The sequence below is a fragment of the Pyxicephalus adspersus genome, chromosome 10, assembly GCF_032062135.1.
Source record: "Pyxicephalus adspersus chromosome 10, UCB_Pads_2.0, whole genome shotgun sequence".
Taxonomy (NCBI): Eukaryota; Metazoa; Chordata; class Amphibia; order Anura; family Pyxicephalidae; genus Pyxicephalus; species Pyxicephalus adspersus.
The window spans coordinates 35961674-36033762 of record NC_092867.1 but is presented as its reverse complement, the minus strand read 5'-3'; the positions used below and the strand labels follow the sequence as shown (position 1 = coordinate 36033762).

Here is a 72089-nt window from a genome sequence, read left to right as displayed (position 1 = left end):
AGTTTCTTCAGGCACTGGCCCATTTCAAAGCCTAACTTTAATCAGTACCCTCAAACCTCCTTTTCCTAACCTACCATGGTTTTGTCATTATAGGGGCTTAAAAACATGTATATTTGGAAGCCAGAGGAGTTCAAAGTCTTAGCTGGGCCCTGGAACCAGTGACCCGAGGCAGGGGTTTGTCAGTGAACACAGGGATGGATCCCTCCAATACTCTCACAGCTCAGCCTCATACAGTTGTCAGCCATAAGGACTTGAAGAAGAGCACTGTTCTTGCTTATATCTAAAGCATACTCTGCAGGCTTTCACTAAACTTTGTTGTCAGCTCCCCTCTGACAATGCCGACAACACTACAAATTAAAAACCTCAGCCCTTTTGTATTCGTTAGCACAGGCAGTACTGTCCTGTATTACGATGACTCACTGAACTACTCTTAAAAAATAAAAACAACAAAATATTAAACTTTGTCAAGGACAGGGGATTTTTTATCTTACAGCACTGCCTCTCACATGCTGTATCAGCACACAGGTCGTTGCATGCGGACCACCCTGGGAAATTGCCAAGACTAAACATGATAGAAAGACAATCTCTAAAAGGGGAAGACCAGGGCAGCCTTGAATGGGGATGAAGGAAATATGAGTAATGAACACAAGAGAGGACTAGCAAATGTTCCAAAAAAAAAAAAAAAAGATGTTATATACTGTATAAAGATGCAGAGCAAAGATACTGCATCATAGAATTTCAAAAAAACTGAAGAGAGCAAAAGCTTTTTTTAAAAAAAATAAAACACCCAGACGCCTTTTTACACAGACCTTTGCATCTGAAGGTCCAAAGAAAAAAGGATATATTTCTGACAAGCTGCAGATCTCATGCTTTCATGATGAGGACACCACAATCTGTCAGTCTACATAAACGCTATAATAATGCTTCTCGTCACCGTTAGAGAACTGATAAATCTGGGGAGTACTGTATTTATTAATTAAATGGCAAGCAGAGCTGGCTGCAGCTTTAAGATCTTAGCGCAGCAGAAACTGACGAATGAACAGAGAATCCAGGATTTACCACCTCCTTGGATAGACACCAAAAACATGTCTTAATCCCTTCTAGAAATCAATCTGCTCTCCATGCCAACGCTCCCTGTGCCCAGCCAATTTCCTCCGCAGCACAAGGGGAGGGTCAGGCACAGAGAGAGAGACAGAATACAGCTTCTAGCCTCAGCAGCAGCTGCAGGAAGCACCATTGCAGAAACAGCATTTGTTGGGAACTTGTCATAACAATGAACTTGAGTCTAGTCTGCTACAAGTCCTTGTAGGGTGTTGGATGGCCAGCAGCTCCCACACAGGGGCCGGCATATTGTCAGTCAAATATGGGAAAGCAAGTGGAAAACACGCAGTACTAAATATTTCTGTCTCTTTTCCTTCTGAACAAACCTAAAAAAAGAAGAAAAAATGTTTCTTACTGACACACATTTACAAAGGGCATTTGAAGACCTGCATATGTGCTACATTTATGTGAAGGAATCTGAAAAAGATTAAATAGTGGTTAGGTTTTTAACATAGAGGGCAATCGCGCTGATTTACCAGCTTGTAAGGCATTTGCAGAATAGAAAAGTTCCCAGCGCTGAGAACATTTGGCATTTGAGGCATTTAGCTACTCAAATACATTCATGGTTAAGGGCATTTCTGTGACCTTTGGAATTTTAGGCACAATGTAGCAGTCAGTTTGTCTCAGTCCTTGGTCACGTAGGGGTCAATCCATGACACAACTGCAGCAACACGGTTTTGTCAGGTGATCAGTATCATACTGACAGTGATTATCAGATGGAAGACTATGTGGCTTACTGCCCTTTCACCAAGACCACAGCTATTCATAGAAGTCTAGCCACAGCTAGGGTACAGTACATGTGAATCAGTACACCGTTGTACCTACTGCTATGTGATTTGGAGAAAAAGCATATAGAAATATGAATGCAGAGCACTTAACCATTACAGGATACTGACATGCAAAGTCATATCTACTACTTGTGGACTTGTAAAGTTAAGTAAACATTCCCAGTAGATCAGCTCATTTCTTCCGGTAAATGGAAGCATTGTCAGAATGTAAGTCTAATAAGATAATAAAATGCTAGGATGTGATGATACCACTAATGGAGACATCCATTAAATTCTGCCCAGAGTAGCATACATTAGACTGTAAGCTCTTTTAGGGGGAATATTTTCTAGATGTTTGAATCAATAGTTCCCATCCCACTTTTTGTGTTAATTCTTGCAACACAGAGCTTTCTGTAGCTGAATATCATACATCTAGAGCCACTGTCATCAAAAGTCAAATTAAAACAGAATATTACCCACATGTGTTCTTTGTAGATCTTTTCCCAACTTATTAATTATGACTAAACTATGCAATATTTAATGGCTTCCTCAAACACAAGTAAAGGAAGCATGTTCTCCCTAAACCCTTTTAGCTTGGTGCACCACCCAGCAATTTTCAAATCGACTGTTTTTCGGTGGTTACTGAAAAGTTGGGTCACAATACAAGAGGCCATCGCCTGCCTAATGCTTCTTCTTACCCGCAAATAGAGAAGGGAATATTCATTCCTCAATCAAAATTCAACTGTAACAAATACTGCATCGTTCCATAGTAGGAGCATAACAAATTAAATTAGTCACGCATCCTTTATGGTCATTCTATTACCAATTCTGTATATCAATGATATATCAATGAATAAAAAAACACCTGATTTTATATTGGTAAGTATCCTGCCCATCCTTTGTATATAGAGCAGCGTTCTCCCCAGCCCCTTTTAGCCGTGTGCACCACCCGGCACTTTTTAGTAACTACCTGGCTGTTTTTGTGTGATTACTAACGAGTTGAATCATAATACAGGGGCTGCCAGCTGCCTACAATTTCTTCCCACCCAGCCTAAAAAAAATTCTGTGTTAAACGCTGTAGAGCATTGACAATTATGTTTCAAATAAATGATAAGCAGCAATAATTGGCACGTTGCGAGGGTAATAAGGATATTTGCTATTAGTGCGGCATGTTTATTTTAGGAGTAGTTTATTGGGTGCAATATGTATCGTTAAAGCCAGCAAACAGGCTATGGCACACTTTAGGACAGATGGCCTCCACGCTCCACATATAACTTTATCTCGAATGAGTAGGCATATCAAAGTGCGTAAAGCAGACCAGTCGCTTGCACATGCTACACTTATGTCTGTGCAGCGCAGAAATACCCTTACGTTACTCTTTATTACAGGTCATTGGGTGGTTCTCTATTTGCGGTTCTTGGAATTACTCACGTGAAGTTATCATCTAGACATATATAGTCATGAGATGCTACGCGGCTAACCTTGCTAGCCACTACGGGGATGTCAAAGCATTCACCACTGACTTCCTATCATCCTTGAATGGTAACCTGCCAATCCTAATTTACAAAGCTGCATGTCAAACACAGGGAAATCGAGACCATTTTAGTGCTGCAATTTCTCGGGAAAAAAATGTGTGTAACTAACTTTCTTTGGTTAAAGTTATTTGACCAATTTGTAGCGTTGTATGACCGATATGTATTCCTCCGGTTCCAAATATAATAACTCAAATAAATGCCATCTCACAGGAGCAAGCCCGTCAATGGAGATTTGTTACCAAGCGACTATTTACCTTCTCCTTCACTGACTCCATCAGCGAGATGGGGCTGATCTATATCTGGTTTCTGTAGCAAGTGCACAGAAGTCACCATCATTATAAATCAATCCAACAAGCAGGAAAAAAGACCTTACAAGGATGATGGACATCTCCTAAAGTGACACAGTGACAAAGTGTCCCTGTAGGTCTGAATGAAATTCTTATTGCATTACACTCCTATCTGACACAAACATCATGAAATGCACCGTGTCTTCCTGTGAAATCTGTGTCAGTGAACTGTTTAGTATGCCAACATACTCATACCTACCAACATCGATTTTGTTATTCTTATTACTTGAAGAGAGAGAAAAAAAACAAAGACTTGAGCTGCCGGTTGTTAGGCCCGTTTATTGCAGTTCTAGACTTATTTTATTGATCATTTAAAAATTAAAATAGGGCCAATGTTGAGTTGCTGCGCACCTATAGAAGGGGGCCTCTGGGCTCAAGAAATATACTGAGGAAAAGAATTACTGCAGGAAACAGAGGTTAAAGCAGGTATCAAAAACTCAACTCCAGCCATTCCTTAATTCTATCTGCTGTTCTAAGCTCTTCCTTTCAGCTATTTGTTTTCCTGTCCTGACAGTTTTTTAGTCTTTGTTTCATGTGTAGGCATTTGGTTTGTATGCAAATTTAGTCTGTCAAGGAAAGCCTATGTGCTCATACAGTGTGTGAGAGGATGTGCTGTAAACTTAAAAAACAAATCCCCTTTCCTTGTGACTTGCGGAGTTAACGACAGCTCAATGAGTCTTTGTGTTACAAAGGTTGTACCACCTGTGCTAACATTGTGCCTGCACAAGCAATTACATACTACAAAGGAGATAAGGTTTGTGATTTTATTGTGCTGTCAGCAATGGCAAATGAGAACTGATAATTGTTCCTGAAAACCTGGATGTGAGAGGAGTTCAGCATGGTGGGAGGAAGGAATGAAGGAGAAAACAGGTCTGCAATAATGTGGAGTTACCACAGCAGACTAACAAAGGGATTGTTTTGATTTTGGTAAATAAAGGAGATGCACACTATAAGTATAAAGATGAATAAAAGTACAAAAGTATGTATGGCACCAGAGATGGGATTAATGACTCTACTTTCTCTGGTGTGAAGAGCTATTACCCATTGCTACCCTATGACCGGAAAATATTAGCATTGCCACAACATGGGTAGAACTGGACATACCAGAAAACACTGCCTGAGATAACAGACTACACATAACAGGACAGCAAATGACAAAATACTTTCAATGTTACATTTAAAATACCAGAAGAAAGCAATTAAAGGAAGTTCATTAAAGATTTTATACAATTAAGCTGTAGATACAACCACAGAACCAAACTACTAAAAATGTTCTACAGAGAAATACATATTGGTAAGGAAAGAATCTATTAAGTCACTATTAGGAGTGAGAAAAATATGATTCAAAGAAGAACTGCTGGAACAAGAGGTTGTGTGTTGCAGCTCAAAGCAAAGCTCAGGGGTAATGTAAGGAAGTACGGCATCATTGAAAGCGCAATGGGTACACAGAACAGACTTCCGGTAAACATGGCAGAAACAAATACAGAAACATAGTTTAAGAATAAACTGAACAGTTATGGAAAAGTTGACACATTAGGTGAACCAACTACATGCCAAAATAAATGTCTAAACTGGAAGCGTGCACAGGAGCTGCACAATACGTTTCTTTTACCATGGCCAGAATCTTTTTTTGCTGCTTCTTGTCCAACAGATTTCCTTCTACTTCCTGTCCTGTAAAGCAACAAAATGTAACAAGAATTCTCTACAAAATAGGGGAATACTCCCCTTTCCTCAGAAAGATGAAACAGTAAGGGATGCCCCCACTGAAAAAAATTTACCATCGGCATTACTTTTCTGAGCCAACTTTGAGGCACCACTAAAAACTATTACAATATCCTTTCAAAAGTGAACACCTATCCAGGGCTTTAATAATATATTTCAAACAAAGTGGAAAATGAAACTGCTGTACACATTGGGCCTAATTTATTAAAGCTCCTTGACTGGAGAAGATAGACTATCATAGTTGAACCTTGGGGATCCAGTAAACCCTGAATAGATCTGGTCCTGGATGGAAAATAATAAATATAACTAATTGCAAATGCATTTTAGGAAATACATTCCAGATTTGTTGGATCATCTAGATTCTCCCATGAGGGTCTATCCTCTCCAGTCTTAAAAAGCTTTATTAAATCAGACCCACAGTTTGCAGTATTGGCTTCCATCATCTCTTAGGATCTTGAACTTCTACTGCTCTGCATCTTGAGTGAAAGTCTTCTCTTGGAGTTTTGATTGACTTGCATTACAATTATAATTTTGCCTATGCATATTGGATTTTGTTAAAAAAAACACAAGGTTATGCTACCATAAAAAAAAGACCCCAAACTCAATCTACTACAGTGAACCCCAAATTTCCCCTGATTCTGTCAATTCTTGATCCTAAACCTAAGTATAAGCCCCCAACCTGTACCCTAGTGCTAAATTTGCAGCTAAATTCAAGATTATAAAACAGAACAGTGTGTTTACCATCACTATAACCATAAGATAGGATGGTCTTTCATGTAAAGTTAATTTGTATTACATGTTCCTCAGAAAAGAAGTTCTGTGTTACTTTTATGTAATACCCTCCTAAATTTGTACTTTAGTTCTGCATGAATAGAAATAATTTGAGTAAATAGGAAAAAAGTTTATGTTTCCTAAATAATGACTACACACAATTGTATCATCTAATCGGTCTTAAACAATAAAGTCACAACTTGGCAGCAATAAAAGATAGAGGAAAGAAATTTACAACCAGAAGAATTCTCCATCTGAATTCACATGACAGAAGCTGTTCTTTCCATATAGAATGTATACCAAATACGGTTAAAGCTGCAAGGTCTATGGACCTCTGGCTTACACCAATGTCATATTGCGTTTATTTGAAAGGTTTGAGCTCCATTTATATAGAGCACATAACTCCTTTATAAATGAGTGGAATTAGCAGAACGCTTGCACATTCTAGCACGGTTGCATAATTCTTCAAGAACTGTGAGATCGATCCACTCCCTTTACAAATGGGGTTAAAGATCTGGCCCTTTAAACTTGGCACGTTGTTATACAGTTTTTGGCTGCTAAACTGTTCCCATTTCCACAGTTTACAATTTATTTTTTTTTGTTTTCCACTTATTGCTATTCTGAAGGGAAGCTATGGCTAAAAATACAAGTCGAGGCAGCATGAAAGAACATTTTGTAGATAGTGCACGTTTAAGATATCTGGAATTAAAATCATTTTATCATCCTGGTTGAGGTTTAAGCAGCTGTCTGTCAGCCTAGAAGAGTTTTACAAGAGACCCGCACTAACATGTATATGTGGCTGCCATTGTTGATTACTTTCTAGGAAAACTATGCAAATGACTGACTCTGCATTCAATATTTTATTAGTCTAAGCTTTATAAGTAAACGAGAAAGTCATAACCTCCAAAAGTACTAAAGCCACTGATTTATCATAAAATCCTAGCAAGTGGTGATTTCAGAAAGTCAGCAATGGCATCCTCTATGTTCCCTCACAAGAGGTTTTCTGGAACCCAAGAAGTTAAACTTTGACATCTTTAGCTGTCACAAACACAGGTTTTATTTTCCCTATACTAAGTATAATGTTCAAATAACTGGAAATTGATCAATAACATACCTAGAAAAGGTGTCCAATAACTGAACTTTAAAGTTGTATATAGCAAAAATGTTCCCTACATTATTCAAAATTAAAAAAAAAAAAGTGTTAGAATCCGTGCCAGTTTACCTTTCTGCATCTGTGTATCATTGAAGAAATTTCTCTTCACTTCCTCCCCCCCAAAGTGAGGGCAACTCCCCTGTTAAACAGCTGACCCCAGAATATGTCTTTATTGGAAGATGTCCCATTACCTCTTGCTAAGGGGGGAAACTCTAACCTTGAATTTTTTCAATCTCAGTAACACTTTCCACCAGCAGGGGTTGTTCTCCAAGAGGGTATAACCCTGCCCCACTTTATCCAAAAGAAGAAAAAAAGATTTGCCTAGAAATACACTACAAAAAAGAATTCATATCTATCTAGTCTCATCTCTTAGCCCATTACCAGAATGTAGCATACAAAAAGCAAACAGATCTCTTCTGCCAGGACTCTGCAGTGTGTTGGTGGGAACATATGTTGGTAAAACCTCAAACTGAAGAAGTGGAGACTAAAGTACGCCTTCGTTAGCAGCTGTTACATCAAGCCAGCCCGTGCTGTCAGCAAACTCCAGCATAAAAAGTAAATATCATTGCAGGGTATTAAAGGGTTGTAAAGAAGAATACTAAATTACGTTTCTTCATTCATATTTAAAAATACTGTTATCTGCAATAGTGTACCTTGGAATATATCAGATGTCCAGAATGTGTTCATAGTAGCCAAGTCCAAATTGGAATATGGCTCATGCTAGGTTATTATTATTATTATTATTATACAGTATTTATATAGCGCCATCATATTACACAGCGCTGTACAAAGTCCATAGTGGTGTCACTAACTGTCCCTCAAAGGAGCTCACAATCTAATTTCCCTACCATAGTCATATGTGATTAATGTAGTCTAAGGTCAATTGTTAGGGAGAAGCCAATTAACCTAACTGCATGTTTTTGGGATGTGGGAGGAAACCGGAGTACCCGGAGGAAACCCACGCAGACACGGGGAGAACCTGCAAACTCCATGCAGATAATGTCCTAGCTGGGAATCGAACCTGGGACCTAGTGCTGCAAAGGCCGGAGTGCTAACCCCTGAGCCACCGTTTTGCATTTTAAATCAAATTTTTTTGCCTGCCTCCCAGTATTCTCCCTAGAATAAAGAGTATACCACTACAAAACAATATCAATATGCATGTCCCATATTAAAAAATAAATACATTTATTTTAAATAGATGGAGTTTCATGCTTTAGCAGCATAGCTGTGAAAGGGTTAGCTACTGATGACTATGCAGCAAACAACAATCAAGTTTTATCTGACATTAGGCCTTAAATCAAATTTATAGTGCCTGGAGCCGAGGAAAATACACTTGCCTTGCCAAGCTGCAAATTGAATTTGATCTGACCCCACGCAAGGTAGCAATTTTATTACTAAACCACTTCTGGTCATTAAAAGGCGCCTGCTCAAAACTCCTGACAGTGTGGACAGGCTCCCGAGCCAAAAAGCAGGTAAGTGGTCATGCTCAATTTAAAATTTATATGTCTGAAATGACAAGTTTCAGTACACCGAGTTCATGACACCTGCAATCTCCAAAAATAAGCATGAAAGAAAAGCAAGCGCTGTCTTCATTCTGTACCTATCGATGCTAAAGCAAATCAGCCAGGCTTTGGGTAAAGTTAATAATTTTATACACATAGCAAATAGTAACATGGATCTGGTCACCAGAACCGGGTTTGTAGTCTGAATAACATGAAAGCCATGCAAGCAAACAAACATGGCAATGATAAATGGCGATGATTGCACTAAACTTCTGTGATTTCTAGATATAAGCAACCATTGCATCACATCCAGTAGGGCATTCATTAACATAATTTTTTTCAGTACTGAAGCCATTGTCCTTTGCTCTTCAACCTAAAACATAAAAGGGTATATAGATACATTGTTCTCCTAGCCCATTATAACCGAGCACTTCTCAGTAACCACCCAAAAACATCCGGGTCATAATACAGGGACTGCCACCTCCCTACAGCTTCTTCCCACCCAGCTTAATACCATTTCTAGGGAAAATACTAGGAGGCAGGCAGAAAAATTGGGCCGAGGAGGATAGGGGGCTCTGCTCCTCAAAAACCTACCTGGCCCTTTAATTGGAAGCCAAAAACAACTAAACTAGAAGCAACTTTTCCTTTTGAATGCTAGGGATTATGTGTTTAGGGCTCATTAAGGGAATGAGGAGGAAGAGCAGGAGGAAACACTGGAAGAAGAATTGCCAGGTATGACGCTAGGAGCTGACACAGGTCATCAGTCTAGAAGAAGTCAGGATGAGTAGGAGGATTAAGACCTGCATTAGGGGGCAGGGAAAGCGGATTCAGCATCTAGCTTGGCATGTTGTGTGTTATACTGCTTGTTTTCCCAGTAAAAATTATATTTGTGTTATCAAACAGAAAGACTACAACTGAGTTCAGATCAGAGCTAGTAACATAAGGGCAGGGAGTCAGAAGATCAGAAGACGCCGCCGATTCTTTCTGTAGTATTCAAATATTTTGGCAAGTTTCAAAGGCAATGCGCAAGTAAATAAAAATCATTTTTAGAAAGAAAACCCCTTGCAAATAAGCATTCTAAATACTTTATATTCTTGTGCTTCTTACCTGCTTTCTTTTTAAGTTAGTGACTCATCAAAGAAAGAACAAATATGGCTTTCCGTCACGCCTGGAATTACGGTCACACAGTCATAAAATCAAAAGTTTATCGTTAATTTGAAGATTAAAAACAATCTTTTGGTTCAATTTGGTAATCTCAGTAATTTGTCAATAATACAATCTCTGCAGTGATACATAGCTGTTAGCTATAAACAAGGGAGCCTTTGTAGACAATATCATTAAATACCCTAAATACCAAGTCAATTCAATGAATGACAGGCAGAACTACTAACCATAAAACCTCAGGTTACGTACTTCCCTTAGCTAGCATATTGTACTTGAGAAAGTCAGAAAGCAGTCTTTCAACAAAATATTATAATTCCTTGTAAACGTTTTGTTTAGCCTTATCTTGAGATATGGCGGTGCATTTACATACGACAAGAGCGGACGTAAAACATTCTGGTTTCTAGTTTATTCTTGCATTGCTACCGAAATATAAACTCCAGTTTAGTTATCGCTTGTCATCCAGCTCATTTGTAATGTGTAACACAGAGCCAACCGGAGAGCATACTGCATTGCAGGTTACTGTAACTGCAAGCACGTACTCAGGGAGGAAGTCTTTCTCTTATCTCAAATTGAGCCATCGCTAGACCAAAACTGAATATTCAACATCCCAGCTATGCAGACATAAATAGGCCAACTCTGTGCTTTAGCACTTTAATAACTAGTCTCAGGATTTTCGGTAAAAGGTATATTCATTTAACATATATTGTGCCAGAATTTGTATCATTTGTGAAATGGAAGTTACAAAATATACACAGTTTAAAAATATGATCACAAACAAGCCTATAATTTGGCTGCTCAGCTGTTGAACCCTGAATTTTAGTCTCATGACCGCCCATACACAGAGGTGCAGGGTTTTATGATGATGATGTCTGCCTTCAATAAAAAACGGGGCTTTTTTATTAAACAGACATGACACCATTTATTATTTATTACAAGTCCATTGTAATATTTTTAATTGATAGTTATGGATGAAGTCTATTTGACTATTAATAATCATTGGGCAAGTTCTATTTCAGCCCAACTTGCCTTTTTTAAGGATATTTCCAAAGCTAAAAATGCATTTTCCATAACATCAAAAAAATTAAAAATGCTGCAAGGATTTTTGATGTCCCAAGCCCAAGGGGGAACACAAATGCAACCATTAGCTCTTTAAAAATTAGAGATAAATAATGGTATGTGGTTTTACTCCCAAGTAACTTGCATGGGAATATCAGGACGGATGGACCTTTTAATATAAGATGTCTTAAGCCAACACTTCTGTGTTTTCTAGATTACAAGAACAAGGACCTCTATCTGACCCGCAATGCCATGTAATATTGGGTAAACTGATCTTAATCTGATTGTTTGGCATGTCATTGTCTTTTTATCTGCATTGTACCGAGCCACAGAACCTGTTAGCACATAAATAAATGATGATGACTATAAAAATAGGCTTGTTGAAAATTGGGCAGGCCAGCTTGCCACTAAGTGTGATAAATTTCAAATTCCTCAAAGATAAAAGTTTAATTTATTTATTTACAATACTGCAAAAATAATTTAGAATTCCTTCAGAACTCCAGCATATAAATTAGGGTGCTTAAATGATTCATAAATATTTTAATTGAACATGTACCTACTGTGAAACTTTACGACTGATGAGTGGAAAGCAACCAGTGTGAAGATTTGTTATATTAAACTGCTATACATTACCTCTTAATGGGATGGAGGTGAGGCTCTGTTACCAAATGAAGGATCATACCTTCTACGCTAAAGCTAACATATGCTAAACTCTTGTACATTTCCTACATATAATAAAATCATCATTATTGTATATTCAAAAGAAAAGGCAATACTTATCAAACGCTACTAGCATTACACAAATAGTTTTAGGGGGGCTAAACTTTACCCAAAAATAAAAACAGCCATTGCTTTCAATGTACTAATCCACAATCTACCCAAAGGTGGTATTTCTATACCAGTAGAGGCTGATTGACTGGTGACTACAACTAACCATTGTCATGCTGGGGTAGAAATATGGAAGTTGCTGATGTCAACTTAGTTTTGAAGCTGAAAGACTATCTTCTCCAGGTTCACTACTTGGTTACTCACTTGCTTAAAATAATGTCAATTATTGTCAAATCACCTAAGAGCATGGCAGATTTGCACCAGTAACAACAGGCAGAGTCTGTAATATATACAAGAAAACTGCATTGATCAAATACTGAGATATCAATTATGTGAGGACTGATCTTTTAATAACATATTACATCAACTCAACTTGATTGATTTACATGGTAAGTACCATATTTACAATAAGAGACGAGGGTTGTTCATTTAGAATTCAATCAAAATACAAGCTGTCTAACTGCTTTCTAAAAGGCCAGGACTGCTGTTGTATTATGGATTCTTGAAGCCTGCAGTTGTTTTTTCCGTACAGTTCTATTCACATTATGCAATCTCCCAGCATGCTCTAAAGAAGTCTATACAACCTTTCTCAAACATTTTCCTTACCACATTAGGGTGCACACAAAACTAATACATTAGTTTTCTAAAGTAAAGGGAGAAAAAGAAACAAGAACTACATCCTTTATTTGCTCAAAACTGTCATATAATGTGTAACCTCCAGCAAAATTTTTAGTAGGGAAGAGCTACATCCCCAAATGCATTTTATTGTTGGTTTTGGTTAGGTGAAGAACTCTCAATTCCTGTCCGCTTTAAGGAACTCGTAAAAGATTTCATTTAAACATTATCTCAGTCCTATGCAAGAAGTACAATGTTGTTTAGAGGAGGTGGGTATAATTATTATTATTACTACACAGTATTTATAGAACACCATCATATTACGCAGCGTTGTACATAGTCATAGTCATGTCACTAGTTGTCCCTCAAAGGACAATCCAATGTACTCCAGTCATATGTCTTTAATACAGTCCAAGGTCAATTTTGGAGGGAAGCCAATTAACCTAACTGCATGTTTTTGGAATGTGAGAGGAAACCGGAGTACCCGGAGAAAACCCACACAGACACGGGGAGAACCTGCAAACTCCATGCAGATAGTGTCCTGGTCGAGATTTGAACCTGGGAACTAGTGCTGCAAAGGTCAGAGTGCTAACCACTGAGCCACCGTGCTGCCCTAATTATCAGATTGTTCAATTGATTTTGATGTAATAAATGATTCAAGACGCATTTTGTCCTTCCAGCTAAAAAGTGTGCATAGGGAGTATAGTATAGATAGCATAGTAGTATAAATATAGGATAACAATGCATAATGCAACCAATGTACAGCATTTCATTTGTACACCTAGCCATAGGATGTACCACAAACTAAACGTGTGAAGAACAAACAGGAGAAAATCCCAAAGAGAATAATTATTTTTTGACCCCTAGTAAATGCTAAGAAGACGTTCACATCCCTTGAATAAAACACAGCTGTCAGTATACCCCAGAGAGATTCAAGCAGAGCAGGTTTAATAGGATCACTTCAAGCTTTAGTTCAATACGACAAACATGAACTTTTTTTCTGATAGGTGACTGTTATGTGAATATAATACACAGCAAACCAACTAGCAACCTTAAGCAAAGAATAAGGCCTGTGGAAAAAAGTGCTTATTGCCAGAGGTGGTGGTGGGGGAACTATATGGGCAAAATAAACTCCTGACCACTAAAGGTAAAACAATGATAGTATGCACAGACAGTGGTGGAAGTAGCCAAAAGTGGGTCCCTGTGCAGACCAGATGTGACCCTATAGGGGTTCCTGTTGGCTGAGGAGGGTCCAGGACCGCCGTGCAGGGGCACCCTTTGCCCCTATACAAAAAAAAAAATAGTAAAACACAGGTTGACACCCTACTCAAAGAAGCAGCCACAGCTTTAATGGTGACAGCCAACTAACTGACGCCTCAACCTCACACAGCCATGGCAATGGGGTAAAAGTGAAGACGTCAGTCAATAGGGAGTCAATATTGGTAATGGGCATTACAGTGCCCAGATTGTTTGTAACAAAAGCAGCAGTCATTATGGGACTTTAGCTTTAAGTAAATATGTGACAATATAGCTACCAGCTTGTTCCTTTTAGTTGTGTATACATTTAAATTATATATTGATAATTATTACACAGCATTAAGGGGAAAAGGAGGAATTAAAGTATGGCGATGAGACATACAGACCAGAGAGGAAGAAAACAGACAAAAGGACTGGACGGACAAGCAAGCAGTTGAGAAGGAAGGCTTGCAGAGATTACCATGCTGATCTCTTTTAAAGTCTCTTACTGTCTAATGGTTACAAACATGGCAGTAGAAGAGGACTAAAAATGAGAGTTTAGCATAGTGAGTCACTCAGCGGACGACAAGGTATTAACAGCCAGCATACATGTGAGGATTTGACTTTAATTATGTTGTTGTGTCTGCCTTTCAACAAGAAAAGGTAATTGGATGTCATATCAGCCTCTCACCACAATCTGTTTACTGGCTGACTTCCTAACAGCAGACCTACTTAGGTATCAACGGATCAATTCGTGAAAGGTAGAGAAAAATTGTAACAAAGATGCCCATGATTTCCAATCAAGACCTTACCTCCTCACCGACACTGGTAACATGAATACAGTTTTCTGATTGGTAGCTGTGGACAGTACCCAAACTTTGGCTTTGCATTAACTAATACCCCATTCTCCCACTAATAATCTGTTTAATTGAAAAGACTTTTGTACATTTAAACCAAATACATGACTGCTTATCAATAACTAAAGATCTTGTGCCGACTTTGTATTCTCAAGTTCAGTAACAGCAACAACTATATGTACAGTTGGGGAAAAAAACATATATGGATCTGTATTTCGGTCTATGAATTCCTGAGATCTACACAGCCCACCCAGACAGCAGAGTCACCCTGGTGACTTTTCTTTTCTGTACTGCAATTAGGCAATACATCCAAGTGACCTACCTGCTCCAAGTAAGTGACTGGACAATGAAGGAGCAGAAGTATACTCATTTGTCTTCATTCTGCTCGCTTCTATCAGTGCACCCAGTTAGACGCCCCTTGCCCCTTTTGGTGTGTGTGGCCAATCTTGGGATTACAGGAGCTTGGTAGGAATTCAAATTCAGGTTTTATACACTAGCTACATTTAAAAAATGTTACTACATTTGAATGCATACATTACTGGATACATGGCCTTTTATATTTGCTTGGTGTTCAGTTTTTACATAGATATTTTTAGATATGCAGACAATACAGGTTTGGGCATGTTTAATGCCAGCTCATGCTGTTTTCTACTGTTTATTCTACAAACATGGCAAGTATATAACTTCAGCTAATCACTGTGCCATCTGCATGCAAGCATAAATCACTACTGTGAAGCAAACTACAGCTACCAAGTAGAATAAATGATTTGAGTAGATTACACAATTTTAATGAATTTTCCTTTGTCCATTGTTCCATAGATCTAGTCATGTGCAACTAAACAATTTATACAATAGTAAAGTTATGAAGGTGTAGTAATAGTGGAAAAGAAACACTCTATTATTTTCACTGGTAACACTCTGAAGGGAAGTGGAAAACAAATACAGAGAAGGGTGTTTGAGGACTGGTAAATGATTTCCTTCAAATTATTATTTATAATATCAAAACAGTAACAAAAGACCTTGGTTTCTAACGAAAGAACATTTAAAAAAAAACATTACAATCCCCACTATAGTAAAGTGTATACAAAACCAGATAAATGAAAAGTAAATATAAGCAACTCATAAAAAAAAAACTTTAAAGCGGGTATGATATGCTGATACCCATTGAAAAGTTAACCTTTCAATATTGTTACAAAGTTTACATAAATACATTCATTACGTATCACAATATATAGCACAATATTTTCCAAAAAGCAGGCTTGACGTTATGTTTGGGGGCTCGTCCGGGATTACTGGTTTCAACTGGAGTGGGCACTATTTCTTACATGTTGTGCAGATTGTTGAGGGGGAGTAAGCATGCTGAAATAATTAACTGAAGAACAGAAAGACTGGGATAGAGATGGAGAGAAGCAGAAATGCCTAAAGTCCCAAGTTGAAGACAACAAATAACTGCAAATTATCATTGTATGTATTGATTGCCTGTATTTTTCATGTCTCCGTTGTTTTTCCATTGGTGCTGGTTTGCCTGTTCATCTTTCTGTATACATTTTTACATTTGTAATTTATTAAAGATATACATTTTATACCTTGCTATTGTGTACTTGCCAGCAATCCCCTGAAAACTGTTGTAGAACCAAGACTAAAATTAATTAATTAACATAAAGGACTGGCTAGGCCAAGATGATGCCATCATTATACTGCAGGCAGAAAGAAGCATTTCCTCAGTCTTTTCTCCCTAGAGGTCAGACTGTAATAAGTCACGGGGAGAGATCTAGCAGAGGCCGATCTGTATCAGACATTTGTGAACATAGCCAAGAACTGTACAGACAGCAGGATTTACATGGCTGTAATGTGAGCCAGTATCTAGTTAAGGTAGCAGATAAAGACCCAGGGGAATGCTTAAATGATGATGTCATTCTAGAGAGAAAAGCACATTATTTTTATTTTTTTTCTAACTCTTCTGCTATGGTGATGATAATGAATACCAGATTCCTTCTCCTAACTTGCCAGTTAGGTGACTTGTCCTGTCACAGAATTGTAATAGGGAAAGTTGAAGACATGGCATGCTTGTACTCTGCACGACCCGTTACAAGTGCCTCACCAAAGACAAAACTACTGCTGCATGGCTTGCCTAAAATTTACCTCAAGTGCTCTGAAGCTAAACAACGGCAGTTGAGAATTTAGTTGGTACTTTATCTATCATATTTCTGTGATGATAAATAGAAAAGGACATTTGAGGTAAAAAAATTAACGTCTAAATGCAAAAAAAAAAAAAAAAAAAACAGAAAAGAAAAGAACATGTTCAATAAAACATGTTAGGTGTGTTATAAAAGCTTTACAACATTTAAGAATTTTTTCAAACATTTTTTAATATCACCATGTCAGATCAAATGGATGGATGAATGAATGATGTAGAACATACTTTACTATCAAAAGGTGCAGAGCCAGGCAGTAAATTATACCCCCAACACCTCTATTTTGTCATGGCTTTAGTAAAGGTGTTGTGTCCCATGCAGACTATAGCACAGAATAATCCCAGCACACATAATCCTGAGCATTCTAAAACGGAGCAGACACCTGTAGGTGTCGGTGACGTACTTCAGCGGGTATTTGTTAGCTGGCCCAGCAAACTAACGTGTGGACTTCCCTGGTAATCTGTAAAGCCCAGGACATCCCCAAGTCAATGACGTACATAGGATACACATTTACAAGATCTACATCTCAGGATGGCTGGCAGATTTCCCTAATTTCTTGGATGTGGAAATGTAACGTCACAAAGCGGATAATTCCCTAACAAGATGTAACGTTTAAAAAGTAACTAGGTCGCCAGTCTCATTATCCAACAGCTACTACCTCCTAGCCCTTCAGTTTATACTCCTACTGTAAACTGTAATCCTGACAATTCCACTCACCTGTCTTCAAGTTACCTGCACAGCACTCACAATGGCATATGGATTGAGCACTGGCAGATTGTCATGTATGCCAGGGACCATGTTTTTAGTAGAAAAACATTGCGATTTGGGCTCACTTTGCACCAATGTCATTGTGTGATCCACCATCTTTCTTTATTATATCCTTTTTGAAGTAAAGTTAACTTTTTCCAGTAATCTCCCTAGCCCTAGCTCACCACCCGAAACTTTTTAGTAACCACCTAGCTGTTTTTGGGATGGTTACTAATGACTTTGGTCACAATACAGGGGCTGCTACCCGCCTACAGCTTCCTCCCACCCAAAAAATGTCTGGTTTGAACAGTATTTTGTGATCTGATCTTTATAATAACACATACAAAACAGTAAACATTAAGGATCATTCACTAAAGGGGTTTAGGCTGTTCAGTCTGCAAGGGTTATCTCACTTAGTGCAGTAATATGGAGAAAATATGCCTATCTTAGATATTCTGTGCTTTCCTCTTAAATAATGTCTATGTGTAAAGGTAGTAAGCACAGACTCTGCCTGAAATTTAAAGCCAGCTTCACTCCAGCAATATTATTTAAAAGAGAGAGAGGGGAGAAAGAGCTTTGTCAGCTGCCTGTAAATTCGCTGCAGTGTGAGAGCTCCGCAGTGCAGATCTGAGCACACAGAGGATTCCCCGGTGTTCTTAGATATGCTATTGCATTTTCGGATTCTCGGTGCTATAATCGCACGCAGATTTCTGCAGACACTGCCGATCAGTCTCTGCAGCACAGAATCCATGGCTTTACAGCTCAGGGCAATCATTTATGCATTCATAGATCATATCCAGAAATAAAAACACAGCATGAACAGCGAATTCTGTACAACAAACAGGAGGAATGAGTGCTCATTGATGGCTTCTGTGAAACATTTCCCTATTACTAGATGTCATTGGGAAGATGCTCATTCTTTGTTACTGGTTTAGGAATCCCTTTCACCTTAACATGTAAAGAATGTCAGTAATTAAAAAAAACAGATTTTTACACCTAACACAATAGGCTTTTTTTTTTTTTTTTTTTTTAGGAGAAAAATCCTTTTCTTTACCCTCAGTAATATGTATTCAGAGCTTGGTGGGCAGAGCTGTAGCTGATGGTATTATTTAAAAAAATGTGCAGCCTGCACATGTCTGCAGCATTCACAAGTCACGTGTGCTGCTAATCCGGCAGGTGCTGCTCCCAGGACCATCGTCGCATGGAGTAAAGAGCTCGGCTGGCCAATCCCTCCCTTCTCTATGGGTGCAAAGCCATCAAATGACCTCGTGGTGTTCTCCTCTCTCCTGATCCTCCTTAACAGTTTAAATGTACTAGGTTAGCTACTGAAATGCATTAAAAATATGGCTTCTGCAAATACAGAAGGTTTTAATTTTTTAGGTGCATTCAATGAGATATACAAAAATCACCTACATATTTATTGTACCAGCAACTAAACAGTCAATACCTAGCAGTAAATAAACTGTTATTAAAAATGTGTGGCTTATTTTCATTGTACAGCCAATTCACACTTTTATGCTATGCGTGTTGCAGCTCCAACCCACATATACAGTTTCTGAAAAAACATGGCATATTTGATTTTTTGTTCATTTGCTATGTGTTTGATTACTTGCTCATTCCTGTGCATTGGAAGCCCGTGCTGTTCTACTGCAACACACATCAATGCATAACAAAATAGTAATGTAAATCTAAAGAACACCAAAGTCAGAATGAGCCCCAAAGGCCAATTGCCCTGCATGACCTCATATGTGATTGTAACGTGTTACACTAGTGTAATAGAGTGCTTTTTATTTAGAAGCCCCCCTCCCTCAATGCACCTTTTCCTTGTCTTGGAGCACAGAACTATCATAGCATAGCACGGCACTGTGTTACAAGAAATAGTGTATGCACCTTTTTTGGCAGGTCACTCTATTATAATGATCTTAATGTAGAGGGAGGCAATAGTATTTCTGGTAGTCTGACTCAACCGTGGGTAAGCCAATTTTTGGGTCCTGAGAATTTGCACAGACTCTTTGAAATGGATATGGATGAGTGAGCTGACAGTACTCCATATGCTGCGTGCCATGGGCAGTGTTTGGGGGCTGAATTAATTCTGTCTAAAAGATTTTAATAGAGAGTGACCCAAACTAAACCTACCACCCCAGTGACAGAACTAAAACAAAATATGCAATTTATACTTTTCAGCACAGTCACATTTTATTCTAAGACCAATTTGTTCTACATTGTGCTTCACTCACATGGTTATATAGCACATGCTCTACTCCCATAATGAAAAATTGAAATATTCCAATGTACTAAAAAGGGAAATCGAAATCTATTCCTGTTACCGTGACATTGGAATTTCTCCTACATTATCTTTTACAACTGACATAAAAACTAAGAAGAATGTACAAGGCCAGAAATACCTCCACCCACACAGTGCACCTGCATACAATCTTGGGACACAGGTGACTGGCTCATCATGACACTCAACCTGGTCATGGTCAACAGGTAGGTGGAAAGGAGTGCAGCTGGTGATAAGATCCCTTTGTAGGGATTGACATTTACTGTACTATTAGTAATAACAGATATATGCACCGGGTCAATAAGGGAAGGAACTCTCATTGTACAAAATACATTTCTACAGCAACATGACTAACATTTCTGAGGAGAAGCACTTATGTGACTAGGTAATCTTGTCTGAAATAGTTTTAATGTTTAAAAAATGATAACTCGCTTATACGTCCAATTAACTTCTAAGAAATACAATCAAATTATGTGTTTATTAATAGAAACTCAACCTATAATAAGCAAGGGCAAAAGCTAACCTAGTGCGTTTATCTATCGGCTTTCGATGGTGGATTTATTTTGACATCAGTTCAAAAGGTTTCTGAAATAATTCACAAGTATTTGACACATGTATGTGACCTGCTTTAAAGTGGTATTGAATTCCCATTGGCTTGTATGGAATTGCAAAACTCATCTAAAGCAAGCAAAAGCCCATCAAAACAGGCCTTAGGAAAGGACTTGTCACCATATTGTGGCCCATTTTCATCTTTGTTGGGATAAGGAAGCCAAAACTATTAGAGGGTCCGCATACCTAAAAACTTTTTCAGTAGATGATAGAAAGTGATAAGTATTATCAACTACCAACTCGCCTTCCTTAAAGTCACAGTCCTCACTAATAAAATGAGGACTAAATCGGAACTAATTAAACACATTTTTAGAGCAAAAGGCAGAAGGAATGTACTATCAAGACATGAAACAAATATGACGTTTTTTGTTCTTAACTTTAGTATCATTTTAATGTCCATTGTTGCCACTTGGATGTACTGACACCCTTTTCCATGTCATTGATAGACAATGTTTTCTACACACTTGGGCTAACACTGGGTAATTACTCCTGTGTTGTGATTGGCTGATATCCATATCTGCTTATTGTACACGGTATTGTTTAGTCACCTTGATAAAGTGGTCCCTGTGTGCACCTGAAACACTGCTGGGAATTATGCCATTCACATAAACCAAGGTGCCTTCACAGTGCCTTTATGCTAGGATAGGCATATTCTCTTCTGCCGAGCACCATTTGTTTTTGACTCTGGGTTTAGTAGTAGGGACTACAGTTAAGTATTCCCCCTAGAAAATGTTTTTAAGCTGGATGAGAAGCAGCTGTAGAAGGGTGGTGGCCCCAGTGTTGTGACCCAATTTTTCAGTAACCACCCAAAACCGTGAGGTTACTGAAAAGTTCTGGGGTTGGGGAGATTATATTACACAGGCTGGGATCACAGTACCCCAGAACTAAGCGCTGATCATACATGACATGATGAGTGCCATTCCGAGGAAATGTATGGATAAGGTTTTTGGTTTTATTTTTTTTAATTACCAATGGGGAAGTGGGTGGGGGTAATGGCCAGAGCTTTGCCAATATATACATCTGCACTTGATCATTGTGAAAACTGTCAACCATTTTCAGGGTAATATTTTTCTAGGTAATAATAAAATCTTGATCACTTCATTTACTGAAAACATAATAAAAAGCATGGTATGCCAAAAGTATTTATGACGTAAGAGATTCTGGCATCTATTCAAGAATAGCAGGTAAGCTGTGTAACTAGCAAAGTTTCAAGAGAGACATTCCCCCTTTGTCAGGATATCCTGTTGGCCACCGTAAGATACTGTTTGATGTTTCCTAGCTAGTTTTATGATACACAGTCTTCATTATAATGTATACTGGGCTTTTTACCTATGAATGATTGAGCTTTTAGGCACCAAAGGAGTTACTGAAGCTAGTTCCCAAACCTCTCAATAAAATAATATTTGCAACAGCATGCATGACTGTCGTTAGGACTCTCGGCTGGCTATCAATTCAGACTAAAACTAACAATGGTGTCACAAAAACATTTACCACCCATAACCATACAAATTCAATAAGGATGATTTTTTGTTTTTTTATTAAAAGGGAATTGTTGGGATATCCCGTTTTTCTTGCTATCTGGCAGATACACAATTCTCTATATAATCAGGAGACCATCGTCTCACAGAAAGAAAGGAACAGGAAACTCACAATTTTGCAGTTGTCACTGGAACAGCAAGTGAAGAAATCAGCTTATTGTTCAGTGACAACTAAATGTAAAGATTCCTCTCCACTTATTGTTGAACTGCCGAGAGAGGAAGCTAAGATAAATTTTTCAGAAAGGGACACAAATTGCAAAAAAAGGTCCCCAACGCAGATCTTCCAAAATGGAGGTCCATTTTCAATGTCTTGGCCTTGTCACCCTTCCCAAATTACCTAATTGTAAGTGTAAAATGTACGTCTTTTGTACCCTCATCTTTGGCATTTCTGAACATTCCATTCAACTGTGCATTGGCCAGAAAGGATGGTCACCATGGGCAGAAGACTGGGAATGGCATTTAAAACTTGCACATGATATTATATTGGTTTTGAGAGATAGAGCCCAGCGTCAACAGGCCTTTGAACCATTCTCGACTTTCAAGTATTGCCTATAGATACAATTTTTTTGGTATGGGAAGCTATACAAAGCTCTTAGGGTTATAGTCTGCAAATCATTACAAACCACCAAAAAGGCTCAATCTACAAACTCCAACCACAATTGGCTTTATTAGGCGCCACATTTCCCAGCTACATTTTTGAAGGTTAGCAGATATTAAAAATTTAAATAAGGAAAGCAAACCCATCACAAACCCTAGAGGTTTTGTCATCGATTCACATAATTATTCAAATGGAAAGCACTGGAATTGGGAAGGAGACACAGCTAATGGTATCTAATTTAAACAAATTAGCAAGCACAAGACAGTGTATGTTTCTCCACTGCTGTACAAGCTTTGTTTTATAAAACAAACTCCCCTTATATTGCATTCCCCGGATTCACATCTTTCTGCTCATCAACATGCAAATTCATTTATTAAATACAACCCGTTTTCATTACATACCTTATATTAAACCCTGGAGGTCTGGATGCTTGCCTATGAAATGTAGGCAGATTATGGCCGATATCCTCCAGCTAAGAAATAAAGTGAGCTTTATCAGACTTGCTGCAGCTTCTAATACACAGATGTGAGAAGCTTAGTGTTTAATGAAATCAAAATAACATCAGTACAGGAGAAAAGCCAGTAAACCTGTCAAAATGAATTCTAAAGCTGGAGTTTAAGCTCTAATATCATAGGGGAACCAAAACGGTATATTTGACACAAGAACCCAAGAGAGTAATGGTTAGAACTGGCTACCCCTCTGCCTCCTAGCAGTAAAATTCCGTATACTGTTAAAGGTTTGGTATAATTAGGACTTCACATGACAAATGGGAGCACTCACGATTTTCCCTACAGCCAGTGTTGAAAAGGAAACCATTGCTGCGGACATTAAGTATTCGTAGGAACTCAGGAGTTATTCCCAATACAACAAAAATGTCCTCCTTATAATGTACATTCACTTTTAATATTACCAAATAATCTGGACTTTGAGCTCATTTAAAATGAAGAGTGGGGTGCAAAATATGAAATTATATTTCACAAAGCCAACAAGGTGCATTTTAGGAAACCTCTAATGGCATCCACTTTTCTATAAAAATGAATGGGTAACAAGTAGACAGTGAGCAGCGCTTTTCACGGGCAGAATACCACGTTACTAGATGGCTTGGACTGGACAACAAATGTTATGTACTTCTGGTCATTATGTTAGGTTAAGTTTGTATGGTTGTTTATGCACATAGGATAAAAGTGGACATTCTTGCAGCAGAGGATTCTCTAGAAAATGTTGTAAAGGTAACTATTGGTTATATTTGGGCTTCTGTTTAAATAAGTTTATTAATAAAATGACTTCTAGATCAACATTAAAAAAATAAATAAATAAATTTATCCAGAAATGGGAAAATACTTCTACAGGTTACATCAAATGAGATATTCATGTGAATGCTTAATAGACACCTTGTTGTTGACACAGCTAAAAAAAAAAATCTGTGTCAATATGTGGAATTGGTGACCTGCTACAGAACAGAGAAGCTGAACACTGTAGAATGTTTGCTTTAGAAAGCATACTTTCTTTTCCTTGACATCACTCATGCGATGTCACTCTATTGCATGGGAGACAAACCATTGCAAATTCACAATTTAAAGCTGCTATTCGGAAAATGGCAAATACAAGATACAGCAAAAATTCCTTAAAGCTAAAAGGAGCTGGAGGAACACTGCATATTGCTCCAATATAAGCTCAAAACTAAGGAATTATTTACATTTGCTTTCTGTATTAGTGACAATGGCTACCAGGACAAATAAGGGGGATGAAATTCCCAAAGGGAGGCACCAGCAAAACTTGACATTTACATACACTTTAAGCCTAAAAGAACAGACCACATATAACATCTAAGGTAAAGTTTACAAAGCTATGCCTGAAATGGACACATTAGGAGGCAATGGTAATGTGGGATACAATACAGTGCATCAGATGCACAATATGTTCATTCATCAAAACTGGTCAGGAGGGCTGTAATAAATGTGGTGCTAAGCTGACAGGTATCATGTCCACAAAACTTACCTACCTAGTAGCCATAAAGTGTCTTGCTAGCACAGCCTAACAAAGGACCAAGTACATACACAGTTACTGTCCCACAAGTCTTTAAAAAAAAAAAAAAGGTCAACTGCAAAACTGTTACCCCACACACTTTGTATAAATACCATACTGGAACGCATTAGATTCAGTGGTTAAATAGGGAACCAATTAGATGCGCCCATTCAATTCCAATCATAATTTGCTGTGCACACTGGGGAACAATTACATTGCCGATTCTTCACCCTAAGGAAGACTATGCTCTGTTAGACATTCAGTTCCGATTATAGCAAAGTTCAATGTTTCCTGAATAGCAAAAACATTCACCAGGCTGAATTTACTACTTGCACAGCAGAGATTTCTTAACACTCATTAGGCTATAGTGAAGTTGATTTAATTGCACTTTAGAAAAAAAAGAAAAACAGCTAAAACTGGCTGAGAATCGCTCACAGGTAATCAAATGTGGAAATCCAGACAAGCAGAAGAATACCTATTTAAATACATGTGTGTGTATACCCACATAATTGTTTTAGCTACACTATAGGATGTAATTATTTGTCGTCAATCCCAAGATCCAGAAACCCCAGAAACCAGCAAGAAGATACGTATACTGCTCAAGGTGAGTGGCTCACTACACTGCACTCTATTCTGCAGCAATTTATTTTTATTTAAACAGCGCCAAGATTCACCCTTGAAGTCCTCCTAAGCACAAAACATGCCAAAAGGTGACCCTTGCTGTCATTTATAAAAAAAAAAAAAGTTGCTGCAGCCCAGAGAGCAGTGAATTATTTTCTGCCAGACTGCACAACAAAATAATCCGAAACTTTTACTGCCAAAGTGGAACATCCTAGGCATGAACACTAGGCCACAGCTTACTGACTGGACCATGAAGAGGAAGCAGAACGCTAATGAGGTCATTCTTTTACTCACTTTGCTTTTTTTTCTGTAATCACATGTGCATGAAGTACAACTAGACTTATTTATAGTGCTGGGTTTTTTTTTATCCAGCAAATTACGGACAGATTCAGACACCTAAACTCACTTAAGGGATGTCTTTAAAATACATACCTTTTTCATTTCCACTTTGACTTAAAATTACCATAAATTGGGTAATCACCCATAGAGAGAGACGAATGATCATGGAGCAGCAAGATAAAAAGTCTCACCCTAGAACATAACTATGGTTCACTAGCAGTGGAAATGAGGGTGACATTTGCACGGTTGTCGCTGGGGTCTGGCAGACTATCCCTGAGCTCCTAAATATAGCCCTACAGCCAGTTTCCACAGAGGACTGCAGCCTGGTTTATATATGGTCAAGGAAAAATAATTCAATCAAGAGAGGAGGGAGAAAGGGGGAAGGGAGAGGAGAAGAGGAAAGAGAAAGAACAGGTGTTCATAGTTAACTGGCATATCACTTTTAACCTTACTGTAAAATGTGTTAAATATTACAATAACCGCGAACACAACTGGAATTAAGCCACCAAAAGGGGCCAAATAAAACATAATAAAACAACACTAAAAAGCATTAAATACTCAGGGAAAAGTTTACTTATTTACTAACTCTGAAACTATTTGTGGCATGCTAGATATTTGTTCCAGCAGTTATTACTTTTATTTGGCACTCGAAAGGCACCTGTCACCATAAACTTATGAACGCATTGTGTCATTCATTGCCGTGCCCTGGCCCCATTAAGAACCCATTCTCACCTACAGGCGCTGCTGGGAATTTTCTCCCTTATTCTACTATGGAAGAATGCGAGCAACGCTGGAAATAGAATTGTTTTATGACGGCACCCGCTTCTAACAGCTCTGTATTTTTATTATTTTGCCTTTTAGTGTAAATGTTATTAAAAACTTAAATATGTTCCAACATTTCCCAAAGAAGTGTGTTTTTTTTTATGGTGGGGTACAAGATGATTTTGATCTGATTTCTATGTTTGGTATTGTTGTCATAATGTATATTAAAATCCAAAAGTACACAACATAAAAAGTCTAATATAGCACACAAATAGATGAAACACAACTGCAGACATCCACAGTTACTAAAACTCAGCTTAATGAGCAATTTAAAGCTTTTTGCTTCTAACAATTTTTGAAAAAACAAAAAGTTATGAAACCACTGATGAGGAGGTAAAATATTGTCAGCATTATGTTAACAAATCCCGATAAAGAAAAATAGCTCAGTAATATATTGACCTTACATTAAAGTCCTTCCAGGCATATTATCAGGCTGGGTTTTTTCTTTAGCCCCATTTATAAAACATTCAATGATCGTACGATGCAAACATTGAGTGCCCGATTTACCACAGAGGCAGCAAAATCTAGGAGGCCTTCATTGGTGTTAATTCCTGAAATTCTTGATCATGTTCACAACCTACTTTTGGCAGATGGGCAAATCTCAGTTAAAATATTACTGAGACACTAGAGATATCGAGGGAACATGTTGGGTTTATAATTTATGAGCAGTTAGGTATGCTAAAGCGGTCAGCCAAGTTGGTGCTGAAATGTTTGTGCCGATAAGAAACAGTATCAAGTGGACATCTCCAAGTTATTTTGCAGTATTTTGAGCAATCCAGTTAAGATTTTTTGGAATGACACGCAAAGGATATTTTTTACAAGACAATGTTAACGAGATAAAATTAAAAAATTTAAGAAACAATGGAAGACGAACAACCACAATAGAATTGAAGGGAGGAGAGAGGGCAGCAGGGTGCCGCTCCGTCGTTCTCCACCCTCCCCTCTCCATAGAGCAGAACAGCACTCATTCCTTTATCTTTCAGTTTTTTGTTGTTGGAAAGGATCGTGAGAGATCCTTTCCAACAACAAAAATCTAACGTGTGTACATGAGCCGGGAAAGCTGGAATTTTTTAAATTATGAGTAATAATACATAATTATCTGTAATTATAATACATAATAAACTTACACCATTCAAGACCACATTCTTAAGTTTTTTTTTTTATAATTTATGGATAACAATATTTTTTTCTTATTAATTCAGGCCTCTTATAACAAGACTTTTTGGTTGGTTCCAATACCTAGGAATTGTCAATTTTGCTAATAGATCAGGCCTGTAGTGCCAGTGGCATTCTGTGTAAATCTCAGAAAGCGGACATGTAGAGAAGAGAACTAGTTATAGGGGCTTAAAAACAACTTTCCCGCGGCTATATTTGTTGAAAAAACTTTAAGAACACTACGAGCACTATTTAAAATTCTCCAAGAAAAGAACGTCAAGGAAAGAAAACATCAGAGACAATATTTCCAGGGAAGATCGATTCAAAGGAACATTTCTCTAGAAGAGCAAGAGTAGGGAAGTAAGAGTTCTGGTTCATCTAGTCAAACCAGTACAACCCATCAGGTTTAGTTTTCCTTAACAAAATGTTTTTCTTTTGAATACATGACTTCACTCGGTGAACTTAACCTTTATTTTAAATATTTGTTGCCTTTCAGACTAAAATACAACACAAGAATAAAAGAAAAAAAAAAAACTGGTATTTTCAAAATCAGAGGCCACCTCCAGAAAAGTTAATTGCAATCTCATTGGCCCACATTTGTCTTAATTTTTCACTGCAATCATAAAGGGTGCCAACATTTAAAATGAGAAGATGAGGCTAAGACCTTCATGAGTAGCGCATCAAATGTTTGCAGTAACAAGTGCAGGGTTCTCCCCAGGCCCTTTTAGCTGGGCGCACCACCCGGCACTTTTTAGCACCCACCCGGCTGTTTTTGGGTGGTTACTAAAGCGTTTGGTCACAATACAGGTGCTGCCACCCGCCTACAATTTCTTCCCACCCGGCTTAAAAAAAATTTCTGGGTTGAGCACTGAAGTGAATGGGATTGACTGCAACAAGTCATTCACCAAAATCAATAGTAAACTAATCTAAAAAAAAAAAATAACTCAGCATCTGAAAGCAGGAAAGACAAGCTGAAACCCTGCACCATTTACACACAGATACTATCTCCCATTTTAGATAAACAGGGCTCTTTCTTCACTCCTCATAAGCAAACATTTGATTGGTTGAGAACAAGAAGAGGAAAAAAAGAACAACTACATGTAAATATTTTGTTGCTTTACAAGCCAATAAACATAGCCAGACGTACATGAACTGCACATCCTAGATTCTGTTATGTTGAACGTGACAGATGGCTACCAGTCACACTGCTGTTTTACAGACAGTAAATTAAAAATATACTGCAAGATTATTAAATGAAGAAAATGTACGTGAACACATCCTTCTCTCTTATTTATTGAGCCTGACATTCAGCCAAAACTTTAAAAATGTCTGGAAATTCCTTCCCAAATCTGGATACAACAGATAGACATCACACACGTAACAGAACACTGTGCGGGGAAAAAAATCCCGAGTTTGTATCATCCAACAAGCCCGGCACTAAGGCAACAAGAACTCTTTCTGGAAATATGACAGCAAGTTTATTTTTCAAGTTAAATAAAAGTACTGAACACCACAGCATGTTCTGCAGCAAAGCACACACACTCTGTGCCCCACAGGACTGAAGACATAAAAGAGTGGAAGGTGGAGGAGATCTAATATTCACTACACAAGAGTAGCTTGAAAACGTACTAAAACAGCAGAGAAAAATCAGTTTTCTGAAATTAAAATAGTTTATCTAAAAAAAAATGGATTCCACCTTTAGATTTAATCTAATGTTTCTGGTGCCTTTTGCCCTTGGCATTATGTTAACACACACCTGAATGTTCCAGACCAGCAAACTGCCATAATATCTTCTGGAAGTGGTCACACTTTCGGATGATCAATTAATCAAGTGCATTTGTTTAGTTGCACCTGGCTGCTACTTAGCCTCGTAATTCCTATGGTAGTGGTAAGGGAGTACATGCTTCTGCATTCTGACCTTAATGGCATAGTGTAATATGTCATGGTGGTTATATCTACCCAATGTTAAGACCTGCTTTTATTTTATTTTTTTTAACATGTCTCGATAGGCAAGGCAAAGCTTTAAAGTTTAAAGAGGGCATGATTTATTTTTCTCAGGGCTGTGCCTAAAGCAAGGTCCACCTAAAAAATGTTAAAATAAAATTTAAAAGTCACAGAATTTTAATATTCAAAGCATAGCAATAATGTAGTTATACTACATAACACATACAGAAATATAAGAGAAAAGCAAACATTTCTAATATTATCACAAACATTGACATAAAGGAGTTGGATGCATTCGGTTATACACAGATGAACAAACACGCTGCAGAATGAAGGGTGCTTTAATTAGGATTATACAGTAACAGGTCGCATCCAAAGAGTAATAAGGAAGATTAATTCTGCGGCGTATAATAAGTTGTAGATATATTACATTATAAAGCACCTTGGAACGTGCCCAGGACTGCAATAGTTGGATTTTCCATCTCTCCCACATGCTCTCCCCTGATTTACAGAACCTCTGCGGTAACAGCTGCATTGCAGATGAATCTTCTTAAAGTGGTCACGCTGTAACCGAGCCTCTAGGGCAAAGAGCAGACCCAGTAAGAACATGGTAGGTAAAACAATCCTAATTTAAACAGTCTCGTTGTGTCTCATTGGCTCTCAAATTATTAGAAAATAGCACAGTTTACAGGTCCAATAGAAAAAAAACATACAGTATCACAATTTGCTGAAATATTACACCCAATCATTGCCAGAAAAAGTGGCATGGTAAGTTTAGTACGCTGGGCAAGCCTGCAGCACGGGAAGGTGGTTGTTTTATTCACAGAGCTTTTAAAGCCAATATAGGTATCATGTAATGAACAAAGTTGTAAAAGTACCAGGAACTGGGTGGATAAACTATCATATCTGAATAGAGCAAGCAAGCAGAAATACAAGGCTTAAAGGTGAGAGAATGATTGACATAGCGGAGAGGAAAAGGGAGAGAAATTAACCCCTTTCATTACCAAAATACAACTTTATAAGTCGAAATGTAAAACTCTTTCAGTAAAAACACGAAAACCTTGAAAGGGAGGATTATCACAAGTAATGTACGGTTGTGTGTCTTCCTAGTTCTCAGACTTGCTCTCTAATCAGATGAATCGGCAATTTAAATGACGCATACCAATGGTGCTAAACTTGGACCGGGCGTCAAACCTTTAAAACTTAACATGATAACAAAAAATAAAAACAATGAACAATGGCAAGCCTGGTATAAAAGTGGTATGACAAACAGAATGCCAGAAGACAAAAAAAGGGATTTTAGGTTAACTGGAGTGGTAGAGAACACCCCTGCAATGCACAGGGCTCCCAAAATTAAGGGCAAGAAGATTCAAGTAAGTAATGCAACCACCTTGAGGGTAACTGGTGGCCAGGCTGTAAACATTCAATTATTTCATATAAAGCAAGTGCCTCGCTAAACTAAAGTGTTTTATGTCTCAACAGCTCAGCCCAACCTGAACATGCTCTGTGTTTACATAAAAGATGAGTCAAATAGAACACTACCAAAACTGCAAGAGAGAATCAAGGAGAGCAGAGCTGCTGAGAGAAAGCCAACTTAGCTGTGACATTTGAATTGTATTATTGATCCAATGTCAGTGAGTGTAAATGCCTACTTTTTTTTTTAGCCTGTCCACAGCTTCACTTAAAACATCATCTACAATAACTGAAGCAGAACTAAAGTTAGGATTTTCCCACTACTTTAATAGATCTGCCACACTATTTCTACCTCTAGGAACAGACTCCTGGTAAAAAAAAAAAAAAAATAGGTGTGTAAAGGTTAGGCTGGCTTCACTTCTCTGTCTCACAGACCCTGAACTGCATGGAGAAAAGGAAATATACTTCTAATTGTTGATCAAACAAACTAGCAAGATTCTTCTTGACAGATGAACTGAGCACATAATGCTTTTATTATTACAGAATATAATATAATCAGGACAAATGTACTGTGAAATATGGGGAATAGAATTTTTTTTTTACGCAGATGACATTATTTTGGGTAAAGGCACGTAGGACAACTATATAGAAAATAAGTCACTGGGAGACAGGTTGTTATTTTTATGTTATACTTAGCTTTAATTCCACTTTAAGCAGTGTAAAAATGCACAAATGGGAGACACCACCACCCAGCATAGTGAACAATCTCTACATGCAATTAACGGTGCTTTCCATTTCCCTTGAGAAAGCATAATGATCCTTTCATTGTACATCTGCACCTTTCAAACATAGTAGGAATGTCGAGGAAAAGAGAAAAAAGGAAGCTAAGAATACTACTAAGATGAAAGAGAGAGTACCTCGAAATGAGAAGAATGCATAATAAGCGTATCTAGGAATTCAAGGAAAAAGTAAGATAGCTAAGAATACTGCCAATGGTGAAAGAACGAAAGAGAGGGTAGAAAAAAGAAGAAAAAAGAAAGGTAGATTACAATACTTCTGAGAATAAAAGAGGGTACATGGGGTACACATGAAATAAAGAAAACAAAAATATGCTAAACAATGTGCCTTGGAGAGAGGACCTGGGTCTGTAACATACACACAAACCTATTAAGAACTATATAAAACAACAATAGTGATAATACAGAAGTCCCTATTCATTCCTCATACACGTAGTCGGTGTTTCTGGGTAATGTACTAACAGGTATAGAGCTATACAGACTGCTTCTCTCAAGGGCACTTGTTAGCAATTCATTACACTGACTTACTACCTAGGAAATCTGTCTATGGCATGGCTGTGTAGGAAACCTGATTTCTGAATAAACTTGACATAGTCAATATGTGTTATAAGATTCCTGGAACTCTTCTCAGGAGGGGTTTCATCAGCAATGGTGCTGCAGATATATTCTGAAAATGATTTTTAGAACAGGAAGCATAGTTTTTAGAACCAATATTTTACACTATTATACTTTTAGAGTTAATTTGGAAATATTGATAAAGAATGGAAAGGAAATATACACATCACTAGCTACAATGCATTTACTGATTTTAGAAAGCTATTCAAAAGGAGAACTAGAAAAAAAAGTGTAGAGTTTTTGATATATCTAAAGCTTTTTTTGGCTATACCTTATCCAGTGTTCTCCCCAGCCCCTTTTAGCTGGGTGCACCACCCGACACTTTTCACTAACTACCCGACTGTTTTTGTGTGGTTACTGAAAAGTTGGGTCACAATACACGTTACGCCACCCAACTACAGCTTCTTCCCACCTAGCTCTTCCCCTTTTACTTGTCAAGACAACAGGTGTTCCCACTGGAAAATATACCCTCTATTAGTGTTTTGATCGCAACTCAAAATTACAGATTTACTCTTATTTCTGCTGACATTGTTTTAGGATAGCCCTTAAGTAGAAAGTAGAGCAAATGGTCACCTTACTGGTCTGTTTTAGAATGTTTTGGATGTTTGGAGCTGACGAGGTCAATAAAGCAAAGCAGACACGGTGGGTGCTGGCTTTTTGTAGAAAGGCTCTGGGATACATGCAAGGGCCCATATTACACACCCTCAGTACAACCCTGGTTCAAATTTCCATCTTTTAGGGAAAAAAAAAACAAAGACACTCAACGTATTTTAATGCATTTATATCACAAAGCTATGTGGCAATGGACACAGCAAGAATTCAAAGCATAAATATTTGCACTTTGAAGAAGATTGCACGTGGTCCTTTTTAGGATATGAAACTTAGGTGTAATGTTCCAACATCTCTTGCATTTCTGTGTTAGTGGTAAACTTTGTCTAAATAAAGCCATATGAGAAGAGATACTGTGGAGACTCTTTCTGAAAGTAAATTGCAGCTTGAGCTAGGGAGCTCTGTATGTAACAGACCATTTATTAGTTACCAAGGAATCTAAATTTTTCCTACTGGCCACAAAAAAAAATACTAAGTATTAATATGAAGGATTGTATTCCTACCATTAACTACTATAACCAAAATAACTAAAACACAGATTGTGAGCCCTTTGAGGGACTATGGATTTTACAAAGTTATTTATATATCAGTAAATATCCTTTCTTTACTTATTACAGTTCTTTATGCTTGTCTATGCAAACCTAACATCTCCCTTTTTTAGACTTGCTTTGTTATACAGAGATGGCACTGGAAGCTACGAGTCAGATGGAACCTTCTTGCTGCCCTGTAAACGGAACACATGCCGGGAACTGATGCTGTCTTGTAGCTCCTAAGTAACCATAAGCATATCAAACACAGAGCGTTTTAGATGTTTACATTCCTCTCAACTAAAGGACCCTGTTAAAATGACACTGTTATGCAAACTCTGGAGACAGTGCTATCAGAATGAGGACGACAGCTAGAGGAAGAGCGGCTTTCAGACAGATGACCTCACCCACAAATCTCCCAGAGCCTACAGCCATCGTCAGAAAACTAAAACTGAATAGGTTAGGAAGAATAAAAAAAATATATTGCATATAACTGGATATACCGATTCTTTAATTGGCCCTGGAACTGATTCTCCTTAGACCAATGATCTTCAGGCAAACAGCGTATAAACACTGCTGTCAGTTTAACACATTTCTAGCTATACATAAGACATAGGAGAGATGAGAACAGAAACATAGACTTGGGTTTCAAAGGACACATTGGAGCTAGTAGAATATTAATAATAGAGTAATAATGAAAACTCTAAAAGCAATTGGTATGACATTTATAGCTGTGCCATCCAGGACAATCAGTCAAGCAAGCTTCTATTTTCTAAGCTGCAAATTTCCTTCAGGAGGTTCTTAGGCTAAAGGTCAAACTCCTAGACACTTAAGATCTACATGTCTGTGCTGAACTAGAGCTGATTTATTTCATCCAGGCCTTGCATACAACCACCATAGCATAGGTGCACAGCAGGGGGCCTTGGACTCGGACTGCAGAATATAAATATGACAACATTGCTGCTTTCTCTTGCACTGAAAAGGAGATACCCCAATTAGAAGCACCACTGTCATAGGGTGTCAGGACTTCATGGAATGCAGGAAGCTTTAAAAACAGAACTTGCAAGGCCAGGGAAAACCTAAAATCTTCTCAGGCTAAACATGCGTCTCTGTGGCAGCGCCCAGGCCAAAACGGGATATGGGCTTTAAATAATTGTCTCTAGACAGAAATGCCACAAACAAACGGGCCAAGGGTTGAATGATACGTGATAGGCTTTGCCGTTCCCAGCTTGATTGATTAATTCAATTACATTTTAGTGCTCATAATCCTGACAAAAATAACGATAATAGAAGAGGTTCCATTTGGCTTAATGATTGGGCACAGCCCAAACACTTGACATTTGTGAGATTCAGCAATAAAGGGTGTCTGACTAAGCTGCAAAGGATTTTTATTCTAATATTCCGAATATGCTGTCTCAGGATGGATATTTTGGTGCAGCAAATGATGTAGAAGCAACTTTTTCAAGCGGGTAGGGCAGCATCCTAAGGTGCATCATAGAACATTCTACCTGTATTATCGACGAAAATGTATCACAAACCAATTTATTATTAAATTGCCTTTGCACCAACATACATGAAGTCAATGAGCCAAACCAACCACAGAAATAGGGCTTTGGATAGGGATAAGATTTAAAGCAGTGGTCACCAACCTTTTGAAGCTCACGGACCAATAAATATACGGACTCCGGACCGCGCATGCAACTGTCACTCAAGGGGAAGAAACTCCCCCCAGAGAACCTGACCACTCTCCCATCGTAGGTCAGAGCCCTTAGATCAGGTCCAGAGACACAACCTACCCACAGCTCCGAGCCTGCGATCCATACGGAGGGGTCCTTCTCCCCGCGGGGGGGCGCACTGGCCAGAGCCACGGACCACCGGTTGACGACTGCTGCTTTAAAGTGCTGTCCTACATTTGTTCAGGGTTCTTTAGACACAGAAAACGGTACAAGCACATTAAAGTAAAACTCTCAGTTTTATATATAGTAATTGTTCCCCCCAATGGTCATGCTGACCTACAGGCAGCAACATGGATCAAGTATGCAGATCAGGAGTTTAGACTGTACGTCCTGTGTGCTTGTTCTGGATTAGTGACTTGGAATATACTGAAATCAAAGCATTAGCATTCAGTAACTGGCATTTTAGGACACGTTTTGCCATCTCAATGCTGCTTTCAGTACATGGTTCCTTTAAGGCCTCATGTTCACTATGTGTATGGATGCACACAAAATATGGGACAGTAATTTAAACTACAATACATAATTACTGAAAGTAAAATTTAATCACATTAGAAGTATTTAACGGCAACAAATGGTCCACTTTCTAATTACAGGAAAGACATAAAGAGATGTTTTGTACGTTTTTACCTTACACCAGCTTTCACTGACATGCTACCTGCAGTGTGAACATCTATTTAAACAGAGATTTATATACCTATGTATCAATACCGATGCAAGTCTTCTATAGGCCTTAAAGAAATCCACTGGTTAAATTCTTTTTGTGTAAAGGGGGAAATTTAACGCTGAACTGCGGATATAAGAAGATGCTATTTATGCTGTAACAATAAATGTTTTTTTTTTATATGTATGCAGTGCAAATTACCGAATCTGGCCCAGTACCAGCCCCTTTATAGCAAAGCTGTGGGGAAAAAAAACGCAGCACAAGCAGCCAATTAGTTCCTGCGCCGACAAGGAGCCTGCCACAATAGCCTTGGGTTAAATGATGCTGGCCATAATTCAACATAAAACACTAAGGACATCTAGTGGCAGAAAAGAAGAAGTATTTGGGACAGTTTTATACTTAACATAAGTAGTGTAGCAAAAAGTGGGTTCGTTTTTCAATTTTTGACCTCTAACAGGTATTTTTTTTCCCCTAGAGTTCTGCTCTAAAAAGAATGAATCTGTGTAAAATTAATACCAAACTACAATACTTAACAACACATAAAACAAGATTTTATTACAAGAGCATAGTTTGCATGAAGAAACACAGCTGAACCTTGGCACTTTATGATCATTAAAGAAAGGTAAATAGGAGGTCCCTGTAAGAAAAGAAGTAATATTTTCACCTCCATGGCAGCTTGTGTGCCCAACCACAATATGTGTTTCCATTCTTCATCCTCTAAGTCTATGCTGAATCCTGTAGTGAGGTAAGGACCAGAAAAAGGGAAAACAAAGAGGAGCTTTGCATGGATCTTTTCATTTCTTTAGAAACCTGATAGTATTTTTAATGATCAAAAAGAGTATGAACCAAAAACTCTTGCACTAATTTTTAGTCACCAATTTTAAATACCCTGTCACATGATTTACCCTAAAAAAAAATCTCTCATTGGAGCTCCGTGATACACTTTTCATGGTACCACATTATATGATCACTTTCATATAATAAGACATGGTATCATGATCAAAACTGGGTAATAAGAGACGTAAAAGATAAATTTGAAGGGCAGAGCACCAAAGTCTGACTTGAAGTTAGCACACTTGTAAAATGAAGCATTCCTAAAGCCTTTTCAAGGTGGGGCATGGCCATGACACATAAGTGACATCTCCAACTGCTTAACTTGATTTGCCTTGCTCTTAGCAGTATTTCTCCAGACCACTTAATAAATCCCCAGCAAGTCTGGTTTTCAAGATACTCTGATGGATGAATTTGGCAGTCCTACCAAGACGCGTATGGGTTCACACGAGGATACAACTTATGCATGCACGGTAAAGTACTTAGAAGACATAAGACACAGAAATAATCAAATCTCTAATGGGAAAGCTCGTCAAAACAAAAACTCACACTGTCATTTCCTTATATTTTATCTGGAATAATCATGTTTGTGTTCCTTTCTCGATCATGGGAAAAAAATAAAAAGCAGAGGGGAAAAGTTTAAGGTTTATGAATCTTTAGGCAGGAATAGGCATGCACAAAGCCAAAGGTCACATTGCACAAAGTAGGTAACAAACCACATACCAGGGACACAGTATAGATTTCATTACTCAGTTGTCAATGTTCAAAAAAAGACTTGTGGATGTTGACAATTCCTCAAGCTCAGGGTCAGCACTCCAGTCATGTGACGCAAGCCGATCAGCTAGACATCTATACAGTCAGGACCTCTACACATTCTATGGTAAACTCACGGCTTCACCGGCTTATTTTTGAAGACTTTCAATATTGCTGTTATAAAGAAAATACAATTAAGCTGAAAGACTCTTAATAAAAATTGCTGACGATGCTTTAATTTAGATATTTTACTGAAATTATTAAAGTGCATAACAGCATCTATTTACTTTAGTATAAAATTTTCAAATAAGTAACAGGAACACCCCCTAATTCACTGGACAGTCCGTAGTTTGGGATCCAATACTTTGACAATGCTTGGCTATATCCTGACTCAACCTTAAGGAAAGCCAGACTCTTACAGAATGCTATACATTAGTAGAAAAGACCACTACTATTAATTTGTAGAAACCATGAATAGGTACAAACCTGTAGTTGTATACAGTGAAATATACAGGAAAATCAATGCAGCATTTTATTAAAGCAGCAGTATCTGCAGTTTCACCAATTAATCTTACTGGCCAGAGAACCCAAATTATCTAAAAATATGGACTTGTTCTGGAAATACTTTAGCTTTTGGTCCTGTTTAGGCAGGTTATATTAACAGTCATATATTGTAAAAGAGACATCCTAAAACTCCAGTAATACAATTAACTATACTTTGAGCTACCTGCTACAGAGACAGGACCAGGGTCCAGGGCAATCACACCACAAGAAGTAGAATACTTCATATCTATGTATCAGAAAGTACAAATATTAAAAAGGAACTCAACTATATGCTGTACATAGAAATGACAGGCAGAATGCATACCACCCTGCACTTTTCAGTAACCACCACGCTGTTTTTTTTGGTTGGATACTGAAAAGTTGGGTCAAAATACAGGGGCTGTCACCTGCCCACCCACCCAGCCAAAAAAAAATTCTGGGTTGAACACTGTCAGAGTACTACTTTTTGAAGTCAGGTCAATTTTATGATAACAACTATTACCAGCAATATGCAAGTTAACTATTTCCTTGTGGAAATAACTTGATGCATTTCTATGCAGTAACAGTGGCTCAGTTCCCACTATATACCAGAACAGGTTCCTACCTAATATTCTATTTTTTTTTGTAAGTAAATGACCTCAGGGTAGAAAGTTAAAGCAGAACTAAGGTTACACTTTTAATAATACACAATCAAGGGATGTCCCGTCTGCAATAATCCCCCCTACCTGCCTGAACACTCCAGGTACCTGTAAAAGTTGTGCTGTGCATGAGCAGCTTAGCTTTGGTTGACAGAATAACCAGCAATCCCAGCTTGCATGAATGAACTCCGGCGCCTGTGCAAAGCTACTATCATAGCAAATCAAGATGGCCAAAGTTGGTCTCCAGAAAGAGAAGAAAGAAATATAGATTTATTTAAAAAAAAATACAAAGAACCCTGTCACACTGGGGTCCCAACCTAAAAGTTCTCCACCGACGTGAATGACCTTCCTCCAGTTGCTGCAAATTTGCACAGGACAACAGTTCAGCTACAAAGGAAGCCACCCTAGAAGGCCTGTAGGGATGTCATTACTGAACCAGGGCATGCATGAGAACTTGGGTACACAATAGTTTGATGATTCGGATCTGTCTCAAAGTATTTTGAAAGGATTCAGAAAAACATGTTTCATTTTTGATTTGTATCATACTGAGCAGTGTTGCACTTGACTGGTTGCTTGGCTCATTGTTATGTTTCCCTGTCTCTGCTTTGCATTTTCATAAATGCAGAATATTCTATTGTGCTGTGTCTGAAATAGTGTTTTTCCCTCAAAGTGAATGCAAACAAATTCAACTCAAATAGAAGTCTTGAGAAAGCAATTTTTCTTCCACAGATTCACCTTTCTTTGGAGTCTGAAGCATGTGTAAATTAACTCTTAGGGTTATCGTGCAAAGCATTCAGACTCCAAAACAAGCCAAATGCTGCATGTTTCCAGAAGAACTGGCTTACATCTGAGATTATTACTTTAAACTGCATTCACATTGTCTTGTATAAGAGATAGAAGGAACTCAGAAGCAGCAGAATAAAGCTGCATACACACGTCAGATTTTTATCGCCCGATAATCTGCATCGGCCAGATATCTGGCGAAAATCTGCCGTGTGTACAGCCGGCGTCGTCCATCGTCCGAACGACCGTCCTGGCGGATCCACGGACGATGAACGACGACCGATCCTAATGAAAGGGAAGGGGGAGAGCATGCAGCAGGGTGCTGCTCCGTCGCTCTCCCCATTCCCTCTCCATAGAGCAGCTGTATGTACAGCACCGTTCATGCATCCTGTAGTCCTTTGTCGTTGGAAAGGATTGTGAAAGATCCTTTCCAACGACAAAAATTGCACGTGTGTACGCAGCTTAAGTCAGACCATGCTTACTAAAACAGAACAAAGCCTTGCAAATATGGCAAATTCCATGTCAAGCTGCTATTTGATATGGTCTGAAAAAAAACACATTTGAGTTGCTTCTTACTTGCTGTTTTCTGCATTTGCTTTTATTGGGAAAGGAAAAAAAGCTTTCTGATATTAGCAGAGTGGCAATGTGATGAAATCCATTAGTAGTACAATGATTGGTTTCTGGCATTGCTGTCTAGGCGAAATTTTATTGTAAAATTATAAAGCACTCAAACTGCTTGCATTGTAATTTAATGACATATAGCTGCAGTTTCCTCCATCCGCACAAACGATTGAGAATCTGAAGCATTTAGAAAACTGAGGTGCCACCTAATTACATCCTGAATAGTAATGCAGAACGGGTGGAAAATGCATTTGCCAATTGTTTTTACTTTGAATTGAAAAAAATAAATAAAAGACACAAAACCATTGGTGTGCGAAAAAGAAACTGAACTACAAAAAATTGTATTAAATGAAAACAGTTATTGAAAAGAAAAAAATTCTGCTGAAATGTATTCAGTTGTAAACTATTTCTGTATCAGGGAAATGATGAAGTGGCGCGAGCATACAATGATTACTTTTTGATCTATAACCAACCATTGACAGATGGAATCCTAATTTTCAGTACACGTTACTAAAATAGAATAAAACATTCACACAAAAAGTAAAGCTGACTATAAAAGAGCGAACAGTCCTGACAGAATCAGTTTGAACATAGCACATATGTTAAAATTTTATAATAAAGAAAACAGCTCCTCCCGTAATATGCACCTTGTTTACTTTAGGTTTGCAGACTAAAAACTTCCAGAATAAAGGAAAATATATAGGGGGGGAGCACAGGTAACAGTGTGCGAGGTGTTTGGGGGTGATGGGAATCTATGGTGGAAAAAAAAGATGGGAGTAATTGGAAGCTGACCAGGTAATGGACATTTAAGTATTCCTATATTCTTATCAAATAGTGAAAGGGCTCTAAAACAGGTACTCACCCACGTCTGCAGCTGCAGGTACTGTGAGGCAATTTATCCTCAACATTCACAGAAGTAGCATTTGGGTGGTTTTTCTAAGAGACTCAGCTGCCCACTCCTAGCACAACCATGGAAGTCCTACAGCCTCTCGGGTGTTCACATAAAAGACTGAACGGAGCTGAATGAGCTGGGTCAAAGAAAGAACGTCATCAATGCCTTAAGGGCTTCTGCTCTGAAAATTTAGGGAGGGTCTTTTTCCACAGTGCCTGCAGCTACAGAGGTCAGTAACGGTTCGATTTAAAGTCATAAAAAGATATGTCTATTCAGGTCTTCAATATTAAATGAAACTTGTATATCAGAAAAACAGAAAAGTACTTTCAATGTAAAATAACAAAAGTGATTTAAGGTAATACTGTTAAAGTGAAATGTAGTAGAAATCTTAGCAATTTTTCAAGATTGACAGGGGCTTCATAGCTAACAGTGGACCAAGCTTCAACAATCTTGTTCCACCAACATTTTAATTTTTTTTACTTTTATAGAAAATGATGCTGGATAAACAAACAACAGTTTATGGTGTACTTAACCAAGAGGCCAACTTGTGTCCATAAATAAAGCAGAGTAGCCTCTAATCTTACAATTATAGTAGACCATGCAGCGACCTCAATTAACTCTTGGTGCATAAAGTAAAACAAGTCATTCATTTGAAATGCAGATGAGAGTGTTACTATAAAGAGATCCGCACTGTGGACAGACACCACAGATACTTTCATAAATATAATGTGCGGTAATAAAAAGTAATATCAAGCATAGCTGCACAAGTCTCTAACTCAGCAATCTCAAATAAAGGCTCTGACCTAATGTAAGGGAAATCTTGTATGAGTTAGCCATTGAGCTTCCCACAGCCCTTGTACATTTCTTCAGTAGGATGTAACCCACATTTGAAAAATTAATATGAAAACGCACTAATGCAACAGTGAAAACGCAACAGTGGTGGAGTCATTCCGGGGACAAGGTTAAGAAACTGCACTAATATGCCACATCTGTATATTTAAAAGGGTTATTGCTTCCTAGGCCAGCCACTGATGATGCCATGCCTACCAATTATTTAAAATCAGTGGACTTGGTATTAAACAGGTAAAGTTTCCAAGTTGCTATAGCCTATCCTAATTCTTAACTAAGCAATGGAGAAAACTGACTGGCAACTATCAGTATTCATGTAAGTTTTGGAAGCCTGTGCATTTATCTTTTTACCTACAGCCATGTAAAAACAGAACTCAAGCAGGCAAACAAGGAAAAGTACAACACACAAGTACTGTCTCTGTTAACTCCCTGCAGGTAATGTTTTTCCCATTACTGACTTACCGTGTTTTGTTCTACACTGTTACACAACACTAACAGATAAAAAAAAAAATCACACATTGTTGTCTATCTTATATGGGTCTGATCCTATGAAATTTGATGTCACGTACACAATACTGTACATAGACCATATAAAAGTTATTTCTTTGATTGTGCTTGATTTTTCTCCTCTTTTTTAGATATAGATCTAAGAACCGCTCATATTTTATGAATAAGATATTTCACCCTTCGTGAAAGGCGGTCTATACCAAGCTTCAGGTTTTAAACCATAACAGGTTCACCCTACAACTAACTTATTAAGAAATTCAAATATAACATCAGCAAAATCTGAACGAGGACAAATAAAGTATCCAAAACTAACGTGAAAGGACAAATGGATTCTATTAGTCTATTAAATGTATACAGAACTACGTAGTCAGCTCTTCACAAATAATGAACAGGCTAGACTGACCCATATAAATGTTTAATCAGATCAAGCAAAGCATTTGGCAATATCACCTTTTAACAGCTATAAAAGAGAGTGGAGACCAACGTAAATGATACATTCTATTAAAAATTAATATTTTAAAGAAAGTGGGTGCAGATGGTGTACAAGTCATCAATCCAAATGACTGGCATGTGTAAGTCACATTGCAGTCAGCTACAAACTCTGTACACCGAAACGGAGACCCTATCACATCACAAGGATTAAGTCTTGTGATACATGCTGAGATCTACGTTATCTAATAATCTGTACTGCGTCCAATGATACACACATCACTACATGGAACTGCAGAAAGCATGCCTGTTATGGCAAGGCTCTCTAAAGTGCTGTGCTGAAAAGGGTATAAATATGTAACAAAAAGAAGACAAAAACAGTATACAGTCAATAAGGACTTGGGTCCTTATTGAGGACTATATATATATAAGGTCTATGCAAAGCCACTACATATGATAAAATGCAAAATCACAAAGGATAAAACCAAGGTAAAGGTATTAAGCACTTCTTGGTACTGTGCACAGAAGTTATTTTACACAGTATTCAGGGTTTCATGTTACTCAGCAAATGGACAAAGGGAATATGCAGGCATACCTCTTCTATATACCAGCAAACGTTATAAAAGTAATAAAGCCCATATGTATGCTTTAAAGAAACATTTAGTAGGAAAGCTAAAAAAAAAATATGCGACAAGACAAATACTGGTCATTATTTTAAAAGACATTTCCTTCAGCATAAATTCTTAGGTAATAAATAACAGTAAAACTATAACTACAAGAATAGGAAGTCTACAGAAGTCCACACTAGCTGAATTTAATTACGGTTTCTAAGCACGTTAACTTTTCTTTAATGTAAAAGCGTTATGTTGTTTAAATAGAAACTGCTGGCGCCATCAAGGAGACTGCTTCAATCTTCTGCACTCAGATGTACTAAGAATATGGCTGGCAGACAATCACTTCAACAGGTCCTCCATTTAATATGAAATTAAGTCATGACGTCACCGGCTGTATCTGTGCTATGGCTTTCTCCATGCATAGCAGGTCTCCATCTACCCTGGTATATATCTCCCACCAACTTAATGTATAGACTAAAGGTGCGTACACACTTCCAATTTTTATCGTTCAAAACGAACGATCGATTGGGCAAAAATCGTTCGTAAAAAAAAGTAACCAACGACGCCGACGAACGAGGAAAGTCGTTGGAAACGAACAACCGGACCGGCGGATCGGATTGGACGACGATCGTTGACCATCGTTCGTGTGTACGATCGTTCGTTGATCGTCCATGGTCTGAGCATGCATAATAAACGAACGTTCGGTCACTTTCCTGTCGTGCACATAGTTCCTCTATCGCTCAAACGATCATATCTATTGTGTGTACAATATCTACGAACGATGTGTCGTTATCTCTATGTGCAGGATCGGTGCTATACGATCGTTCGTCGTTCGTTTTCCAACGATAATAATTGGAAGTGTGTACGTAGCTTTAGTCAGAAAGAATTAGGTAGTTTAAGATATGCTGAACCTGTGTGATAATTATTTTTTATTTCTTTTTGCTTCAAAAAAAATCTAGTTGTCTGGATGTGTCTTGCTTGAAGTCATTGACCAGGAGCAAGCAAGCCGCAAATAAAGACTATTAATTCTTATCTATATTTTCATTCCCCGTCAGAAAAACAGAGCCTCTTGAAACCAAAGGAAGCATCTCCTGCTAATCACATCTGTCAACACTGGGATCTTGTCTGTCCCCAGCTTTTAGCCATCAGGGACAACATTTTCAACAACTAACATGGACAGACAAATGACCGGCCAGCCTCCCCTAATTTGCTTTTCGCCAAGTAATGTATTGCCAAAGTAGTCTTGCCATTCAGTTCTGTATATGTAAAGAGTCATGCAGACATATAAAAATATTCAGCATGAAAAGATGGATATTTTTAACTGGCATAACCAGTTCTGAAAGAGCACCAGCTGTGTAACCAAAAGCCTGGATGAGCCTTGAAACTCACAAGAGAGTAATTGCATACTTGGGAGGGAAAAAAAAGTCCAGGTTCTGCCAAGTATTTGTTAACAAAGAACAGAAGTCACAAATACAGTAAGCCATACAAACATTTGGTTTGCATTTGCTTTCACAGTTACTAAGCGAGCAAAAAAAGTATATCAGCAAAGACATCCCTTTAACAGCACCAGTCTTGCCTTTATCAACAGAACAGACAGATTGCTATTACATCCACTCCACTGAATATGGAAACAAATGCAACCAGTATGAAAATAGATAAAGAATTAGTTCCTCATTCAAGCAGGAGGTAAAGGACAATATGTAAAAAAAAAAAAAAAAAAAAAAAAAAAAAAAAGACAAACATCAGTTGGAAAGTGCAATGGAATGCAATACTTCCTTTACTGTTTTCAAGTGTCGAGTCATCTACGATCATATAGCCATTATGATTAAACTCAACCATGCAGAATCCAATAAGTGCATGGTATTATGATAAATCTTTTATAACATTATGGTTTCTTTGCCCGATCATTTACATACCGTATGTTGTATGTTAGAAATGGAGATGCTGATGCTTTGCAAACACAAAAATAAATCAGGCAGCTATGTTTCATGCAGTATTTCACAATGCTTTCCAATTGTTTTACTCCTGGCAATCAAGCAGATGGGGAAAAACATCATTACATAAATGTCTTTGTTTAATAACATCACGTAAAGAGCAGTAGTGTATACTAACCCAACAGATCAAATTTCAGTTTGGAGTAGTCCTGGATGGTGAGACTAATGAAAGAAAAATTCTCGTTGGCTGCTTTGCTCCAATATTTCTTAACTTTAATCCAAAATGCAGAGTTCCCCCAGCCCTTTTTAGTTGGGTGCACTGCCCGGCACTTTTCAGTAACCACCTGGCTGTTTTTGGTTGGTATTGATGAGTTGGGTCAAAATAAAGGGGCAACTACACGCCTACAATTTCTTCCCACCCAGCTTAATACATCTTCTGGGTTGAACACTAAAAATGTATTCTTTCTTACAAATTTTTAACCTGTGCGTAGAATATAATAATAATAATACTAGTACTATATATGGTTTCATATATCATCTGATCATCACAGGAAACAATCTTTTGTGATCATTTCCGGTGATGGATGAACAAACAAGCACTGTACACAGAGAGCCATTCTGTTCTATGGAAGGATGGGGGGGGGGTGTGAGCAGCAACCTGCTGAGCTTTCTTGGGAGCGCACAGTGGACGTTCCTGCTTGGTCATTTATCAATCCACTGTAAAGAATTGATGAACAGCATTGGAGGACTCTATGCACATCAGATTTTTGGCCCAAGCCAAACAAAGCCGATTTTCTACTGTGGCTATTATCTAGTATGTAGCTTTATAAGCTCCTTTTGCCTGAATGAGACTTCAAAACTAAGCTGATACGTGTGACGTGTGACTTGCCGCAACTTGTGCATGTTAAGTGCCACTTAGGCTACAGGTCCTGTAAAGAAAGCTTTTTTTCAACAAAATTCTTTATTTTTAACAGACTAATTATATGCTGGTTTGAAAAATCTAAGATAAATACTACTAATACTAAGGCAATTTTACATACTACTAATAAAATGTTTTGTTTATACTTTTTTTTGTTTTGTTTTGGGTTTTTTTTTAACCTTTTTAAACTAGTATATGGGGTTGTATTTGATGAAGCCTCATCTATACATGACAAAAGTGCCCTTGGGGGTATAAATACCACACATATTTAGAATCAGTGGTTTGTACACATCAAAAGAAATCAGTATGGTGGTGGAATAAGCAAAATACCAATAACTCAGAGCAACAAATTGGGATTAACCTTTTAGTGACTTGACATCACTTACCTGAACTCTAGTTATGATGAGTTACCACACTCTGAATAATCTTTCTCTGTACTACTGTAATTCTGAATGGTTGCTGAATAATGTAAATTACTTTACTGAATGGAACCTAGCAGTCAGCTGGCAACACTCGGATATAGAACATTACAGCCAGACATAATTAACCAAATTAAAAATGATGGACTGAGTCATCTATCAATAAAGTAAAACTCAATTAACCAAAGAAATCTTAGCAGATAGAGTAGGTTAACATCAACGTTAATGGATATTTCATAGTAGCAGTTCAGAGTCAGACTAGAAGCATAGTCCTTCCTACCATATAAAGCTCACCAGCCCTAAAATCTGTTATTTGGTCTTGCACAAGTCCGGATTCATGACAACACAGTGTATTTTCAGCTCTAAATACAAAAGAATGTGTTGTCAGAAAACAGAGCTCTTCTCATCTTCAAATATAGCACAGGACAAAAAGCATGGTAAGTTTGCACGATTTCTGGTAAAATCAACAGGTATTTGTGAGTGTGAATAAATCATTTGCCTAGAGATCAGCAATAATAAAAACATGTCTAAACCATATGGGTAAATGAGCAGATGTTGTCAGTGCTGAATGAGCCCAGACTGAATGCCATGGAGCTTTCCCCTTTTTACGGATATCACACCAGCACATTGCATCCCTTCCCAAATAGATTACAATCTAATTTTAGGACCTGAGACAGATAAAATGACTTGCCAAAAGGTCACGCAAAGTTAGAACAGGGTCTCTCCAAAAGCAATCTACCCACCTCGTGGACTAGTAATCACACCCAAGACTCTTCACGCAGTAAAAAGATATTACTGTATGCACCAGAATGACGATTTACCTGGCAGGTGACTACTTTTACAACCAGCTCTTCCAAGTTCCTGACCATTTGTCTGTGTGTTAATATTTTATATTTAGGAAGTGCTCAGTTATGGAGTATAAGTGCTGTGCAGACCCAAAAGTATAATGGCCCACCATGGGAGTTACAAGATGTTGCAGAAGAGCTGTCCCAGCTGTGTTTAGCATAAGATTTCTTCAGCAAGTCATGCGAACTGCCCCCTACCAAGCCCTTCCTGCACAGGAACCAGCAGGGATGCCCTGTTCGTATCCAGGAGTCGTCCGTATGTCGGATGTTCTTAACCCGGTACTACCTGTATTCTAACTCTAAGAAACTATTATTGGCATGACAAATTATTCAAACTACATAAATAAATAGATTGGTTGTGTTTATATGCCAAGAGACCCATCATCATTAATGTAATTTGTCACAGCTATGGCTCCCAACAATTGGTTGAGCCTGGCACTGCACAGCGACCAGAAGTGGCGCTATCAGAGGCACAAAGCACACTCTGCAGTTCCACACATTGCTCACCAGCATGGGGGATAACAACTTGTCCACTTCTTACTTGACAATGATAGCCTCCAGCATTGGATGACATCCATTCAGACATGTTACTTCTAAATGGAAATCAGTAGTTTAAAATCATAGCTGGCCTCATCCTACTTTTATCAGTTTCCATACATGCAGTACATCAGGCACACTGCTTATTGAAACAAAGCTCCAAAATGTGTTTCAAATTCTGCTCAGGAAGTCTTGTGTCTCTTTTCTAATTTATCTCTACAGCTTTTTGTGTCAAGTCACTATGGAATTACTCCCTTGTTAGCAAGAACAGTGACATTGCTAACTTGTTGCTAGCAATCTGCAGCGTTCAGGGCCATCATGGAAATGATTACACTTAGGATATACTTAAACTGGCAATACGGTTGTGGTGTGGATACCGCTTCCTTATACCAAGGAACTGCTACTAGGAGGAGGAAGCTACAAGTAGCTTACATTCGTGACAGTCCCATAGAAATTGAATAGGGTGGCAGTGAGCAGTACAGTACTGCTACCAGATGTCAAATGTGCAGACTCTGGTTCTTTAAAGACCAGAGTTGCAGTGTGAATAACAGAGCAGTAGGCAAGGTACCAACCACATAAGAATGCTTAATCCCAAGGTGGGTCTAAACTTGAATCTGTCAAAACAGAGAGTTGATATGGGAACCTGTACAGCTGAATCAAAATTTTCCCGTGCTTGGCTGCTCGGTATGGCAGATAAAATGTGAATCACAAAACAACCTGAGCAGTATTACAAATCCTTTGTTAGAAAAGTAATATTTTATTTTAAAATAGTAAAATAGTACAAGCCAGGAAAAAAGAAAGCAGACGCATGCCTGCAATTTATTATCAGAACTGTGAATATATCCTGAAGAAGATGATAAACATGAGCTGTCCAGTAGTTTAATACACACATAAATACATAGCTGCAACTTGCCTAGTGACGGGGACGCACGCCAAGCACACAAAGAAGACGTTAGCAGGTGCTCATTAATTGGCATTATTAATTCTGTACTTGTTTGGGAAGCATCAAGCAGCGAAGAAGGAATTCTGGGACTGTCTCCTCGTGCTCTCTGCTGACTTGCAGAGGATTTCCATGACTGCTATTTTCCATCAAGGGACATATCATTTGTAAGCAGCACACACAATGACATGGATTTTTTTTCTCTCATATTTACTGTATATGGACCAGTGTTAGGACTACAGTTTAAAAAAAAAAAAAAAAAAAAAAAAAAAGAACAACACTGGGGGTAGAATGGTTTCCTTAGCCTCGTATGGATATTCTGCATTTTGATACAAAACTTTAAGCCATACAAGTCTATAACAACGTGTTAAAATTATACAGACACATAATAATATTAGATCGGTAACGGTTTTACCAAAATTCCCAGAATGCCTGGACTGTTATGTACATGTGGGTCAGTGTATAAAAGTGTCCAAGCTCTGACAAGAGATAAGCCTTTATGACAAACAGATATGTATAAAGTGTCATACAACATTGTGGATGTAAAGGCATGTCTGGGTCGCAGAATTCTCTCACATCGACATTTAAGCAAGGGTGGCAGAGACCAGAGCAATATTTAGACGCCACAACTGTTTCCAAATCCATTTAATGACACCGTGTGACCATATTTTCCAACTAGCCCATTCATTTCCCAGTTATGTTGGGACAGATAACAGTGATGAAGCCTTCCTAGAACTGCAGAAAGGGTAGAATTAGACCAACTGGATAGAAGTAAAAGTAAAAAGAGCAAAGAAAAACTTTCATTTTTCGAAAGGACTGCCAATAATAAAGAAGTTCTCCAAAACGGTGGAATATTATCTCCTGTGGTAATGATTGGTTGCAATGACTGGTTTCTAAGCTACTTGTTTCCATATGCAGCCAAACTATTGTAAGCAGCACATGAAAAGGGAACTGATAAACAGTTTGCACTTTTACAGAAGATGTCATCCAGACTGTTTCTATGGTGGCTGCAGGTGGGATGCTAAAAAGATGTAGCTCAGGTGTATGAAGGTGCAGTAACCACACCACAATATCACCAGAGCCTGAACTTAGACATCAGCATATAATATATGCCTGAATATATTGGAACACCCAGAAAATTATACAATGCCGATGTCTAACCTCACCCAAGTACAAAGGTGTTTACACAAATACCTGCATATACCGAGGTTCAGTGGAAGCCAAAAAAAAAAAAAAAAAACTTCATTCAATAGGGACAATTTATTAAAGCTCTCCAAGGCTGGAGAGGATACAATTTAACCAGTGAAACTGGGTGATGCAGCAAACCTGGAATGGATTTCCTAATAGTCATTTGCCAGTTAATGTTTTGAATCGTGGACCTTATCCATTCCAGGTTTGCTGGATCACCCAGCTTCGCTGATGAAAGCCTTGTGTAGCTTTCATAAATAAGGCCCAATGTATGATGATATCTGCGAAAGCTGATGTTTAATCATCCATGCCAGGCACTGAACACCGATACAAGTCTCAGGCCATGAGCACCATGACATCTAACTAATCTTAACTAAACCAATAAATAATATGTGCTTTCTTGGCACTTTTATCAGGTCGACACAAGAATTAACCGAGAACTGTAATCTGTGAAATCAGTCAAGGGAAAATAATGAATTAACTATGTCAGCCATTAGGAATGAAGAACCTGGCCTGTACAACATCCAACTTTTACAAACTCCTTTATTTAAAAAATCCAAATTAACAGATAATATAATTTGTAACTACTAACCAGTGGGGCTAAATCAGGACAAATTAAAAGAGTGAACTTCAGGAGGCTCCTTGTAGGAGGCTCCAGGTCATTGACATTTCAGAAACTCCCTGAAATTAAGGCAATGAGCCTGCCATGTAATGACGTTCTCTTCCAAGCACCACCTTACCTCTAGCAGACAGCTTCTTGGTATTGATAATCTTTGCAGCATATTCCTGATTGGTGGTTTTCTTTACACATCTCCGGACTACAGAAAAGGCACCCCTTAAAGACAAGGCATGAAAAAAAAAATTATTTAACAAAAATGAAAGCAAAACAAGACACATGAAATAAAACATAAGATTTTGATTCGGTATTATAGCCATAACTTTGAAATGATAATTTAAACAACTCTAATGTCATACTTTTTACCTAAATATGTAATGAAATTTGATCAGCATAAACATATTAAAAAAAAAAGTAACATAAAGAACTAGTACATATTATTACTTTTACTGGCTGGCTCGCCATTGCTCTCTTGAAACTCTTAGAACTTCTGTCCAAATACTGACTAAATAAAAGTTAAGGCAAAAAGGCATTATAGCATGCTCAGCAACTTAATAGGCTTTTGAGGCTTTGGCATTATACAATGAAATGTGGGAGAGGAAAGAAAGGGAATCTCAGAGAACTTTGTTGGCATTTTGGAAGAACAGCAAGTAGCAGGTGTGGGAAATACTGACATCCTTAATAGGGGAATCTTTCCCCTTACTACTAGTGTCTTTACTGGTTAATCATACAATTCCTACAACTTGTGAATGTTTGATATTTACCACTTGTTATCTATGATAACACAATATACACATACTATTGTTTTACTACAAATACCTACTAGAGTACGGGTCAGTAAAATGTGCTCATAAAGGTGGCAACAATACCATCATGGTGTGATCGGATACAAATAGATAGTTTGATATGAATAAATTGTACAGCTATGGTATCATGACCGTCACCAACATTTCAGGAGGTGAAAAAAAAAAACACACAAAAAAAAGAAAATGGAAAAGACAAATACTAATGTATAAACGTAATGCGACTGGCACCCAAAATATTTTTGTAAGAAAAAAAAATACATAGGTAATATGTTTACAAATAAACACAGAAGGAAAAAGAAAAGCACTTTAACAATATTATTCCGCTGAATCTTTTTACAGATGTATTATTTATATGGATTATTTTGTGGTTTGCTAACTCAAAACATTTTAAACTAAAAGCAACACAGGTAGTAATGCTCCCTGACTGCTGGAACATTCCCCACTGACAACATTGTGGAGCCCAACCCACTAACAGGTTACCTCTACTTATAGAAAAATGTGCACCAGAGGAAATGTTACTGTCCCAGAATTGTCAAATCCAGAACATTAGAAAAAGAACTATGGAAAGCTATGATACAACTACTCATTGAGACCTAGAGAGGAACGATGGCCTTGGTGATTGTGCCAACAAACAGGCCAGCATTTATTCATTATTATAATACTAATCTTGCCAAACCAAGCCATGCACACACCACATAATAAACCTATTATGTGAAGGGTTAAAACTTTGCATCTTTTACAAAAAAACTTGTGATTCTTCCAATTATCTTGTCTTTATTTTCACCCTTGCACCTGTAATGTAACATCTCACTGAAACATTTTTGCAGAGTCTGGGAATTTTATGTAATAGTAGAGTACTCCCTTTGAGTGGCAGAAAGGAAATTATCAAGCACTCAAATGTCATTGTAAATATGTCTGAAGTAATTTAACATTTCTTCCCAGACTCCATCAGTTCTGTGATTGATAGATTCCCCATTACCCCGATCCCTCCAATGGTCAGCGAGTCATGGTGATACATTGCTGTACTGGTTTGCTGCATGTGAGTCAATCTTCTTGGATTATGTGTATTTTATTTGTTTCTGAATGTGCTGCATATGAACTGACTCTGGTACATTACCTGTTTACTTCCTTACAAATCTAAGGGTACATGTGGTAATACTTCAATTTTAAAATCCACAGACACAGAAACTGATGTAACTGGTGTGTTGCACCAGTGTTGCAATATATGTTGGTGCCAAGTAAACAATAATAAAAGCCTTTCTCTATATTAACTGTCCACCTTATGTCAGGGTCAATATAATCACTGTATATCAGTTCGTAAATACAATGTCCTGATCAGCTGGTCAGAATTCACTCATTTGGATAACATTCACTAAAACGGTAATTACCGGGACACAGAGGACCCTTAGTTATCACCCAGCCAGCTGAAGTGCTCCCTCAGCATATATAAACGTTGGAATGCACAATAAACTCATTTTATTAAAATACCACATAAAATGAAAGCGTAGAATACTAAAAGGAAGCCAGAAAAGCATAAGTAATGCAAGATCTGGTAAAAGAATGAAGACATGGAGTGGAGTACAAGAACACTGATAGTAACAACTAACATAGTGTGCTGTGCAAACATCTTGTAAGGTTATCATGGTGAAACTCTACAAATGGTACAAGTTCTATCATTAAATCCCTGTCCACATCATAGACGTGAAATGCCTAAACACTACAAATCCCAGCACTAGTACAACAAATGAAAAGCCAGACACACTAACACTACACAAAGGGCTAACATTCACCAGGTGTACCTGTGTACAAGAACACCCGTCACATTATCACGGATTGCCAACTGTTAAACATAAACCCTGTAGTTGTAAGGTTTACGGTTCCCGCTACTATAATTAAAAAGGCAATACGCTATAACACTATGAATTACAGAACGGGATAATTACCATAACTGATTCCATGTAGAAATAATTAAGTATGCAATTTTAACACAATTCTATTACACACATTCATTAACTTTTTAAGCAACATGTTCGGTTGAGACAGGACTGCAGGACGGAGGAAGTTAATGGCACAGTGCGATGAACGAGGAACAACATAAAATGTCATTTTATTCTTAAGGTTGTATTTATGAATACGATTATGATGCGAAAGAGGGTACGAAAAGTAGGAATTTTGGGCAAACTGCATTCATCCAATAAATGATCAGAATAAGAAAATCAAACTTTGACTATTGCATCAGTGATATGCCACAAGGGTAGACAAATGAACAGACAATGGAAGCCGAACAAAGGAAAAGGATGGGAGAAGCAGATTTGGCCAAAACTTCTGCAATGCAGTGTAGAGAGGAGCCATATAAATGAGCAGGACCGGCTAGCACCTATACAGACAACCTGACATGCTTTAACTCCCTCTATACCGCAAGGCCTGCAACCGCTGATAACAAAGGGATTAAGGTCTCTTGTCAAAAGGCTCAGCTGGATGTTCTTTGTATATAATCAGCCTGAATTCTATAGGTAAAGATGCCATGACACAAACCTGCTACAGTAACAAAGAATGCAGCAAGCAGATGACATGTAGCGGTACAGAAAATGCTATACGTGGTTTCTTTACGAAAAGCCTTAACATGAAGATTTTGCTGCACGCTGAAAAGAATTCATTAACGTCACTGTCATCCCTTCTAGGATTGCTTTTTCCTGATGTGAATAAATAAATCCTAAATGTAAGAAGTGTTAGCTTGAGGTTTGTCATAAGTTTCTTCTGCAATATACTAATGTGTGAATGTGACAACCTACGGCACCCCAGGAGCCTTCATATATCCCTGGTCGGTGTATAAATGGAAATCTGTACGTCACTTTATTCTTGCTGAATGAGCTCCAAGTATTATTTTATAGCCTACTAAATACAAACTATGTGTATTGTCATATATGACACATCTGTTGTGGTTCATTTTACAAATATCCCGTTTCCCTGTCTATGGCTTCATACAGATCTCACGTTCTACTACTCCTGAATATTCCAAAAATCCAACCTGAGTCTGCCATCAATGCATTTATATTTGTTGCCATGAATATTATAGACTGTGCATATTATTTCAGAAAAATGTCAATTCATTTACGTTGGAATCTTTAGGAGTCTTTTGTAGGACAGCAGACAATTGGCTTTAAAATATCTTACAAAAGGAAAACATCTCTGGGTAATGGTTTGACATTTATTAGGTTGGCGTGGTCTCACAATAAGAACGATGTAGCTTTAGGAAAGGTCTCTGAATAAAGAGCCAAGTCTCCTCTATTACATAAGGCGAACCAATGAAAGAAACGTCTTTGTCCTATTGTCTAGGTAGTATTGCTGCTAATGGTGGTAAATTTTCTAACACCCCCCATCCCTTGTAAAGAAGAGACCTGCTGTTGTGTGTGCTGGGATGATCTCGGTGTGACGTTGTCACTGTGCTCAAACTGGCCTGCCTGTCAGGTCACTAATCAATGTCACTATGCACAAGCTGCCTCTATGTCTGGCCTGGCTCTATCTGCCTGCATTTACAGTATTGCATTCACATCTTTATAGGTCTGTCTTTCTACAAAACTACTGCAGACCACCGTGTAACATATATTATAAGTGTGCAATGTGTATCTGCTGCCCACCATTGCCCTCATCCGGGACTCCATGTCTGTTCTCTCCCTATGGCTGTTTGCCATCCTGCCCCCTCTTCCCAGGTCTCCCTGTGTGACATGCTAATTCTTTTTCCCTCGGGCTCCTTTCATGTGCGTAATCTCCATGAGCTTCTTGTCTGTTCTGCTCCCTTGCACACAGGTGATCGGATACTTCTGCTCCCGGATCTGGTGTGGTCACAATTCAGCTGTGCCCCCTGGTAATGGGCCATCTCAGTTCTTTATATATCCATGGCCTGGGTTCTGCTCCTACACTGATATCTCCAGCACACGTCTCTGCCAGCGCCTGGGATGTACAACTATATGCCAGCAATGGTCTATTAGTCAGATGCCCTCTACATCCACCACCATGCCCGACACTGCTGTCACAGGGGGGTCATTGTCGTCACCTCTCCTCCTTCTCACCCAAACCTGACCTATACCCTTTGTCAACCTGTGCCCACTATGCCATTTAGTGTGAGCCCACTGTAATGTGCTGTACCCCATCCTGTGCCCACCGTACACCCTACGGATGTGTATTGTACCCCATTATACACCCTGTGTTGTGCCCACTTTATAGTATTGTATCCCATTATACACCCTGTGTGCTGTGCCCAGGCGTTGTGTATGATGCCCCAGTCTTTGCCCCTTGCACCGTACAATGTTTTCCCCCCTAGCCCGGGGCTCCTTACTTGCCGAGCTCCTCATACAGCTGGTACTCGTCGGTGAATCGGGTGCAGGTCGCTGTGGTGGCCATTCTAGTAGCTGTGTAGCCGATGTCGCATCGGGCGGGCTGCGGGCTGTCAGAGAGAAGGTAAGAGCCGGGGCGAGATCTCTTCTGCGTCTTCCTCTGCGTCTCCCCCTCCTCCTCCGGGGCGGCTCCTGCTTCCCCTCCCTCCCGCTCCCACCTTCTCCTCCCCTGCTGCCGCCGGGCCCTTCGAGACTCCGTCTGTCCGCTGCCTCCGCTTCCCCCGGGTGACCGAGCCTGGATGACTGCTGTCACTCTGCTCCGACCGTGCACTGTCACTGCTGGGAGGCCAGCACCGCGAGACTTCCCGGGACACGCCCACAGGACACGCCCCCCTTCCTGCGGACGCCCAGCCCAGGGGGGAGAGGAGGGGGAGGGGAGCGTACACGGGGATGTGGGGGTCACACCGTATACAGGACACCGGGAAGGGGGGGTCCGGTCTCCTCAATGCACCGTACACATAATCCACTCCTATTGTGAATATCTAAGGGAGTAAGGGAGCCCTCCTCAGCCATAAGGGGTAATCCGTGAGGTGAGATCTGAGGGGGAAATGACAGTGACACCAATCCCAGCCATATCCTCCCCCCATCCCACCATTCCTCAGGTACAAAGCCCTGGGAGTCCTTCATCCTGATTATCATATATTGCCTGTATCATATATTGGCCGTATCATATATTGGCCGTATCATATATTGGCCGTATCATATATTGCCTGTATCATATTTTGGCTAATTGTTTTGTTGTGCTTTTCTCAGGCTCCTTCCTATGATTAGAGCTGTGTGTGGAGATTGATGTTTAGATTGGCCATCTTGAAGGATCATAGTTGTACCTACCATCTGTTGGTTTTAATACTTTGTTGAACTAATTTTACATATATACGGCTCTAATAAATCCTGAGGAAGCCAATGTTGTGAAACGCTTTGAACACTGTGGGATTGTAATGGGTAAGCAGCAGCAGAATCAACATGTTTCTGCTTGTAAGTAGCAAAAGATGCTAAAGAGGTGAAACTTACAGATAACACCTACCTCCAGCTGTGAAAAGCCTCCTGGAGTTCTGCTTTAAGGAGACATTCAGGGCAGATTGACAATCTGGCTTGAGATCACCCCCACTATGGTATAATTACACATCCATCTGCACCAGATGGATGATGGTGTCTGGGCCTGGTAAATAGCCACTTGGGCTGAAACACTGCCAAGCCTTTGTGGAGGTCATATGTCTGTACCTGGAAGACTAAGGAATGGTTTAAATGCCGATCAATTTTTCGTCATGTAGACACAGCAGGAAATGAAAGAAAATATATCCAAAAGAGTGAAAGAGATATTTTAAGGGGTCATTTAAATGGGCCACATGAGAAGGGCAGTCGAAATAAGTATCTGAACTTTGTATCTCACAGTGATCCACTAAAACAAATGATTAAAATGTTTATTTTATCCCATTCGCACCATGACGGGGTATATTTTTGTTTTTCCACTGACTCCAATAGTAGAGTTTGTTTTATCCCACTGACATAATCATGGGGTTTATCTCGCTCCACCAACAATGAGGTTATTTTATCCCACTGACACTGGTAGTTTATTTTATTCTACTGACACCAATCATGAGCTTAATTTATTCCAAAGACACCAACAATAGGGGTTATTTTATCCCACTGACACCAATAATAGGATTCTTTATCCCCCTGTCATCAGGGATGGACTTTATCTTCTTCCACTAAGATCAACGATGGGGCTTATTTTTCTGTCCACTTGCAGCAAAGTTCGGAAATATCTTATTGAGCTCATCGGCAGGGCCTATTTTATCCAAATAATACCAATGACGGGTTCAGTTTTACTCACACTGATACCTATGATGGGCCTCATTTTTTCTCCCACTTTATATTGTTGAGGTTCTATTTATTAAAAAATATAGCAAAGCATCAGGGAAAGATGCATCACTAGAAACCATGCTCATTGAAGCCACACCGACTTTATTGGCAACCTACCATTTTTCATTTCAAGTAGTCCCCCTCATTAGTTTCTGTTGATAAATACAGAATTGTGGTTAATAGAGAAATATGGACACCCTGTGGGCATACACTGGTCTTCTGGCACTCATAATGCTCTAGCTCGTGTTTCTGCACAGCCATAGATGGCACACCAGTTAGTGTGCAGTGTAGTGGAGTGAGCCTACCATGTATTTTACAAAATTGAATGCAAATTAGTGCGTTAATTACCACACCTAGCGCTGGCCCTGTATAATATTAACATAGCATTCTTATCTCACTTGCCCCCAAACGAATATGACAGGACACAATTATTCATTCAGAATAACACTTTGTATGTAGTGTTCTGTACATTCACCCATGTCTACTTAATACCTTTTAAGCACATTAACCTACATTTGCCTATCTCTAGCTACCTTTCAATTGCTTGCTTACCTCAATGCACACAGAAAAAATAACCAAGCGCTTCCACTGAATGAATTCACTTTGCGAACTGTTTCTAAATATATCCCGACATATCTCTATGGCAGTGCTCGCCAACCTGGTGGTCCACAGAAAAATTTGGACTTTATTTGCAATTTTTATGTTTTATTAATAATAAAACAAAAATAATATTTTTTCATAAATTCTTATATTGTCGCCTATATATTGCACTAAATTCACGAACTGTACTAGAGAGGGAAAAACAAGAGAGGCGCCAGTGTAGGCTTAAGTTGAATGAGGCAACCGTTGTTGAGCCGTACGCTTCTGTATTGTTTCCACCATTACAACAGTCACCCTGCTCCTGGGATACCCATTCTCATCCAAATGTTTTATTTTATTTGTTTATTTCTCAGATGCTCTTTTAGGTAAGTATGACCTCAACTGTGTATTTTCTTTAACTGTAATATTTAACGGCATCAAACTTGTTTGGTCTTAGATTCAAAATAAATAAACCCATAATGAGTGAGAAAAAGCAAACAAATATTTCACTTGGAAGATAATGCAACTAATGATAATAGTAACAATAGTAATACTTCAATTAACCGTGATTGATCAATGAATCAGAGCCTCCACAGTCCTTGTCAGCCACCATTAGGAAGACCTGGATTTTACCTATCCGGATTTTAATGTACCGGTATTTACCTTTTTAAAAAATTTCATAATAATGGTCTAAATAACCATTATTAATGAAAAATGATGAATTAAGTAGTCTGTGAGGTCTGAAAAATTGGCGATCGCTACTCTATGGGACTCACACAACAGGACTCCATTGCCCCTATGAGAACTTTGTGACAGGAGTGTAAACACCATAGGTAGGAACACCAAAGACGCCAGGCTATGTTCGGACTAGTGATGAGGTTTTTCAGCACAGTTACCGCTTCCTCCAGTGAGAAGCTTCATGTAGCGCCTTACTCACGGCAGCCTGATAGAAAATTAATGGGTGCAACAGTGAAAAGTTCATTAACCTTTTACTGCTGCCTGATGTTAAATGTGCAAGCACTAATTCTTCAAGGAGCAGCACAGCAGTGCTGGCAGCAAGGTGCTGAACCTGGCTGTAATGTGGTTGATAGCAAAGCCAGGAGCTCTGATTTCTCAATACTAGGGGCGTTAAATGTAATGGCAAGCCAGGAAGTGCATGAGACCACAGGACTCCACCTATATCAAAACTAACAAACCTTTAAACTATATCTGCATATCTTATTTTGGATAGAGGTTGAAGGGTACGTTTTTTAATACTTTTTGTGTCCCTGTTTAGGATAAAATCTATCACTCTGCCCTGGTAACCAATGCCTCCTGATAGTGAAGGAAAATCCAAAAAATGTAGGAGATAGGAAATCTTCTCCCCGGCACACTCGTGAACTACCTACAAAGGTTTTGGTAATCAAATCTATTATCTTAAAATATATCTAAAACCAAAACTTTTACTTTTTTAGGGAATGGTTAAAACCTCTTGTCATAGCTAAATTTATCATTATTATCTCAGGGATCCCAGAATGAAATTAGTCTCAGTGTAAGTAGAGAGGCTCCCTCACATGGAAATGTGGAACTAACAATTTCTGTTTTATTGGAGATGTCATGGTTATCTGCTGGCTTGTATGATTGAGGGAACCACAGTTTTTTTTTGTTTTGTTTTTTGTAATATGCAGCTTCACACTGTAAAGTTTCCAATGTTCTTAATTTATGTACTCCATTTTTATGAAAGATTCCAGAATATATTAAAAATGAGACATTTGCATGGCACCTAGTAACATTTGCTCCTACCTCCCTGTATTAACCCATTTCTCACAGGTTTCTGGGGTGGTGCCCCAGGTGGCTGTCTGAATTTTAAGACACAACAGGAAAAGCCCAGACACTGGCTTCATGAAGAGTGGAAAATTTAGATTTCTAGATTCATCATGTAAATTAGGGACATTTTAGGTAAACCAAATTATACTTACTGGCAATTGTACTAAATGAAATTGCACATTTTAACAGATTAACTTTATTTTTGCATTTAATGGATATTTTATGGTTATTGATGGTATTGATTGCCTATAATGTGATATTTTGAGGGGCTATTAAAATGGAACAAAAGATAGGGGGAGGCAGGTCTAGGGAGGGGGGAGGTGGAGTATCAGTGACAACTAGTTCTCATGATTAACTCTGACAACCCACTAGAGAGTCTGACACCTGACAAGTGACTGTGGCATGATGGATTTTTTGTGGGACTAATTTCTGGATATCTGACTCCTGAACATGATAGCATTGTGTATAACATATTAGTGTATGCACCTAAATGTAACATATATGTCTATATATCTTTTCCCCAGCTTGTAATGTCACCCCCATGCATGCCATGTATCTTTAGGTTTCAAAAAAATTCACTGGAAAAATATTTTTTCAAGATTTAGACATTTGGTACCACAAAGAGGGTAAATGGTCATTGTACATAGTTTATATAGAATGTGAATATAATGACAGTAATAAAACATGTTTCAAGAAAAAGAACAATTGCTTTTGTTCCTTGCATAGCGGAAATACAAAGATTGATAAGAAGAGAAGACAACAAAGTTGGTACAAAAACAAATGTCATACTTTTGAAAAGGCACTTTATTTTGCTGGGAAAAAATCCATTCACATAGGAAATAATAATGTATTTATTCTGACTGATATCATCTTTGGAAATATTAGTATTACCAGCAATCGGATTTCCCTTATTGACCGTGCAGTTTGTGAGTAAGATTAATATTAATTATTTGTTAACACTGATACTAACATTGGACCTTTAATAATTCTCTTCTCCATCATAAAGACTGACCTATTGTGAAATGCATAGATTGAATTGTCATTGGTCAAAAATTGTTTAAATAGAAAATATTGTGTACCAAGATTGAGAAGAAATGCTTTGTATGGGTGCTGGATTTAGGAAAACTCCAAGTAATTGACCCTTGGGATCTTTGGGTCATTCCAGACCCGCAGTGTGCTGCAGCTTTCAGCCACAGCCTCAGTCCTAAATTCCCCCATTCAAGTAAATAGGGAAGTCAGAGAAGCATTTTTTGCTTGCAGATGTGGCAAAATGCAGCAAAAGAATCAAGATGCCGAGGATCTGCCAAATCTGCGGTGTGGTTTACTACTCCCATGCACACAGCTGCAGTTTGCTGTGTACCCGGGAGCATCCAATCATGCAGTTTTACACACTGGGTGTGAAAGGACTCTTAATAGACATCTGTGAAAGGTTGGGTCAGGTTAGGTCAGGGTTGAGGGTGGCAGATTGTATTGTGGATATTAGTGCACCAATGCTCCCTCATCTTTAACCTGACCTAACCCTACCTTCCCCTTCATAGCTGCCTACTTACTGACATCCCAACTGTGCAACAGCCACACCAAAATTGCAATGGTTTGTTTTCAAAACACAAATATCTTAGCATGTTTTACAATATGTACTATTGTACTGATTTCATCTAGCCAAAAAGGAATTGTGGAAAACATAATTTAAAGACCATAACTGCTAAACTGTTACAAAAAGAATGATATCACACTGGAAAATCTGTAAGACACCATTTCTAGATACATTTCAACCATCATACAAGTCTGTGTCAAAGCTGCCGAAAGCTACAATACCTGTCAGGTTTTTAGTCTATACCTATGACAAGGAATAGTAAAGGCTGTTGTCATACTGTCACATCCTGGCTTCACAGTTCATTTCATGCCTTAGTTATTTATAGATAATGTGATGTTGGTCAGATCACGTCTGTGCCTTTCCAGGACACACTGTGACATAAGACTCAAATAAAATATCTTAAAGGAAAAGTATACAATAATAAGAATAATGACATTACAAATCAAAATAAATCTGTTTTAAAAAAATCATATTCATTACTTAATATTTGTATGACTGTTTATATTATGTTGTTCCTATTATTCACTTTATATCTTATCTGTGCTACTGTTGGAACATAGAAACTCCAGTAAAAATGCTTAGGCCTCCTATAGACACAGTAACTGCTAAATTACATAAAAGAAGTGTTGTATGGATCATCATAACAACCATAACAGTTTCTATGTAGCCCGTAGAGAGAGGGCTGCCATTAGGGGGCTACAAGTGCCAGTATTTCCATACCAGGTTTCTCCATGGCCATCAGAAATTAGAGCAGTAAAAATATTCCCCCAGCTGGCGGTTAAATCACAGCTCACATTTCTGAAATGGTGGGGGCCACCAATTTGTATTAACCTGGTCCCCACCATGCTCTTGTTGCCTCCAACAATCTTTAGTGTTTGAGAAAAGCAAGCTCTCTGCAGCTGCTCCTCTTCCTACACTACTTCAACAGCCCTTTTTCACTTCGTATGAAGTCCGCAAAGTTGTGCTTCCTGAAACAAAAACTCAAGTGCACCTATTCACTGTCTGATTTGCCAAGATGTTTGCCAAGTGCCTCCAAGTTTGTGGGTAGGCTGCTGATAGGAAGAACATAGGACTGGGTTTTGAAAAAACTGTCTCTATTCCTTTGGTTTCCTATGTAATAAGCCCACATCAGTCTTATGTTCTGTTCTCTGTCCCTTTGTCAAACTCACAAGTTGAAAGTGCGTTCTGATTATATCCTGCCTTGAGCATGGATGGGTTGTGTCTGCATGAATAAGCATCCTATAAATTCTCTGGGCATTTAAGGCTACAGAGCAAAAAGAGCAAGTCTCAACAATTCAATGGGCTTAAAAGCTAGGAAAAAAATGGAAAATAGGTCCTATCATGTAACTGTATAATTCAAACACCTCGGTCTCCTGAGATGGAAATGAAACAAAGTTATTCAGAGAGGGGATTGTTTGCCAAAAACTGTTTTATTATGTGACAAGATCCAAGACATTTGAGGGATTCCCAGTTTCTCTTAATTCTGGAGGTAAGGTTGAATAAGTGTTATCTATATGAGGCTGAGGATTAGAAGTTAGAGAATTAGGGGTAAATATACAGGTTAAGGGGAAAAAAGTTTTGAAGGTAACACTCAATGCTCTCACACATGGGGTCTGATTTAATGAAGCTCTACTAAGCTGGAGAGGATACACTTTCATCAGTGAAGCTGGGTGATCCAGCAAACCTGGAATGGATTTCTTCATTCACTAGCAAAAGTTTTAAATCCATTCCAGGTTTGCTGGATCACTCAGCCAAACTGATCCAAGTATGTCTCCACCAGCTCTGTAGAGCTTTAATAAATCAGGGCCATTGCTGTATTTTGACTTAGTGATGTAAGTTCATATGGAAGAACCAGTTAAGAATTCTAGACCACGCCATCATCCTTCCTAATTATAAATAAGCAGTGTGTGTCAGATCCTGGTTTAATTTTCTATATAAATGTGGGGTTCATTGATGATAATTTACAAACGTACCAGGAGGTCAGTGCAGTAAGTAAGGTCTGGAATATAAATCTCTAAAGTATCACCATTTGTACTAACTAAACTCTGCCAACCCAGATGCATGATTTTTTTTCCATCCAATCAGATCTTTTTTGCTTGTTTCTAAAAAAGGTGAGTAGTTATTTTTATATATGTATGAAGGCATATGTTATTTTAGCGCCCAAGTATTGAGAGGCTATAAGAGATTCAGCAGAACAGAAAATAATCTTTGGGTGTCTTTTGACTTAATTCGATATTCATAGATTTTGATTTGTCATAATATATTTTAAGACCTGAAAGAGATAATATGGGTTGAATTCTTTTTAGAGTGTTTGTCAGGATGACTTAAGGTTTGGTAAAAAAAAGTCATCTTTATCCACCACTGTTTAATGTAATTATGATCTTTACAGAATCATGGTTATCCCTGTTGATCAGGGCGTGAACTTATGTGATGCAAAGGGGAGACAATAACCATCCTTGTCTGGTTACATTAGAAATTTGCTTTATGAAGATACCCTTCACTTTAACTTTAGAAGTAGAAGTGTTTAGAGTTCATAATAGATGTATGCAATTATTTTATGATAAAAGGGTCATGGTTCTTTATCAAAGGCATTTGTTGGCAAGAGCATATTGAGGGTAATGGATCTATGGGAGCAATGTATTGGGTTGATTACTTGTAGAGTTACCTCCCATGCTGTTCATGTATGTCTATGTGCTGGACTACAGACAGGCATATCCAATGCACTTTGTCCTGATACCTTCTGACACAGTGATTGCATTAAACTGGTATGCCTAGCCACCAATAGAGCATGTGCAAACCTACAGCATTATTATAAAGAATGTACAAAGTGTGCAGGGATGGAAAAAATGGACAAAATAGGAGAAACACTATATGTTTTAACAAAAAAAGAAAAACCTAGCCCTCTTGACCTATTTAATATGTAAATTAAAAAAGTCAAAAGCCATAACGTGTATTGACAGTGGAATTAGTAGATTAAAAACCAAAGACTTTACATAAAGCATTTCTTTCCTCATATTTTTATATTATATGGGCCTGAATTAATAAAGCTCTCAAGGCTGGAGAGGATACACTTTCATCAGTGATTTTTGATGACCCAGCAAACTTGGAGTGGATTGGTTCCAGGATTCAAGACATTTGCTGACAAATAGCAAATGACTTTGAAGAAATCCATTCCAGGTTTGTTGGATCGCCCAGGTTCACTGATGAAAATGTATTTGCATTAAGCAATTTGTGCCTCCCCAGTCACACCAATAATTGTTTGAGCTATCTGTAAGGATGATATTTATTCTATTGGGCAGCAATGTAAGAGGCATTCTTTCCACTGACCACCACACTAATATAATGTTAGCTGTGGATACAGTAATTATAGAAGGGGTTCCCTGAAGACCTGAAAGGTATTTTAGGGGTTGCTCCATGTTAAAAAGGTTGAGAAATGCTGTTCTAGATGGACTGTGCAATCACGCTTCCCAGCACAGAGGCCATGAATAAGTTAAACCTCTCCCTTTCTACTGGTAAATACCCCTCAGCTTTTAAACATGCCATAATTCTCCCTATCCTAAAGAAACCCTCACTGGACCCCTCCCTACCCTCTAACTACCGTCCTATCTCCCTTCTCCCATATGTCTCCAAACTTCTTGAACGCCTTGTCTACAAAAGACTCACCCATTACCTGAGCACCAACTCTCTCCTTGACCCTCTCCAGTCTGGTTTTAGAGCTGCCCACTCCACTGAAACAGCCCTTACTAAAGTGACCAATGACCTCATCGGAGCTAAGTCTCAAGGCAACTTTTCTCTGCTCCTTCTCCTTGATCTTTCCTCCGCTTTTGACACTGTCGATCACCCTCTTCTAATACAAATCATGCACTCCATTGGTATCTGTGACACTGCTCTCTCTTGGTTTGCTTCTTATCTGTCTGACCGCTCCTTTCAAGTTTCTTTCAATGGTAACTCCTCCTCACCCACTCTCCTCCCTGTTGGTGTTCCCCAAGGGTCAGTCCTTGGACCGGTACTCTTTTCTCTGTACACCTCCTCTCTGGGTAGTCTCATATCCTCCTTTGGCTTACAGTACCATCTGTATGCTGATGACACCCAAATTTATCTGTCCACCCCTGACCTGTCTCCCTCAGTCCTGGATAAGGTCTCATGCTGCCTATCAGCCATCTCATCATGGATGTCTGACCGATTCCTGAAACTCAACCTGGATAAAACAGAACTCATCATCATCCCCCCTCAAATTCCAAATCCCCCCCTGACATATATCCAACTGTTAACAACACTGTTATTCGGCCCTCTCCTCAGGCACGCTGTCTTGGTGTCACCTTTGACTCGGCCCTCTCATTTACCCCCCATATTCAGAACATTTCCAGGTCCTGTCACTTTCACCTACGCAACATCTCAAAAATCCGCCCCTACCTGTCCCCTGAGACCACCAAACTCCTTGTACACGCTCTTATCATCTCTCGTCTGGACTACTGTAACATCCTTCTCTCTGGCATTCCACTAACCCGACTCTCTCCTCTACAATCTATTATGAATGCTGCAGCCAGACTCATCCAGCCTTCCCTCCGCTCCTCTTCCGCTGCATCTCTTTGTAGTTCTCTCCATTGGCTTCCATTTCACCTTAGAATCAAATTTAAGCTCCTGTGCTTTGCCTTCAAATCCCTACACAGTTACTGTCCCAATTACATCTCTGACATGGTTAAAAAATACTCCCCCTGCCGCTCCCTCCGCTCCTCCAATGATCTACTAATGACTTCCTCACTCATAACCTCATCACACGCACGGTTACAAGACTTCTCTAGAGCTGCTCCAACTCTCTGGAATGGTCTTCCTCGCCCTATTCGGCTTGCTCCTACTTTCTGCTCATTTAAAAGAGCGCTCAAAACTAATTTTTTCAAACTTGCCTACCCATCTTCTTCTGTCTGCTAAACCCTCATTACTTCCCACCACTACATATGACCCATCCTATTGTGTGTGAAATTCCCCCACCTACTAGATTGTAAGCTCTTCAGGGCAGGGTCCTCTCCTCCTGTATCACTGTCTGTATTAGTCTGTCATTTGCAATGCCTATTTAATGTACAGCGCTGCGTAATATGTTGGCGCTATATAAATCCTGTTTATTAATAATAATAATAATAATAATAATAATAGTGTTTTTCACTTTTGCAGCTCTTATACATAGGGTAGATGTGATAAGTCTACCTAAACTAATTACATGGTACATTATTTATAAGAAATGTTTTTTTTCTTATTAACTATCCAAATAATGACACAAGCTCCCATTGGACTAGAAAATACAAAAACAATAGCCCTGGCCTTCCATAACAACAATTTGTAGTAATTTGAAGTTTACAGTCTGCTATGTCCTCCTGACAAACAGTGTCCGGGTTTGGGTGGAGGGTAATTAGGTCACCAGGGTATTGTGAAGCATGGTCAATCAGAGCGGGAGCCATGATCTTATACATATATATATATATATATATATATATATATATATATTAATTAATATAATATTATTATATATAATAATATAATACACATATATAAAATTCACAAATAATGAAACCTAGAATTTTGCATATTCCTACATAAACTCAGAGCCTATAATTAAAACAGGAAAGTAATTCAATGTTACATATTTGAAAGATAAAATGTCCTTTCAATAAAAAGTTTACAGTTTATATAGCAAAACAAAGGGATTTGCTTGCACAGCTTGTTTACCAGGCCAGCATACTGCAGTTATTTAACAAAATCCATACATTGTTTATCACAAAAGCAGACACATTCCACATTATCTGTAATTAAGGAGATAAATATTTTATTATTACTGGTGACTATTAAAGCGAACCATTCTGAAAGAAGATGAGGCGCTGAAAATCAAAGTGGCATTTTTATTTTCTAATGCCCAAACGTAATTTACGTCAGGATGAAAAATGTTAAACACTAATACGCTGATTGGTTTTGTACCATGAGTAAATAGAATATCCAGTTGGCCTCGAGGGGAGAGTTCTTCACTGTTCCTACCCCGTACACACAGCACAATACAATGAATGAAAATAAGCACTTTTACTATTTATCTAGAATGTTCCTTTAGGTCATAAATGGCTTCATCCATCAGAAGGATCTGCCTATATTTCTCAAGTTAGCAACATTAGTACACCATATTGTGCAAAAAAAGTTTATTTCCTGGTAATGTTCACATGGTTGAGGTAGCACAATCTATATTGGACCAAGTTGTTTGTTTTTGTTTTACAACATACCACACTAGAATACATAGGTGTAAATGTAGCCTAATGTAACTTTGTCAGGCATCTTATGGTCCCTATGGGCACGTGTGTTAGTTCTTGGATTGATCCTTGTACCTCTGTGGAGCCCCTTGGCACCTATAAAAGGGCTATTTGAAATGAATTGCTTTTGTTGCAAGTAATCAAAGATAAAAAATGAAATATATATGTGAGCTTACCAGAACTTAGATATGATGGTTGCATTAGTTCTATTCCCTTTATATTCATCTGGTAAAAGGGAGACAACACTTTCTAACAATACTATATTTATGAATGGGCAGCGTCATCCTAGGACAGAACTGAAGAACACATCCCCCTTACCTTGATTTCATAATATAGGAAGTGTCCCATATTTTAAAGAGAACGCAAGAATGATACCAACTCAAAAGAATGCAACATAGGCAGACAGTAGGGTAAGGGGTTAGCTTTCAAAAAGATCTAACAAAATGCTGGTGTATATTTTTAATACTGTAACTGAAAGGAAAGAACAGATTATTGTCAAGACAAAACCCAACCAAATCCTATAAGCGGTGTCTAAGGCAGACAGAAAGCAAACAACTAGTCATCAGTGTTGTGCTCTTCCTACAACATATCCTTCCCACATTAATGACTTCCCTTTGTTTTGTTCAGCACTGTGTCTCTAATTGGAGGGGACCTTCTTGATTGAAGCAGAGCTTTGTTTTCTCAATTTAGAGCCACCAGAAAGAACACCAAGCCGCACAATAGTGATATCACCAAATCTCATCCCATATTTGGTGGATCAATCAATAGGCTAGGCAAACTCACCTACCAGAAATTGTACTGCTGTTTTTCAGGAGATATTAAAGACAAATTGTATATTTTTAGGGTAATTCTTTAACATAACCACCATTTCAAGATGTTCATTATAAGAAAGCAAATCTTAATTTCTTGAGCTCATCTAAACTTTAAGAATCAAGCTCTTCTTGGCACTGCTGCACATGTCTAGCTAAGTGTACATGTGCAGATAAGTGTAAAAACACACAAAAAAGAATGTGGTTGGACAGTATCTACAATAGAACAGACTTAAGGTGCGTACACACTTCCAATTTTTATCGTTCCAATCGAACGACGAACGATCGATTGGGCAAAAAATCGTTCGTAAAAAAGTAACCAACGACGCCGACGAACGAGGAAAATTGTTGGAAACGAACGACCGGACCGGCGGATCGGATTGGGCGACGATCGTTGAACATCGTTCGTGTGTACGGTCGTTCATTGATCGTCCATGTTCAGAGCATGCGTGATGAACGAACGTCCGTTCACTTTCCTGTCGTGCACATAGTTTCTCTATCGCTCAAACGATCGTATATATTGTGTGTACAATATCTACGAACGATCGTGTCGTTACCTCTATGTGCAGGATCGGTGCTATACGATCGTTCATATATATCGTGCACGAACGTTCGTCGTTCGTTTTCCGACGATAATAATTGGAAGTGTGTACGTAGCTTTATTTAGTGTCTTCTGTCAAAAAAAATGCACTTGCCAGGACTTTTGACTCCTTGTTTAATGATCCTAATCAATGAGTAGGATAAAGAAAACCTGTACTGGTAAATAAGGGCTGACACTCCTGACTTTTACATCTGAAAATACTAGTTGACTGGGTAATAAGCTGACCCATGGATTTTATTATTTTCCAAGTTGGTAACAAGAACAAGGACAGACATAGGTACTGTAGGTGCAAAGTGTGTCACTGCACAAGGGCCCTGGAATCTTCTCAGAATTCAAGGACCCCCACAGGGTCCCTAAGTTTCCCTTTGTAAATTTATATATATTTTTTGCTTATACATAAATTAATATAACACACAATTACAATAATCCAAGTCTACCTCCTATATCTTCTTTGATGATGATTTAACAAAACTGGCATAGATTTCTTATAAATCATTTGCTATTAGTTGGCAAAAGTTCCTGGACCGAATAAATTCTAGGTTCGATAGATCACTCAGGTTCTCCCATGATAGTCTTTCTTCTCCAAGATGGGGGGCTTTAATAAATCAGGCGCACTATGTTATACTTGAATCTGTATTTCTGTGGATGTGATTTATTTTCCCATCCAGTCAACCAGTCCATTTAAAGATTATTGAATCAACCTGAATTTGATAGACTAAAAGCAATCAAAATTGAAGAATCATAATTACTTTATATAATGATAAAACTTATATAATTTGATAAAACAAATTTAAATATTAAATACATATCTAGAGCATTTAGGGAATGCCCACATATGCTTACCTTCATTAGCCTTCGACATATCTTTATCTTCATTAATTAATAGATCTTTAACATCAAAATATAGTAATCCATTTGTACAGCAATCATTTACAAAAAAATGATTCTAAAGAACTAATTGTGCATTAATTTTGGTGTGCGGTAGCAGGATCAATTGATTTTCAATTAATGGTTGACATTTATATCAAACAAGTAAATCAAACTAAAAATCAAATTATCATAAGTCAATCTTTGTATTACTCTCTTAAGTCTTATCTCCTTCTTTCTTTATTGTATGCACCAAACTTGTTAGATATAAGTACTTATTTTAAAATTTTAGTTTCCTAAAGGGCAGCCACAAACTAATCCAGCTATGTTAGGAATCAATTTGTAAGGATCTGTAAAGTACATTTAAGTCAATTCTTCAAAGTTGAACTTAGTGATCTGTTTATTACTATTTACTATTGCTTATTACTATTTTGTAAAGTCAGTGGGCCCTCCTGCTTTAAATTTCTCAGGATGAAATAATCTGTTGTTCTGGTACAACTGGTCCGTCTGTAGTCTAATTGAGGATTTGAGTTTTACAGCACAGTGAATGATATAAGACCTCGGTACTATGGGGTCCCTCTGTGAACTCTTTTTAGTCTGACAATAGGGAAATTATATGAAGATCAATGTAAGGTAAATTGATTAGATTTTCTGCCTGCAGCACAATAGCTGTGTTTTCTGAATCACATTAGCAACCCACTAACTGATTTGATTTAGAATTGCTTTTTAACTGATTTTTTTTTTTTGCCATTCAAGAAATTTATTTGGGGCTTTCAAAGTTCAAAATACATTGTATAAATAAATTCTGAGTATTTGCTATAGAGTATACTTCTAGATCAACATAAGAAAACACCAAAATGCATGCATTAAGGTGGCTTGGATTGACATGCATTTTTATTTAATTACTTGTATACATGTATATACAGCACTGACATATTATACAGAACTTTAAAAAGTCCATTGTCATATAACTAATTATCCCCTAAAGGGGCTCAATCTAATGTCCCTACCGTCATATGTCATTATTACAGTGTAAAGTCAATATGGGGGGAAGCCAATTAACCCAACTGCATGTCTTTGGAATGTTGGAAAACCCACACAAACACGGGGAGAACATAAAAACATCTTGCAGGTAATGAGAGTGTATTTAAAATGACTTGCAAAAAATAACTTGGAAAAAATGCAGTTAGGGTGCACTGGAAAATGCGGAAAAAATATATGACAACACATCAGATCGACACATCTACTAAAAAAGGTAGTAAGATCATGTGAGAAACACAAAAATAGGGACTTAGGATGGTGGGTGAGAAGCAGAAGAGTTTGACACATGGGTCATCTTTTAATTTACTTTTCTTGAAATATTGTAACATAAAATACATGATTTTGTGCAGAGAGCTTGAATCTCACAAAATACGTGTTTGGTGGAATAGCTCGTCCTGTTTGAGGATAGTAAACTACATTTTCTACACCACATTTGCAGTATAGTTTACAGTTCCACGAGACTTCCCACAAAGTAAGCTCGAGGGACAGATTGGATGACTCATGGCTTTTAAAATTCTAGAAGAAATCCTGGTAAATAATTAATGACTCAACAAGTTTTCCTTATATCCCATAAGAGTCAATGTTAAATACACCCAGACACATACATTAGAGTTTAGTCTGTAAATAATGGATCTTAGTTATAAAAGAACGCATAATGAAACTTTGTATCTTGGCAGAAAGACCTCTCTAAATAT

General features: G+C 38.3%; 1 protein-coding gene across 1 annotated transcript; it reads right to left on the bottom strand.

Moving 5' to 3' along the window:
• Positions 1-48783: 48783 nt before the first annotated feature.
• LOC140338848 (uncharacterized) lies at positions 48784-58071 on the bottom strand. The gene is made up of 4 exons (XM_072423169.1): positions 58021-58071; positions 55890-56284; positions 50872-50966; positions 48784-49678 (listed from the first exon to the last, which is right to left on the bottom strand). Exons 1-4 carry the CDS (start codon positions 58069-58071, stop codon positions 49560-49562), a joined length of 660 nt encoding a protein of 219 aa, XP_072279270.1. The 3' UTR covers positions 48784-49559.
• Between the last annotated feature and the right edge of the window lie 14018 nt (positions 58072-72089).

Excerpts from the sequence above, each read along its gene's own strand:
- LOC140338848 (XM_072423169.1), bottom strand. The coding sequence starts at position 58,071 with ATGGCTGTGCAGAAACACGAGCTAGAGCATTATGAGTGCCAGAAGACC. Across the intron at positions 56,285-58,020 it reads ATGAGTGCCAGAAGACCAGT|GAAGGGGGGCGTGTCCTGTG; the intron begins GTATGCCCACAG and ends GGGCGTCCGCAG. Across the intron at positions 49,679-50,871 it reads CAAGAAGCTGTCTGCTAGAG|TTCTAGGAAGGCTTCATCAC; the intron begins GTAAGGTGGTGC and ends CCCTTTCTGCAG.